At 45.1% G+C, this 72,089-nt stretch overlaps 3 protein-coding genes across 5 annotated transcripts; 2 read left to right on the top strand and 1 right to left on the bottom strand.

Moving 5' to 3' along the window:
- The first annotated feature begins 32,525 nt into the window (after positions 1-32,525).
- Positions 32,526-33,173, top strand: LOC147958884 (uncharacterized). The gene has a single exon (XM_087536417.1). The coding sequence runs from the start codon at positions 32,526-32,528 to the stop codon at positions 33,171-33,173; it is 648 nt and encodes a 215-aa protein (XP_087392543.1).
- A 2,318-nt stretch (positions 33,174-35,491) lies between these two features.
- On the bottom strand, positions 35,492-42,328 carry LOC125522417 (NAD(P)-binding Rossmann-fold superfamily protein). Of its 2 annotated transcripts, none has more exons than XM_048687481.2 (11): positions 42,141-42,328; positions 41,957-42,027; positions 41,607-41,685; positions 40,922-41,069; positions 40,415-40,627; positions 39,810-39,944; positions 39,556-39,687; positions 39,168-39,383; positions 36,589-36,713; positions 36,047-36,104; positions 35,492-35,930 (listed from the first exon to the last, which is right to left on the bottom strand). In XM_048687481.2, the coding sequence occupies exons 1-11, from the start codon at positions 42,242-42,244 to the stop codon at positions 35,820-35,822; spliced, it is 1,392 nt and encodes a 463-aa protein (XP_048543438.2). In that variant the 5' UTR covers positions 42,245-42,328; the 3' UTR covers positions 35,492-35,819. The 2 variants fall into 2 exon arrangements, with proteins under 2 accessions (XP_048543438.2, XP_048543439.2); XM_048687482.2 differs by having other exon boundaries at positions 40,922-41,010; positions 42,141-42,312.
- Positions 42,329-43,205: 877 nt separating this feature from the next.
- On the top strand, positions 43,206-45,717 carry LOC125522424 (SOUL heme-binding family protein). 2 transcript variants are annotated; one of them, XM_048687488.2, is made up of 7 exons: positions 43,206-43,564; positions 43,669-43,739; positions 43,868-43,969; positions 44,075-44,179; positions 44,355-44,490; positions 45,274-45,383; positions 45,503-45,717. In XM_048687488.2, exons 1-7 carry the CDS (start codon positions 43,285-43,287, stop codon positions 45,506-45,508), a joined length of 810 nt encoding a protein of 269 aa, XP_048543445.2. In that variant the 5' UTR covers positions 43,206-43,284; the 3' UTR covers positions 45,509-45,717. The 2 variants fall into 2 exon arrangements, with proteins under 2 accessions (XP_048543445.2, XP_048543444.2); XM_048687487.2 differs by having other exon boundaries at positions 43,208-43,564; positions 45,471-45,717.
- Positions 45,718-72,089: the final 26,372 nt, after the last annotated feature.

Here is a 72,089-nt window from a genome sequence, read left to right as displayed (position 1 = left end):
ATGATATGGCCAATATCATTTGCTCCTTTTGATCTCCATCTTCGGGGCTCCATGATCATCGTTGTCACCAGCATGACACCATGATCTCCATCATCATGATCTCCATCATCGTGTCTTCTTGAAGTTGTCTCGTCATCTATTACTTCTACTACTATGGCTAATGCTTTAGCAATAAAGTAAAGTAATTACATGACGTTTATGTTGACACGCAGGTCATAAATAAATTAAGACAACTCCTATGGCTCCTGCCGGTTGTCAAACTCATCGACATGCAAGTCGTGATTCCTATTACAAGAACATGATCAATCTCATACATCACATATATCATTCATCACATCCTTTTGGCCATATCACATCACACGGCACATGCTGCAAAAACAAGTTAGACGTCCTCTAATTGTTGTTGCAAGTTTTTACATGGCTGCTATAGGTTTCTAGCAAGAATGTTTCTTACCTACGCCAAAACCACAACGTGATATGCCAATTTCTATTTACCCTTCATAAGGACCCTTTTCATCGAATCCGATCCGACTAAAGTGGGAGAGACAGACACCTGCTAGCCACCTTATGCAACTAGTGCATGTCAGTCGGTGGAACCAGTCTCACGTAAGCGTACGTGTAAGGTCGGTCCGGGCCGCTTCATCCCACGATGCCGCCGAATCAAGATAAGACTAGTAACGACAAGTAAATTGACAATATCGACGCCCACAACTGCTTTGTGTTCTACTCATGCATAGAAACTACACATAGACCTGGCTCATGATGCCACTGTTGGGGAACGTAGCAGAATTTTAAAATTTTCTACGCATCACCAAGATCAATCTATGGAGTCATCTAGCAACGAGGGAGAGGGGAGTGCATCTACATACCCTTGTAGGTCGCGAGCAGAAGCGTTCAAGAGAACGGGGTTGATGGAGTCGTACTCGTCGTGATCCAAATCACCGATGACCTAGCGCCGAACAGACGGCACCTCCGCGTTCAACACACGTATGGTTGGGAAGACGTCTCCTCCAACTTCATCTAGCAAGGGGGAAGGAGAGGTTGATGGAGATCCAGCAGCACGACGGCGTGGTGGTGGAAGCAACGGTGATCTCGGCAGGGCTTCGCCAAGCTTAGCGAGAAGGAGAGGTGTCACGGGAGGGAGAGGGAGGCGCCAAGGGCTAGGGTGCGGCTGCCCTCCCTCCCCCCACTATATATAGGACCCCTAGGGGGGCGGCCCTAGGAGATCCAATCTCTAAGGGGGGCGGCGGCCAAGGGGGGTGGCTTGCCCCCCAAGCCAAGTGGGGCGCCCCCACCCCTAGGGTTTCCAACCCTAGGCGCAGGGGAAGGCCCAAGGGGGGCGCACCAGCCCACCAGGGGATGGTTCCCTTCCCCACTTCAGCCCATGGGGCCCTCCGGGATAGGTGGCCCCACCCGGTGGACCCCCGGGACCCTTCTGGTGGTCCCGGTACAATACCGGTGACCCCCGAAACTTTCCCGATGGCCGAAACTGGACTTCCTATATATAATTCTTCACCTCCGAACCATTCCGGAACTCCTGGTGACGTCCGGGATCTCATCCGGGACCCCGAACAACTTTCGTGTTACCGCATACTAATATCTCAACAACCCTAGCGTCACCGAACCTTAAGTGTGTAGACCCTACGGGTTCGGGAGACACGCAAACATGACCGAGACGAATCTCCGGTCAATAACCAACAATGGGATCTGGATACCCATGTTGGCTCCCACATGCTCCTCGATGATCTCATCAGATGAACCGCGATGTCGAGGATTCAATCAATCCCGTATACAATTCCCTTTGTCAATCGGTACGTTACTTGCCCGAGACTCGATCGTCGGTATCCCAATACTGTTGGAAATATGCCCTAGAGGCAATAATAAATTAGTTATTATTATATATTTCATTATTCATGATAATCGTTTATTATCCATGCTAGAATTGTATCGATAGCAAACTCAGATACATGTGTGGATACATAGACAACACCATGTCCCTAGTAAGCCTCTAGTTGACTAGCTCGTTGATCAATAGATGGTTACGGTTTCCTAACCATGGACATTGGATGTCGTTGATAACGGGATCACATCATTAGGAGAATGATGTGATGGACAAGACCCAATCCTAAGCCTAGCACAAAGATCGTGTAGTTCGTTTGCTAAAACTTTTCTAATATCAAGTATCGTTTCCTTAGACCATGAGATTGTGCAACTCCCGGATACCGTAGGAGTGCTTTGGGTGTGCCAAACGTCACAACGTAACTGGGTGGCTATAAAGGTTCACTACATGTATCTCCGAAAGTGTCTGTTGGGTTGGCACGAATCGAGACTGGGATTTGTCACTCCGTGTAACGGAGAGGTATCTCTGGGCCCACTCGGTAGGACATCATCATAATGTGCACAATGTGACCAAGGAGTTGATCACAGGATGATGTGTTACGGAACGAGTAAAGAGACTTGCCGGTAACGAGATTGAACAAGGTATCGGGATACCGACGATCGAATCTCGGGCAAGTATAATACCGCTAGACAAAGGGAATTGAATACGGGATTGATTAAGTCCTTGACATCGTGGTTCATCCGATGAGATCATCGTGGAACATGTGGGAGCCAACATGGGTATCCAGATCCCGTTGTTGGTTATTGACCGGAGAGTTGTCTCGGCCATGTCTGCATGACTCCCGAACCCGTAGGGTCTACACACTTAAGGTTCGATGACGCTAGGGTTATAGGGAAAGTATGTACGCGGTTACCGAATGTTGATCGGAGTCCCGGATGAGATCCCGGACGTCACGAGGAGTTCCGGAATGGTCCGGAGGTAAAGATTAATATATAGGAAGTATGGTTTTGGCCACCGGAAGTGTTCCGGGCATCACCGGTAGTGTACCGGGACCACCGGAGGGGTCCGGGGGTCCACCAGGTGGGGCCACCAGCCCCAGAGGCTTACATGGGCCAATAGTGGGAAGGGACCAGCCCCTAGGTGGGCTGGGGCGCCTCCCACCAAGGCCCAAGGCGTCCTCAAGGGGAGAGGGGGCAAACCCTAGGCGCAGATGGGCCCTAAGGCCCACCCTAGGTGCGCCCCCCTCTCTCTCCCCCTTGGCCGCCTCCCAGATGGGATCTGGGGGCTGCCGCCACCCCTAGGGAGGGAACCCTAGGTGGGGGCGCAGCCCCTCCCCTCCCCCTATATATACTTGAGCAAAGGGGCAGCCCAACACACGATTCAATCTCCCTGTTGGCGCAGCCCTACCCCTCTTCCTCCTCGTCTCTCGTAGTGCTTGGCGAAGCCTTGCTGGAGTCCCGCGCTCCTCCACCACCACCACGCCATCGTGCTGCTGCTGGATGGAGTCTTCCCCAACCTCTCCTTCTCCCCTTGCTGGATCAAGGCATAGGAGACGTCACCGGGCTGTACGTGTGTTGAACGCGGAGGTGCCGGCCGTTCGGCACTAGGATCATCGGTGATTTGGATCACGACGAGTACGACTCCATCAACCCCGTTCACTTGAACGCTTCCGCTTAGCGATCTACAAGGGTATGTAGATGCACTCTCCTTCCCTCGTTGCTAGATGACTCCATAGATTGATCTTGGTGATGCGTAGAAAATTTTAAAATTCTGCTACGTTCCCCAACAGTGGCATCATGAGCCAGGTCTATGTGTAGTTTCTATGCATGAGTAGAACACAAAGCAGTTGTGGGCGTCGATATTGTCAATTTACTTGCCGTTACTAGTCTTATCTTGATTCAGCGGCATCGTGGGATGAAGCGTCCCGGACCGACCTTACACGTTCTCTTACGTGAGACTGGTTCCACCGACTGACATGCACTAGTTGCATAAGGTGGCTAGCGGGTGTCTGTCTCTCCCACTTTAGTCGGATCGGATTCGATGAAAAGGGTTCTTATGAAGGGTAAATAGAAATTGGCATATCACGTTGTGGTTTTCGCGTAGGTAAGAAACGTTCTTGCTAGAAACCTATAGCAGCCACGTAAAAACTTGCAACAACAATTAGAGGACGTCTAACTTGTTTTTGCAGCATATGCCTTGTAATGTGATATGGCCAAAAGGATGTGATGAATGATATATGTGATGTATGAGATTGATCATGTTCTTGTAATAGGAATCACGACTTGCATGTCGATGAGTATGACAACCGGCAGGAGCCATAGGAGTTGTCTTAATTTATTTATGACCTGCGTGTCAACTTAAATGTCATGTAATTACTTTACTTTATTGTTAAAGCGTTAGCCATAGTAGTAGAAGTAATAGATGACGAGACAACTTCAAGAAGACATGATGATGGAGATCATGATGATGGAGATCATGGTGTCATGCCGGTGACAACGATGATCATGGAGCCCCGAAGATGGAGATCGAGAGGAGCAAAATGATATTGGCCATATCATGTCACTATTTGATTGCATGTGATGTTTATCATGTTTTACATCTTATTTTCTTAGAACGATGGTAGCTTAAATAAGATGATCCCTCACTAAAATTTCAAGAAAAGTGTTCCCCCTAACTGTGCACCGTTGCGAAGGTTTGTCATTTCGAAGCACCACGTGATGATCGGGTGTGATAGATTCTAACGTTCGAATACAACGGGTGTAAGCCAGATTTACACAGCAAAAACACTTAGGTTGACTTGATGAGCCTAGCATGTACAGACATGGCCTCGGAACACAGAAGACCGAAAGGTCGAGCATGAGTCGTATAGAAGATACGATCAACATGAAGATGTTCACCGATGTTGACTAGTCCGTCTCACGTGATGATCGGACACGGCCTAGTTGACTCGGATCATGTTTCACTTAGATGACTAGAGGGATGTCTATCTGAGTGGGAGTTCATTAGATGAACTCAATTATCATGAACATAGTCTAAATTGTCTTTGCAAATATGTTGTAGATAAATAGCTCACGTTGTAGCTCCCTGTTTCAATACGTTCCTAGAGAAATACCATGTTGTAAGCACTGATGCGGACTAGGTCCGTAGTCCGAGGAGTGTCCTCACTGCTACACAGAAGGCTTACATCTTTGATGCACCGCTCGATGTGCAAACCCCTACAACGTCGTCTGTGGATGTTGTGAACACCTGAAAGACACATCCTGATGACTACTTGATAGTTTAGTGCACCATACTTTACGGCTTAGAATCGGGATTCCAATGACGTTTTGAACACCATAGAACATATGAGATGTTCCAAGAGATGAAATTGGGATTTCAGGCTCATGCCCGTGTTGAGAGTTGTGAGACCTCTAGCAAGTTCTTTTGCCAACAAGATGGAGGAGAATAGCTCAGCTAGTGAACATGTGCTCAGATTGTCTGGGTGCTACAATCACTTAAATTAAGTGGGAGTTAAACTTCCAGATAAGATAGTGATTGATAGAGTTCTCTAGCCACTATCACTAAGCTACTAGATCTTCGTGATGAACTATGACATGCAAGGGATGGAGTTGATCCCGGAGCTGTTCGCGGTGCTTAAGACCGCAATAGGTAGAAATCAAGAAGGAGCATCAAGTGTTGATGGTTTAACAAGACCACTGGTTTCAAGAAGGGCAAGGGCTAGAAGGGAAACTTCATCGATGGCAAACCAGTTGCCGCTCCAGTGAAGGAACCCAAGGTTGAACCCAAACCCGAGACTAAATGCTTCTATTGTAAGGGGAACGGTCACTGGTAGCGGAATTACCCCAAATGCATGGTAGATAATAAGGCTGGCAACTTCAAAGTTTATACATGTCATTAATGTGTACCTCATTAGTACTCCTGGTAGCACTTGGGTATTGGATACCGGTTCAGTTACTATTATTGGTGACTTGAAGCAAAAGCTACGGACTAAACGGAGACTGGCTAAGGGCGAGGTGACGATGTGTGTTGGAAGTGTTTCCAAAGTTGATGAGATCACCATCGCACGCTCCATCTGCCTTCGGGATTAGTATTGAACCTAGATAAATGTTATCAGGTGTCTACGTTGAGCATTAATATGATTAGATCATGTTCATTGCAATACGGTCATTCATTTAAGTTAGAGAATAATGGTTATTCTGTTTACATGAATGATACCTTTCATGGTCATGCACCCTATGTGAATGGTTCATTGAATCTCGGTCGTGGTAATACACATGTTCACGCCAAAAGATGTAGAGTTAATAATGATAGTACCACTTTCTTGTGGCACTGCCGCTTAGGTCATATTGGCGTAAGATGCATGAAGAAACTCCATGTCGATGGATGTTTGGAGTCACTTGATTTTGGATCACTTGACACATGCGAGCCATGCCTCATGGGCAGGATGACTAAGACTCCGTTTTCAGGTACAATGAAATGGACAAGTGACTTGTTGGAAATCATGCATGTTGATGCGTGTGATCCAATGAGAATTGAAGCGTGCGGTGGATATCGCTATTTTCTCATCTTCACTGACGATTTGGGTAGATATAGGTATATCTACTTAATGAAGCACAAGTCTGAAACGTTTGAAAAGTTCAAGCGATTTCAGAGTGAAGTTAAGAATCATCATAACAATATGATCATGTTCCTACGATCTGATCAAAAGGGGATTTTCTGAGTTATGAGTTTGGCAAATCACTTAAGACATTGTGGAATTGTTTCACAGTTGAAGCCACCTGGAACACCACAGTTGTAATGGTGTGTCCGGACGTCGTAATCGAACCCTATGAGATATGGTGCGATCTATGATGTCTCTTACCAATCTACCGTTTTCATTTTGAGGTTATGCGTTAGAGACAGCTGCATTCACTTTAGATAGGACACCATCTAAGTCTGTTGAGACGATGTCGTATGAACATTGGTTTGGCAAGAAACCAAAGTTGTCGTTTCTTAATGTTTGGGGCTGCGATGCTTAAGGCTTCAACCAGAGAAGCCCAAACCCAAAGCGGACAAACACATCTTCATAGGATACCCAAAGGTGACAGTAGGGTATACCTTCTATCTCAGATCCGAGGGCAAATTGTTTGTCGCTAAGAACGGGTCCTTTCTCAAGAAGGAGTTTCTCTCAAAAGAATTGAGTGGGAGGAAGATAGAACTTGATGAGGTTGTCGAACCTTTACTTCAACCAGAGAGTGATGCAACACAGAAAGATGTTTTCTGTGGCGCCTACGTCTGTTGAATAGGAAGTTAATGATAGTGATCATGAAGCTTCGGATCAAGTTGCTATCGAACCTCGTAGGTCGACAAGGATATGTACTACTCCTGAGTGGTACGGTAATCCTGTCTTAGATATCATGTTGTTAGACAACAATGAACCTCCGATCTATGGAGAAGCGATGGTGGGCCCGTATTCCGACAAATGGTTAGCAGCCATGAAATCCGAGATAGTATCCATATATCAGAACAAAGTATGGACTTTGGTGGACTTGCCCGATGATCGGCAAGCCATAGAGATAAATGGATCTTTAAGAAGAAGACGGATGTGGGCGGTAATGTTACCGTCTATGAAGCTCGACTTGTGGGAAAGAATCTTTTCACAAGTTCAAGGAGTTGACTACGATGAGAATTTCTCACCCGTAGCGATGCTTAAGTCCGTCGGAATCATGATAGCATTAGCTGTATTTTTCGATTATGAAATCTTACAGATGGATGTCAAAACAAGTTTTCTTACCAGTTTCCGTAAGAAAAGTTGTATGTGATACAATAAAAGGTTTTGTCGATCCTAAGGATGCTAAAAGGTATGCTGGCTCCAGCAATCCTTCTATGGACTAGAGCAAGCATCTCGGAATCGGAATATATGTTTTGATGGAGTGATCAAAGCTTTTAGGTTTATACAATGTTTGCTAGAAACTTGTATTTACAAGAAAGTGAGTGGGAGCACTACAACATTTCTGATAAGTATATGTGCATGACATATTGTTGATCCGAAATAATGTAGAATTTCTGGAAAGCATAAACGGTTGTTTGAAGAGTGTTTTTCAAAGGAAGACCTGGATAAAACTGCTTACATATTGGGCATCAAGATCTATAGAGATAGATCAAGACGCCTGATGATACTTTCAAAGAACGCACACCTTCACATGTTTTTGAAGGAGTTCAAAATAGATCAGTCAAAGAAGGGGTTCTTACCTGAGTTGTAAGGTGTGAAGTTGAGTAAGACTCAAAGCTTGACCACGACAGAAGAAAGAGGAAGGGCGAAGGTCGTCCCCTATGCTTTTGTCATAGGCTCTATACGGTATGCCATGCTGAAGTACCGCACCTGATGTGTGCCTTGCCACATGTCTGGCAAGAGGGTACAAAGGTGATCTAGGAGTAGATCACCAGATAGCGGTCAAAATTATCCTTAGAGGAATAAGGAAATGTTTCTCGGTTATGGAGGTGATAAAGAGTTCGACGTAAAGAGTTACGTCGATGCAAGCTTAACACCTATCTGGATAGCTCTGAGTAGAGATACCGGATACGTATAATGTAGCAACAATTTGGAATAGCTCCAAGTGGAACGTGGTAGCAGCATCTACGATATAAAGTTTTGCGAAATACATAGGGATCTGAATATGGCAAGACCCGTTGACTACAACCTCTCTCACAAGCATAACATAATCAAACTCAGAACTCATTGAGTGTTAATCACATAGTGATGTGAACTAGATTATTGAGTCTAGTAAACTCTTTGGATGTTGGTCACATGGCGATGTGACCTGTGAGTGTTAATCACATGGCGATGTGAACTAGATTATTGACTCTAGTGCAAGTGGGAGACTGTTGGAAATATGACCTAGAGGCAATAATAAATTAGTTATTATTATATATTTCATTGTTCATGATAATCGTTTATTATCCATGCTAGAATTGTATCGATAGGAAACTAAGATACATGTGTGGATACATAGACAACACCATGTCCCTAGTAAGCCTCTAGTTGAATAGCTCGTTGATCAATAGATGGTTACGGTTTCCTAACCATGGACATTGGATGTCGTTGATAACGGGATCACATCATTAGGAGAATGATGTGATGGACAAGACCCAATCCTAAGCCTAGCACAAAGATCGTGTAGTTCGTTTGCTAAAGCTTTTCTAATATCAAGTATCATTTCCTTAGACCATGAGATTGTGCAACTCCCGGATACCGTAGGAGTGCTTTGGGTGTGCCAAACGTCACAACGTAACTGGGTGGCTATAAAGGTTCACTACAGGTATCTCCGAAAGTGTCTGTTGGGTTGGCACGAATCGAGACTGGGATTTGTCACTCCGTGTAACGGAGAGGTATCTCTGGGCCCACTCGGTAGGACATCATCATAATGTGCACAATGTGACCAAGGAGTTGATCACGGGATGATGTGTTACGGAACGAGTAAAGAGACTTGCCGGTAACAAGATTGAACAAGGTATCGGGATACCGACGATCGAATCTCGGGCAAGTATAATACCGCTAGACAAAGGGAATTGAATACGGGATTGATTAAGTCCTTGACATCGTGGTTCATCCGATGAGATCATCGTGGAACATTTGGGAGGCAACATGGGTATCCAGATCCCGCTGTTGGTTATTGACCGTAGAGTTGTCTCGGCCATGTCTGCATGACTCCCGAACCCGTAGGGTCTACACACTTAAGGTTCGATGACGCTAGGGTTATAGGGAAAGTATGTACGCGGTTACCGAATGTTGTTCGGAGTCCCGGATGAGATCCCGGACGTCACGAGGAGTTCCGGAATGGTCCGGAGGTAAAGATTAATATATAGGAAGTATGGTTTTGGCCACCGGAAGTGTTCCGGGCATCACCGGTAGTGTACCGGGACCACCGGAGGGGTCCGGGGGTCCACCAGGTGGGGCCACCAGCCCCGGAGGCTTACATGGGCCAATAGTGGGAAGGGACCAGCCCCTAGGTGGGCTGGGGCGCCTCCCACCAAGGCCCAAGGCGTCCTCAAGGGGAGAGGGGGCAAACCCTAGGCGCAGATGGGCCCTAAGGCCCACCCTAGGTGCGCCCCCCTCTCTCTCCCCCTTGGCCGCCTCCCAGATGGGATCTGGGGGCTGCCGCCACCCCTAGGGAGGGAACCCTAGGTGGGGGCGCAGCCCCTCCCCTCCCCCTATATATACTTGAGCAAAGGGGCAGCCCAACACACGATTCAATCTCCCTGTTGGCGCAGCCCTACCCCTCTTCCTCCTCGTCTCTCGTAGTGCTTGGCGAAGCCTTGCTGGAGTCCCGCGCTCCTCCACCACCACCACGCCGTCGTGCTGCTGCTGGATGGAGTCTTCCCCAACCTCTCCTTCTCCCCTTGCTGGATCAAGGCATAGGAGACGTCACCGGGCTGTACGTGTGTTGAACGCGGAGGTGTCGTCCGTTCTGAAGGAAATATGCCCTAGAGGCAATAATAAAGTTATTATTTATTTCCTTATAATCATGATAAATGTTTATTATTCATGCTAGAATTGTATTAACCGGAAACATAATACATGTGTGAATACATAGACAAACAAAGTCACTAGTATGCCTCTACTTGACTAGCTCGTTAATCAAAGATGGTTATGTTTCCTAACCATGAACAATGAGTTGTTATTTGATTAACGGGATCACATCATTAAGAGAATGATCTGATTGACATGACCCATTCCATTAGCTTAGCACCCGATCGTTTAGTATGTTGCTATTGCTTTCTTCATGACTTATACATGTTCCTATAACTATGAGATTATGCAACTCCCGTTTACCGGAGGAACACTTTGGGTACTACCAAACGTCACAATGTAACTGGGTGATTATAAAGGAGTACTACAGGTGTCTCCAAAGGTACATGTTGGGTTGGCGTATTTCGAGATTAGGTTTTGTCACTCCAATTGTCGGAGAGGTATCTCTGGGCCCTCTCGGTAATGCACATCACTTAAGCCTTGCAAGCATTGCAACTAAATGAGTTAGTTGCAGGATGATGTATTACAGAACGAGTAAAGAGACTTGCCGGTAACGAGATTGAACTAGGTACTGGAATACTGACGATCGAATCTCGGGCAAGTAACATACCGATGACAAAGGGAACAACGTATGTTGTTATGCGGTCTGACCGATAAAGATCTTCGTAGAATATGTAGGAGCCAATATGGGCATCCAGGTCCCGCTATTGGTTATTGACCGGAGACATGTCTCGGTCATGTCTACATTGTTCTCGAACCCGTAGGGTCCGCACGCTTAAGGTTACGATGACAGTTATATTATGAGTTTATGCATTTTGATGTACCGAAGGTTGTTTGGAGTCCCGGATGTGATCACGGACATGACGAGGAGTCTCGAAATGGTCGAGACGTAAAGATTGATATATTGGAAGCCTATGTTTGGATATCGGAAGTGTTCCGGGTGAAATCGGGATTTTACCGGAGTACCGGGAAGGTTACCGGAACCCCCCGGGAGCTAAATGGGCCATGATGGGCCTTAGGGGAAAAGAGAAGAGGCATCCCTACATGGGCTGCGCGCCTCCCCCTTCCCCTAGTCCTATTAGGACTAGGAGAGGTGGCCAGCCCCCTCTCTCTCTTTTCCCCCTCCGCGAATCCTATTCCAACTAGGATTGGGGGGGGGGAATCCTACTCCCAGAGGGAGTAGGACTCTCCTGGCGCACCCCTTGTGGCCGGCCAGCCTCCCCCCCTTTTGGTCCTTTATATACTGAGGTAGAGGCACCCTAGAACACACAAGTTGATCCACGTGAATACCTTAGCCGTGTGCGGTGCCCCCAGCCACCATAGTCCTTGATAATACTGTAGCGGAGTTTAGGCGAAGCCCTGCTGCTGTAGTGCATCAAGATCGTCACCACGCCGTCGTGCTGACGGAACTCTTCCCCGACACTTTGCTGGATCGGAGTCCGGGGATCGTCATCGAGCTGAACGTGTGCTCGAACTCGGAGGTCCCGTAGTTTCGGTACTTGATCGGTTGGATCGTGAAGACGTACGACTACTTCCTCTACGTTGCGTCAACGCTTCCGCAGTCGGTCTACGTGGGTACGTAGACAACACTCTCCCATCTCGTTGCTATGCATCACATGATCTTGCGTGAGCGTAGGAAATTTTTTGAAATTACTACGAAACCCAACAGTGGCATTCGAGCCTAGGTTATTTATGTTGATGTTTTATGCACGAGTAGAACACAAGTGAGTTGTGGGCGATATTAGTCATACTGCCTACCAGCATGTCATACTTTGGTTTGGTGGCATTGTTGGACGAGACGACCCGGACCAACATTACGCGTACGCTTACGCGAGACCGGTTCCCCCGACGTGCTTTGCACATAGGTGGCTTGCGGGCGACTGTCTCTCCAACTTTAGTTGAACCAAGTATGGCTACGCCCGGTCCTTGCGAAGGTTAAAACGGAGTCTATTTGACAAACTATCATTGTGGTTTTGATGCGTAGGTGAGATTGGTTCTTGCTTAAGCCCGTAGCAGCCACGTAAAACTTGCAACAACAAAGTAGAGGACGTCTAACTTGTTTTTGCAGGGCATGTTGTGATGTGATATGGTCAAGACATGATGCTGAATTTTATTGTATGAGATGATCATGTTTTGTAACCGAGTTATCAGCAACTGGCAGGAGCCATATGGTTGTCGCTTTATTGTATGCAATGAAATCGTGATGTAATGCTTTACTTTATTACTAAGCGGTAGTGATAGTCGTGGAAGCATAAGCTTGGCGAGACGACAATGATGCTACAATGGAGATCAAGGTGGCATGCCGGTGACGATGGTGATCACGACGGTGCTTCGGAGATGGAGATCACAAGCACAAGATAATGATGGCCATATCATATCACTTATATTGATTGCATGTGATGTTTATCCCTTTATGCATCTTATCTTGCTTTGATTGACGGTAGCATTATAAGATGATCTCTCACTAAATTATCAAGAAGTGTTCTCCCTGAGTATGCACCGTTGCGAAAGTTCTTCATGCTGAGACACCACGTGATGATCAGGTGTGATAGGTTCTACGTTCAAATACAACGGGTGCAAAACAGTTGCACACGCGGAATACTCAGGTTATACTTGACGAGCCAAGCATATACAGATATGGCCTCGGAACACGGAGACTGAAAGGTCGAGCGTGAATCATATAGTAGATATGATCAACATAGTGATGTTCACCAATGAAACTACTCCATCTCACGTGATGATCGGTTATGGTTTAGTTGATTTGGATCACGTGATCACTTAGAAGATTAGAGGGATGTCTATCTAAGTGGGAGTTCTTAAGTAATATGATTAATTGAACTTTAATTTATCATGAACTTAGTCTTGGTAGTATTAGCATATCTATGTTGTGGATCAATAGCTCGCATTGTTGCTTTCATATGTTTATTTTGATATGTTCCTAGAGAAAATTGTGTTGAAAGATGTTAGTAGCAATGATGCGGATTGGATCCGTGATCTGAGGTTTATCCTCATTGCTGCACAGAAGAATTATGTCCTTGATGCACCGTTAGGTGACGGGCCTATTGCAGGAGCAGATGCAGACGTTATAAACGTTTGACTAGCTCAATATGATGACTACTTGATAGTTTAGTGCACCATGCTTAACAGCTTAGAATCGGGACTTCAAAGACGTTTTGAACATCATGGACCATATGAGATGTTCCAGGAGTTGAAGTTAATATTTCAAGCAAATACCCGAGTTGAGAGATATGAAGTCTCCAACAAGTTCTATAGCTAAAAGATGGAGGAGAATCGCTCAACTAGTGAGCATGTGCTCAGATTGTCTGAGTAATACAATCGCTTGAATCAAGTGGGAGTTAATCTTCCAGATAAGATAGTGATTGATAGAATTCTCTAGTCACCATCACCAAGTTAGTAGAACTTCGTGATGAACTATGATATGCAAGGGATAACGGAAACGATTCCCAAGCTCTTCGTAATGCGGAAATTGATGAAGGTAGAAATCGAGAAAAACATCAAGTGTTGATGGTAGACAAGACCACTAGTTTCAAGAAAAGGGCAGAAGGAAGAAGGGGAACTTCAAGAAGAACAGCAAGCAAGTTGCTGCTCAAGTGAAGAAGCCCAAGTCTGGTCCTAAGCCTGAGACTAAGTGTTTCTACTGCAAAGGGACTGGTCACTGGAAGCGGAACTACCCCAAGTGATTGGCAGATAAGAAGGATGGCAAAAGTGAACATAAGTATATTTGATATACATGTTATTGATGTGTACTTTACTAGTGTTTATAGCAACCCCTCAGTATTTGATACTAGTTCAGTTGCTAAGATTAGTAACTCGAAACGGGAGTTGCAGAATAAACAGAGACTAGTTAAGGGTGAAGTGACGATGTGTGTTGGAAGTGGTTCCAAGATTGATATGATCATCATCGCACACTCCCTATACTTTCGGGATTAGTGTCAAACCTGAATAAGTGTTATTATGGTGTTTGCGTTGAGCATGAATATGATTTGATCATGTTTATTGTAATACGGTTATTCATTTAAGTAAGAGAATAAATTGTTGTTCTGTTTACATGAATAAAACCTTATACGGTTACACACCCAATGAAAATAGTTCGTTGGATCTCGATCGTAGTGATACACATAATCATAATATTGAAACCAAAAGATGCAAAGTTAATAATGATAGTGCAACTTATTTGTGGCACTGCCGTTTAGGCCATATTGGTGTAAAGCGCATGAAGAAAATCCATGTTGATGGGCTTTTGAAATCACTTGATTATGAATCAGTTGATGCTTGCGAACCATGCCTCATGGGCAAGATGACTAAGACTCTGTTCTTCGGAACAATGGAGCGAGCAACAGATTTGTTGGAAATCATACATACAGATGTATGTGGTCCGATAAATATTGAGGCTTGCGACAAGTATCATTATTTTCTGAACTTCACAGATGATTTGAGCAGATATGGGTATATCTACTTGATGAAACATAAGTCTGAAACATTTGAAAAGTTCAAAGAATTTCAGAGTGAAGTGGAAAATCATCGTGAGAAGAAAATAAAGTTTCTACGATCTGATCGTGGAGACAAATATTTGAGTTACGAGTTTGGTCTTCAATTAAAACAATGTGGAATAGTTTCACAAACTCATGCCACATGGAACACCACAGCATAACGGTGTGTCCGAACGTCATAACCGTACTTTATTGGATATAGTGCAATCTATAATGTCTCTTACCGATCTACCACTATCGTTTTGGGGTTATGCATTAGAGACAGCTGCATTCACGTTAAATAGGGCACCATCTAAGTCCGTTGAGACGACACAATCTGAACTATGGTTTGGCAAGAAACCAAAGTTGTCGCTTCTTAAAGTTTGGGGTTGTGATGCTTATATGAAAAAGTTTCATCCTAATAAGCTCAAACCCAAATCGGAGAAATATGTCTTCATAGGATACCCAAAGGAGACTGTTGGGTACACCTTCTATCACAAATCCGAAGGCAAGACTTTTGTTGCTAAATTCGGAGTTTTTCTAGAGAAGGAGTTTCTCTCGAAAGAAGTGAGTGGGAGGAAAGTAGAACTTGACAAGGTAACTGTACCTGCTCCCTTATTGGAAAGTAGTTCATCACAGAAATCTGTTCCTGTGACTACTACACCAATTAGTGAGGAAGCTAATGATGATGATCATGTAACTTCAGATCAAATTACTACCAAATCTCGTAGGTAAACCAGAGTGAGATCCGCACCAGAGTGGTACGGTAATCCTGTTCTGGAAGTCATGTTACTAGACCATGACGAACTTGCGAACTATGAGGAAGCGATGATGAGCCCAGATTCCACGAAATGGTTTGAGGCCATAAAATCTGAGATATGATCCATGTATGAGAACAAAGTATGGACTTTGGTTGACTTGCCCGATGATCGGCAAGCCATAGAAAATAAATGGATCTTCAAGAGGAAGACGGACGCTGATAGTAGTGTTACTATCTACAAAGCTAGAATTGTCGCAAAAGGTTTTCGACAAGTTCAAGGTGTTGAATACGATGAGATTTTCTCACTCGTATCTATGCTTAAGTCTGTCCGAATCATGTTAGCAATTGCCGCATTTTATGAAATCTGGCAAATGGATAAACAAAACTGCATTCCTTAATGGATTTACTAAAGAAGAGTTGTATACGATGCAACTAGAAGGTTTTGTCGATCCTAAAGGTGTTAACTAAATATGCAAGCTCCAGCGATCCATCTATGGACTGGTGCAAGAATCTCGGAGTTGGAATATACGCTTTGATAAGTTGATCAAAGCATATAGTTTTATACAGACTTGCGGTGAAGCCTGTATTTACAAGAAAGTGAGTGGGAGCACTACAACATTTCTGATAAGTATATGTAAATGACATATTGTTGATCGGAAATAATGTAGAATTATTCTGCAAAGCATAAAGAAGTGTTTGAAAGGAGTTTTTCAAAGAAAGACCTCGGTAAAGCTACTTACATATTGAGCATCAAGATCTATAGAGATAGATCAAGACGCTTGATAAGTTTTTTCAATAAGTACATACCTTGACAAGATTTTGAAGTAGTTCAAAATGGAGCAGTCCAAGAAAGAGTTCTTGCCTGTATTACAAGGTGTGAAGTTGAGTAAGACTCAAAGCCCGACCACGGCAGAAGATAGAAAGAGAATGAAAGTCATTCCCTATGCCTCAGCCATAGGTTCTATAAAGTATGCCATGTTGTGTACCAGATCTTTTGTATACCCTACACTGTGTTAAGCAAGGAAGTACAATAGTGATCTAAGAGTAGATCACTGGACAGTGGTCAAAATTATCCTTAGTGGAATAAGGAAATATTTCTCAATTATGCAGGTGAACAAAAAGGTTCGTCGTAAAAGGTTACATCGATGCAAGTTTTGACACAGATCTGGATGACTCTAAGTCTTGATCTAGATACATATTGAAAGTGGGAGCAATAAGCTAGAGTAGCTCCGTGCAGAGCATTGTTGACATAGAAATTCGCAAAATACTTACGGATCTGAATGTGACAGACCCGTTGACTAAAATTATCTCACAAGCAAAACATGATCACACCTTAGTACTCTTTGGGTGTTAATCACATAGCGATGTGAACTAGATTACTGACTCTAGTAAAACCCTTTGGGTGTTGATCACATATCGATGTGAACTATGGGTGTTAATCACATGGTGATGTGAACTATTGCTGTTAAATCACATGGTGATGTGAACTAGATTATTGACTCTAGTGCAAGTGGGAGACTGAAGGAAATATGCCCTAGAGGCAATAATAAAGTTATTATTTATTTCCTTATAATCATGATAAATGTTTATTATTCATGCTAGAATTGTATTAACCGGAAACATAATACATGTGTGAATACATAGACAAACAAAGTGTCACTAGTATGCCTCTACTTGACTAGCTCTTTAATCAAAGATGGTTATGTTTCCTAACCATGAACAATGAGTTGTTATTTGATTAACGAGATCACATCATTAAGAGAATGATCTGATTGACATGACCCATTCCATTAGCTTAGCACCCGATCGTTTAGTATGTTGCTATTGCTTTCTTCATGACTTATACATGTTCCTATAACTATGAGATTATGCAACTCCCGTTTACCGGAGGAACACTTTGGGTACTACCAAACGTCACAACGTAACTGGGTGATTATAAAGGAGTACTACAGGTGTCTCCAAAGGTACATGTTGGGTTGGCGTATTTCGAGATTAGGTTTTGTCACTCCGATTGTCGGAGAGGTATCTCTGGGCCCTCTCGGTAATGCACATCACTTAAGCCTTGCAAGCATTGCAACTAAATGAGTTAGTTGCGGGATGATGTATTACAGAACGAGTAAAGAGACTTGCCGGTAACGAGATTGAACTAGGTACTGGAATACTGACGATCGAATCTCGGGCAAGTAACATACCGATGACAAAGGGAACAACGTATGTTGTTATGCGGTCTGACCGATAAAGATCTTCGTAGAATATGTAGGAGCCAATATGGGCATCCAGGTCCCGCTATTGGTTATTGACCGGAGACATGTCTCGGTCATGTCTACATTGTTCTTGAACCCGTAGGGTCCGCACGCTTAAGGTTACGATGACAGATATATTATGAGTTTATGCATTTTGATGTACCGAAGGTTGTTCGGAGTCCCGGATGTGATCACGGACATGACGAGGAGTCTCAAAATGGTCGAGATGTAAAGATTGATATATTGGAAGCCTATGTTTGGATATCGGAAGTGTTCCGGGTGAAATCGGGATTTTACCGGAGTACCGGGAAGGTTACCGGAACCCCCCGGGAGCTAAATGGGCCATGATGGGCCTTAGTGGAAAAGAGAAGAGGCAGCCCTACTTGGGCTGCGCGCCTCCCCCTTCCCCTAGTCCTATTAGGACTAGGAGAGGTGGCCGGCCCCCTCTCTCTCTTTTCCCCCTCCGCGAATCCTATTCCAACTAGGATTGGGGGGGGGGGAATCCTACTCCCAGAGGGAGTAGGACTCTCCTGGCGCACCCCTTGTGGCCGGCCAGCCTCCCCCCCTTTTGGTCCTTTATATACTGAGGTAGAGGCACCCTAGAACACACAAGTTGATCCACGTGATCTATTCCTTAGCCGTGTGCGGTGCCCCCAGCCACCATAGTCCTCGATAATACTGTAGCGGAGTTTAGGCGAAGCCCTGCTGCTGTAGTGCATCAAGATCGTCACCACGCCGTCGTGCTGACGGAACTCTTCCCCGACACTTTGCTGGATCGGAGTCCGGGGATCGTCATCGAGCTGAACGTGTGCTCGAACTCGGAGGTGTCGTAGTTTCGGTACTTGATCGGTTGGATCGTGAAGACGTACGACTACTTCCTCTATGTTGCGTCAACGCTTCCGCAGTCGGTCTGCGTGGGTACGTAGACAACACTCTCCCATCTCGTTGCTATGCATCACATGATCTTGCGTGAGCGTAGGAAATTTTTTGAAATTACTACGAAACCCAACACGTTCGGCACTAGGATCATCGGTGATTTGGATCACGACGAGTACGACTCCATCAACCCCGTTCACTTGAACGCTTCCGCTTAGCGATCTACAAGGGTATGTAGATGCACTCTCCTTCCCTCGTTGCTAGATTACTCCATAGATTGATCTTGGTGATGCGTAGAAAATTTTGAATTTCTGCTACGTTCCCCAACAAATACCTCGTTCAATCTCGTTACCGGCAAGTCACTTTACTTGTACCGTAATGCATGATCCCATGACCAACCACTTGGTCACATTGAGCTCATTATGATGATGCATTGCCGAGTGGGCCTAGAGATACCTCTCCGTCATACAGAGTGACAAATCCCAGCCTCGATTCGTGCCAACCCAACAGACACTTTCGGAGATACCCGTACTGCACCTTTATAGTCACCCAGTTATGTTGTGACGTTTGGCACACCCAAAGCACTCCTACGGTATCCGGGAGTTGCACAATCTCATGGTCTAAGGAAATGATACTTGACATTCGGAAAAGCTCTAGCAAACGAACTACACGATCTTTGAGCTATGCTTAGGATTGGGTCTTGTCCATCACATCATTCTCCTAATGATGTGATCCCGTTATCAATGGCATCTAATGTCCATAGTCAGAAAACCATGACTATCTTTTGATCAACGAGCAAGTCAACTAGAGGCTCACTAGGGACGTGTTGTGGTCTATGTATTCACACATGTATTACGATTTCCGGATAACACAATTATAGCATGAACAATAGACAATTATCATGAACAAGGAAATATAATAATAACCATTTTATTATTGCCTCTAGGGCATATTTCCAACAATCACTAGTTTAGTTTATAAAAGAAAACTATAAAAAAATGGAATTGAGTTTATCTCATACGCTTCATCTTTTTAATATCTTTCGTGAGTATGATGGAAAGGAAAATTGTGCTCAAGTGCTAGAAGAAGAAATCTATAAAATGTTTGGCACTAAATATTTAAATGATGAGCATGATTGCAATGTTGTTAGTATGAATTCCTTGAATATCCATGATGCTAATGATATGCAAAGCCACAAGCTTGGGGAAGCTATGCTTGATGAAGATGATATTTTTTGTCCCCCAAGTTTTGATGAGCAAATTTATTATGATGAAAGCATGCCTCCTATTTATGATGATTATATTGATGAAAGTAGATTTGGAGAGGTCATGACTTTATTTTGTGATAAATCCACTATTTTGGAAGAGGTTCCAATTGATTATGAGAACAAAGTTGCTATCTATGATGATTATTGTGATGACTTGTATGCCATAAAGAATAATGATATCCATGAAACTTGTCATCATGATTTTAGTTTTCAATTGGATTATGCCTCACATGATAATTATTTTGTTGAGCTTGCTCCCACTACTATTCATGAGAAGAAATTTGCTTGTGTGGAGAGTAATAAAATTTCTATGCTTGTAGATCATGAAAAGAATGCTTTAGGTGCTGGTTATATTGTTGAATTCATTCATGATGCTACTGAAAATTATTATGATGGAGGAACATATGCTTGTAGGAATTGCAATAATATCAAGTTTCCTCTCTATGTGCTTAAAATTTTGAAGTTTTGCTTGCTTTACCTTCCTATGCTAGTTGATTATTGCTCCCATAAGTTGTTTGCTCACAAAATCCCTATGCATAGGAAGTGGGTTAGACTTAAATGTGCTAGTCATATTCTTCATGATGCTCTCTTTATGTTTCAATTCTTATCCTTTATGTGAGCATCATTGAAATCATCATGCCTAGCTAGGGGCATTAAACGATAGCGCTTGTTGGGAGGCAACCCAATTTTATTTTAGTTCCTTGATTTTTGTTCCTGTTTAGTAATAAATAATCCATCTAGCCTCTGTTTAGATGCGGTTTTATGCTTTTAATTAGTGTTTGTGCCAAGTAGAATCTTTGGGAAGACTTGGGGAAAGTCTTGTTGATCTAGCTGTAAAAAACAGAAACTTTAGCGCTCACGAGAATTGCTGCCATTTTTATTTGGAGAGTTCTATTTAGTTAATTCTTTTTGAAGATGATTAATAGATAAATTAATCAGGTCCAGAAATTTAATTTAGAATTTTATGAGTTCCAGAAGTATACGTTTGATTCAGATTACTACAGACTGTTCTGTCTTTGACAGATTCTGTTTTTCATGTGTTGTTTACTTTTTTTGATGAATCTATGGCTAGTAAAATAGTTTATAAACCATAGAGAAGTTGGAATAAAGTAGGTTTAACACCAACATAAATAAATAATGAGTTCATTACAGTACCTCGAAGTGGTGATTTATTTTCTTATACTAACGGAGCTTACGAGTTTTCTGTTAAGTTTTGTGTTGTGAAATTTTCAAGTTTTGGGTAAGGATTCGATGGACTATGGAATAAGGAGTGGCAAGAGCCTAAGCTTGGGGATGCCCGAGGCACTCCAAGGTAATATTCAAGGATAACCAAGAGCCTAAGCTTGGGGATGCCCCGGAAGGCATCCCCTCTTTCGTCTTCGTTCATCGGTAACTTTACTTGGAGCTATATTTTTATTCGCCACATGATATGTGTTTTTCTTGAAGCGTCAATTTATTTTGTTAGGATTTGCTTGATGTTATTTAGAACAATGTTTTGCATCTTTTATTTCAATAAAAGTGGCACTAATAGCCTTTACTATGCCTATGTTACAAGTATACATGTTGCTGTTTGAAAACAGAAAGTTTACCGCTGTTGCAATAATTCTCTAGAAAATTCAGAATGTGATAAAATGTTGAAACCTTTTGAATATTAATGTCTGATAAATTTACTACAGTGGGAATTTTATTTCATAATTTTTGGAGCTAGGGAAGTATGGATGTTGCAGCATTCTTTACAGACTATCCTGTTTAGGCAGATTGCTGTTATGTTTGCATTGTTTGCATATGTTTACTTATTTAATGATTCTATTTGAGGATAGGACTATTAAATATGCAGAGGCATTTAGTATGCAATGTTGAATAATAATTTAAGGGATTTGCTACAGTAGAGTATGATAAGGTTTTTGCAATGGTTTATACTAACTTATCTCACGAGTTCTTGTTGAGTTTTGTATGGATGAAGCTTTTGAGATTTAGGGAGACCGTGATATGAGAGGAATTAAGGAGACACAAAAGCACAAGCTTGGGGATGCCCAAGGCATCCCAATATAATATTTCAAGAAGTCTCAAGCATCTAAGCTTGGGGATGCCCCGATTGGCATCCCACCTTTCTTCTTCAACAATTATCGGTTAGTATCGGTTGATCCTAAGTTTTTGCTTCTTCACATGATGTTTGCTATTCTTAGATGTTATTTTATTTTGCTTTGCTTGCTGTTTGAATAGAATACCAATATCTGAAATTATTAAATGTTAGATAGTCTTCACATAGTTGCATAATTATTCGACTACTCATTGATCTTCACTTATATCTTTCGGAGTAGTTTGTCATTTGCTCTAGTGCTTCACTTATATCTTTTAGAGCATGGTGGTAGTTTTATTTTGAAGAAATAGATGAACTCTCATGCTTCACTTATATTATTTTGAGAGTCTTAAATAACATGGTAATTTTCTTAAAATCCTAATATGCTAGGTATTCAAGAATAATAAAAATTCTCTTATGAGTGTGTTGAATACTAAGAGAAGTTTGATGCTTGATAATTGTTTTGAGATATGGAGATGGTGATATTACAGTCATGCTAGTTTAGTAGTTGTGAATTTAAAGAATACTTGTGTTAAAGTTTGTGATTCCCGTAGCATGCACGTATGGTGAACCGTTATGTGACGAAGTCGGAGCATGATTTATTTATTGATTGTCTTCCTTATGAGTGGCGATCGGGGACGAGCGATGGTCTTTTCCTACCAATCTATCCCCCTAGGAGCATGCGCGTAGTACTTTGTTTCGATAACTAATAGATTTTTGCAATAAGTATGTGAGTTCTTTATGACTAATGTTGAGTCCATGGATTATACGCACTCCCACCCTTCCACCCTTGCTAGCCTCTCTAATACCGCGCAACTTTCGCCGGTACCATAAACCCACCATATACCTTCCTCAAAACAGCCATCATACCTACCTATTATGGCATTTCCATAGCCATTCCGAGATATATTGCCATGCAATTTTCCACCGTTCCGGTTATTATGACACACTCCATCATTGTCATATTGCTTAGCATGATGATGTAGTTGACATTGTATTTGTGGCAAAGCCACCGTTTATAATTCTTTCATACTTGTCACTCTTGATTCATTGCATATCCCAGTACACCGCCGGAGGCATTCATATAGAGTCATCTTTGTTCTAGTATCGAGTTGTATCATCGAGTTGTAAATAAATAGAAGTGTGATGATCATCATTCAATAGAGCATTGTCCCAAAAAAAGGCCAAATAAAAAAAGAAAGGCCAAATAAAAAAAATAAAAGGGACAATGCTACTATCCTTTTACCACACTTGTGCTTCAAAGTAGCACCATGATCTTCATGATAGAGAGTCTCCTATGTTGTCACTTTCATATACTAGTGGGAATCTTTTATTATAGAACTTGGCTTGTTATTCCAATGATGGGCTTCCTTAAAATGCCCTAGGTCTTTGTGAGCAAGCAAGTTGGATGCACACCCACTAGTTTCTTTTGTTGAGCTTTCATATACTTATAGATCTAGTGCATCCGTTGCATGGCAATCCCTACTCACTCACATTGATATCTATTAATGGGCATCTCCATAGCCCGTTGATACGCCTAGTTGATGTGAGACTATCTTCTCCCTTTTTGTCTTCTCCACAACCACCATTCTATTCCACCTATAGTGCTATATCCATGGCTCACGCTCATATATTGCGTGAAGATTGAAAAAGTTTGAGAACATCAAAAGTATGAAACAATTGCTTGGTTTGTCATCGGGGTTGTGCATGATTTAAATATTTTATGTGGTGAAGATGGAGCATAGCCAGACTATATGATTTTGTAGGGATAGCTTTCTTTGGCCATGTTATTTTGAGAAGACATGATTGCTTAGTTAGTATGCTTGAAGTATTATTATTTTTATGTCAATATTAAACTTTTGTCTTGAATCTTATGGATCTGAATATTCATACCACAATTAAGAAGAATTACATTGAAATTATGCCAACTAGCATTCCACATCAAAAATTATCTTTTTTTATCATTTACCTACTCGAGGACGAGCAGGAATTAAGCTTGGGGATGCTTGATATGTCTCCAACGTATAATTTTTGATTGCTCCATGCTATATTATCTACTGTTTAGGCAATATTGGGCTTTATTATCCACTTTTATATTATTTGTAGGACAAACCTATTAACCGGAGGCCCAGTCCAGATTTGTTGTTTTATGCCTATTTCAGTGTTTTGAAGAAAAGGAATATCAGACGGAGTCGAAACGAACGAAATCAACTAGAGAAGTTATTTTTGGAAGGAAACACACCTGATGGACTTGAACCCCACATCAGAAGATACAGGAGCTGCCCACGAGGGTGGGGGCGCCCCCCTAGGGCGCGCCCCCTGCCTCGTGGGGCCCCCGTGGCTCCCCTGACGTGCTTCTTCTACCTATATAACTCCATATACCCTAAAACTCCTAGAATGCAGAATAGATCGGGAGTTCCGCCGCCAGAAGCCTCCGTATCCACCAAAAGTCAATCGGGACCCTGTTCCGGCACCCTGCCGGAGGGGGGAACCCTCACCGGTGGCCATCTTCATCATCCCGGCGCTCTCCATGACGAGGAGGGAGTAGTTCTCTCTCGGGGCTGAGGGTATGTACCAGTAGCTATGTGTTTGATCTCTCTCTCTTTCGTGTTCTTGAGATGATACGATCTTGATGTATCGCGAGCTTTGCTATTATAGTTGGATCTTATGTTTCTCCTCCCCCTCTTCTCTCTTGTAATGAATTGAGTTTCCCTTTTGAAGTTATCTTATCGGATTGAGTCTTTAAAGATCTGAGAGCACTTGATGTATGTCTTGCCGTGGATATCTATGGTGACAATGGGATACCACGTGCCACTTGATGCATGTTAAGGTGATCAACTTGCGAGTTTCGTGACATTGGGAACTTATGCATAGGGGTTGGCACACGTTTTCGTCGTGATTCTCTGGTAGAAACTTTGGGGCACTCTTTGAGGTCCTTTGTGTTGGTTGAATAGATGAATCTGAGATTGTGTGATGCATATCGTATAATCATACCCATGGATACTTGAGGTGACATTGGAGTATCTAGGTGACATTAGGGTTTTGGTTGCTTTGTGTCTTAAGGTGTTATTCTAGTACGAACTCTAGGGCTATTTGTGACACTTATAGCAATAGCCCAACGGATTGATTGGTAAAAATAACTTTGAGGTGGTTTCGTACCCTACCATAATCTTTTCGTTTGTTCTCCGCTATTAGTGACTTTGGAGTGACTCTTTGTTGCATGTTGAGGGATAGTTATGTGATCTAATTATGTTAGTATTGTTGAGGGAACTTACACTAGCGAAAGTATGAACTCTAGGCCTTGTTTCCACACATTGCAATACCGTTTATGCTCACTTTTATCACTTGCTACCTTGCTGTTTTTATTATTTCAGATTACAAATACCTTTATCTACTATCCATATACCACTTATTTCACTATCTCTTCGCCGAACTAGTGCACCTATACAATTTACCATTGTATTGGGTGTGTTGGGGACACAAGAGACTCTTTGTTATTTGGTTGCAGGGTTGCTTGAGAGGGACCATCTTCATCCTACGCCTCCTACGGATTGATAAACCTTAGGTCATCCACTTGAGGGAAATTTGCTACTGTCCTACAAACCTCTATACTTGGAGGCCCAACAACGTTTATAAGAAGAAGGTTGTGTAGTAGACATCATGAACCCACCCCGCAACCACGCCCAGTACGCGCCCTGGGGCCAGCAAGGCGTTGGTTCTCCGTCGCCGCAGCCATGGGGATGCACACCCTCACCGGGCTACGCCGACGGGGACGCGCACGATTGGTTCAACCCCAACGTCACCTTCCCCCATGGACACCCGGCCCAACGGACGCCCTCGCCCGCCTTCTCCGGCATGCAGTACCCTCCATACAACTACTCACCGCCCGCCTACGCGTCCTCCCCGACGCCCCCTGACGGTGTCCTGAACTAGGGGGTACTCACCACATCATCTCCCGATCTGTTAGATTGGGCCGAGGACCCCATGGCCATATACTCATGGGCCAGTTCGGACAGCTGCCGCATACAAGGAAGATTCCACAAGACTTGGCGATCAAGACAAGGTCTCCTCCCCACCGGCGTATTCGGCTAGGACTCTTATTATCCTAGGCCTCTGGTGCATTATATAAACCGAGGCCAGACTAGTCGATAGATCATATACATACAATCATACCATAGGCTAGCTTTTAGGGTTTAGCCTCTCCGATCTCGTGGTAGATCAACTCTTGTACTACTCATATTATCAAGAATAAATCAAGCAGGACGTAGGGTTTTACCTCCATCAAGAAGGCCCGAACCTGGGTAAAACATCGTGCCTCCTGCCTCCTGTTACCATCCGGTCTAGACACACAGTTAGGGACCCCCTACCCGAGATCCGCCGGTTTTGACACCGACATTGGTGCTTTCATTGAGAGTTTCATTGTGTGTTCGGCAAAAGGTTGATGGCTCGCCTGCAGATCAACTGCGACTTCGGCACCTTCGTCACCAGCTCGACTAGTCACCTTGGTTTAACCAAGGACTGCGCCCTACCTCCGATCGTCATGTTCGGATGAGGGCCTTTATAAACATCAACTCCGATCTCTATCAAGATCATGGAGGAATCATCCTGGGAGCCCGGGGGCTCAAGGTCAACATTGCCCTCGGGCGACCGTGCTGTTTTTCTGAACAGCAAACTTGTGTCCGCCGCCACCGCCTCCTCAAGCGTCTTTTTAATGATCGCTTTGGTGGAATTGTGTGGAATTGAGTCTACAACAACCCTGGAAAATTTCGTCGAGTTCCGATGGAGGAATCTCTGGCAATCCACGATATACCGGAGCCCTGTCAAATCTGGACGGGAATCTGGATGAGTTTAGGGCGTGGTATCCAGCTTCTAGCTCGGACATTCTTTGGAAGATCCAACCGTTGATCGGCTGCGGAATTCCTATATCTACCACCTCTTAAAATTTCAGCTCGATCCGACCGTCCGAACTCCGGGAACCTTCCAATTAGTGCATCACTTTTCGGATCTGTTTTCTGCGCGAAAACGAATGCGACCCGAGTTCATCTTTTTTATGAACAGGATTTCGGATATCCTTTTTAAAGGAAGTTTTGTATGGGGTATTGTGTTTTGTTCCCGAACACATCCCACTAACTTTAAGATCTTTTGAACATGATCTTCAACATCATGTTGGTGTCAAACCAGTCCGGCAATATTGCTCCACGGCTGCCGACCTGCGCTAGACACGTCGTCACTTTGTTGAGCCGAGCTCAACTTCTTCGGATCATCATCTCGGCAAGCCGAACAAGAGTCCGGCATCGCGAAGGATAAATCATCATCAACATCACCGCCCCACGGATTACACGGAGAGGGCATACCGGCATCGCCGCACGGTCGCTTCATCAAGCCGGCATCGACCACGTCACGACCTGCATCGGCAGGGCCGCACTATTGCTTCTTCAAGCTGGTGTCCATCACGCCGACCTACTTCGACTCATCAGCTGATATCGAGGCTTCGACATCTCGGCTGGACCAGGGGCTTCGCCATCTCTTTATCAACCTACTCCGGACACTTCGGCGTCACTAGCCAACCAGCTCCGTCACGTTAGCTGGACCGAGGGCTTTGCCTCGGCGAGCTAACCTTTGCCAGCATTGCCATGCCGTTATTTTATCGCCCATCAGGTAATGGATGTGCGGATCGTGTCCCAATTTTGGGAATCACCTTCCTTCGGATTGCTACAACAAATAAACCAGGTGCTATTAATCCTAATATTTTTTGCTTGTTTGGGTTCATTTTTCCCAAGGAATTATTACTCTGGCTTGTCCATCATATGTACACAGGTCTATCAAATGGTGGCCGCATTAACGACGGTCGCATGGTGGTTCAGTCAATCTCCGTACATAGTCTGGCAAATGCCGCATCCGAAACTCAGACCGACCTGTGAATTCAGGCTTTGCCACGCCTTTACCGCATCACGCCGACGCCCTGCATCGACATTGACTTCAGGGCCAGGCCATATTTCTTTTATTACTCACTTTGCATAAATTATTTATTATGCAACGATTTTTATTTTTTTACTATTATCTCCGGTTTGCATCACTTTTTGTGCACAGGAAAATGATCCGAGTTGGGCAGTATCGTAACTCGGCGTATTGACATACCACGCCACCTGGGCTAGGTGGGGGGCTTCGTCAACACTTCATTACCCCATGCCGGGGACTTCGGCATCACTCTGCCGGCCTGCATTGACCGTGCTATGTCACCACTTTGGCGTGTCGAGCTCTCCGCTCCGCCACCTCAGGACCGGCTTGGGGGATGGAACCTTGTACCGCATCAAGCTCGGACCACGTCGTTAATACCGAACACATTAACCAGCTAAGTTGCCTTCATGCTCCAAGTTTTAAATTTTTAACTTGTGTTCGGTTCGACCAAGCATTATACTTTTTTGGAAAAAAGTTGCTTGTAAAAAATTTCCTTGTCCAAACTTTGTTTGTGACGCATAAATTCAAATACCCAATTCATTTGGGGGCTTCCTTCATGAAGCTTTTCCTCTTGCATATGATTATACTTGTACGGCTTCGTTCCTTGTTCGTGTATTACGTCACAATATGCACCATATTGACTTAAGCGATTTGCAAGCTGGGTTGCCTCGCTCATGTGTTTACCCCTACGTTCCTGATTATTCGGCTAGGGAGTAAAGGGAGCACCTCTGCGATTGTCACGATCAGGTCATCCGAGCCGGACCTCAGACTGGGTGAAGCCGAAAGCTAGCGCTCTTATAGTTTTTAATGATGGTCGGCACACAACGGAACTCATGAGTACAAAAAATCTATTGCACAAGTCTCATAATAACAATGAGCACCGAAGAAAGGTATCGGTGGGGGTACTATTTTCTTCGAAGATACTTCTTACACTTTGTAGTAATATAGCATAAGTTCCCTGAGCGCGCTTTGTCTGTTACAGCCTTATGGCCTGATTGTCTGGTTATTGGAAACACCGTCGATATTCTCGATAGATGGAGTACATAACACTTTTCGGTCCTTGACCGAAGATGGAGAAGCCGACGGTCGGTTAAGACGCGTTTAAAGTTCGGTTGAATATAGATATGATATAAGTACTTCGGTACATGCAATCATTCTTTTACTCAAGTCACTTGAGGGCTCTTAAGTTTATTTGAGCCGTTTTATAATAAGTGTTCTTCTTCTTAATCGTTGCAAAGTTTTATTATTATTATTTATCACTCCTTTTTTTGACACGAGTGTGTGGTCACTAGCCGGGGAGCCTAATTTCTCTCTCAAAGCCGCTAGAGTTTAGTTTGCTAAGCTGGCCTAACGAGAAGTACTCCGCCTTCGGGATAGGAGGTTGAAGCCGTAGGCTGACCCGCTTGAAGTCTTGAGATAGGATGTGTCATGTTAAAGCACGACAGAAGCGCTTTTTTTTCTAAGGCCAATTTTCGGATTGGCACCGAACACTTGATCTTGTTCGGACGTCAAGTTTTTACTGACGTTTTTTGGTTTTCCAAGCTTGTGGCACTTTTAAACTATTTTTGTGTTTTCAGCACAAGTCTCGCAGTGCAACGCCAGACACCTTTAGAGATTCGGCAAAAACATTCTCGGATATTGCTATATATGCATCGGTTTCGAATTGTGTCTTCGGTCAATAGTTGGTTTGCCCGGCTCCTGCGCTTGCCTCCTACGTTCCGCTTTGTTCGGCTAGGTGTGCAAAGGGAGAACCACTGCGATTGTGCTTCCATCTTACATGATTAAGCACCTCAGTGGAGAAAAGCCGAAAACTGACTGTCACAATAAGCGTAAACTGGTCAGCGATCCGATGACGGTGTTAAATGACGGGCCATTCATAACAATGGCCGAAGTGTTTACGGCTTGACCTCGACTGTCGCCGAACACTACTGAGGGCTATTAACTGGCCTCCCAAACTAAATCCTCGATATTTTGCTCTTACATTCGAGCTGAGGTTTCATGATCATGCTTTGCATGACAACCCAAAGAAAGGAACCCATAGCGGGATTATTTTCTTTGGAAGACATTTCTTCTGTTAAATAGTAATATAACATATCTCTCTGCGTACCTTTGTTTATAAAACCGTATGGCCAGTTTGTCTTGTTTGTTGTAAATCTTTGCCCCCATAAAGGCTTTATAAAGTAGGACAAACACTCCTCGGCTACTGGCTGAGGAGGTGGAAGCCGATGGTCGGTCAACAAAGTTTTGTACAATGCGGATCCGAGCGTTAATGACGTAAAGTACTTGGATACATAGAGTCATTACACATAATTTGTGATTTTACTATGGATATCGATCCTTAATTCGGCCACCCGTGCCCGTATTAAGGCTCGGGGGCTACTGGGCTTCGGGCTTATTATTTACAAATATTAAAGGGGCACATCGATCCCCTTATCTGGTGTTGCCACCCGACCAGTGTCTCGGGGGCTACTGCATTGCCTGTCTAATGCAGAAAATTTTAAGTGTAATACAATTTCCGAGGAGATTTTGATCCTCATGTTGGTCGGCCGCACCTAACCTGAGTCTCGAGGACTGAGCACGCCGCTTTTTGTGTCCCGAAGTATTCAGCCGAGCTAGGACTTGATCCTCAGACCGATTTTGCAAATCAACCTGAGTCTCAGTGGCTACTGGGATCAGCGGTCTTATGTCATCCTTCATGTGCATCTCGGGTTTTAGACCGATACCCACCTTGAGGGCTACTGGCTATATATCTCGGCAGAGAATAAATTGCACCAATCAAAAATATTGACAAAAATCGGCCCACATTCGGGGTGGTGCACCACCTCGGAAGCAGTCCGGCATAAAGCTCGGGCGCTAGTGGCTGGCTCCATAGAAGGCATTTCCGGCATTAAGCTCGGCTAAACTCCTTCAAACTTCTTTGAACCAAGGTGATTTACGACACCTCGGATACAGTCCGGCGTTGGAGCTCGGATACATAGTCCGGCGTTGGAGCTCGGATACATAGTCCGGCGTTGGAGCTGGGAAGCGGTCCGACATTGGTGCTCGGCTGCAAAAGATACCTCGAATGTAGTTCGGCGTTGGAGCTCGGACGCAAGAGGACGCTGCCGCCCGGGAACAACTTCAAACCCGAGGTGTGGCATAAAAATAACAAGGCATTGATAAAGGCCGGAAACTTAAAGGGGCCCTCGGATACCCGACGTGTAAACTCGTCGAATGCATTTCGGCGATCCTCAAGATCGAAGATGAGAAGATTTGTTGAACCAGTTTTCAAGACCGACGACCGAAGATGAAGAACGGTTCGGAAGAATCGAGGAGCGTCCCTAACTTGAAGACCGGTTCAGGGGGCTACTGACGGTGTCCTGGACTAGGGGGTACTCACCACATCATCTCCCGATCTGTTAGATTGGGCCGAGGACCCCCATGGCCATATACTCATGGGCCAGTTCGGATAGCTGCCGCATACAAGGAAGATTCCACAAGACTTGGCGATCAAGACAAGGACTCCTCCCCACCGGCGTATTCGGCTAGGACTCTTGTTATCCTAGGCCTCTGGTGCATTATATAAACTGAGGCCAGGCTAGTCGATAGATCATATACATACAATCATACCATAGGCTAGCTTTTAGGGTGTAGCCTCTCCGATCTCGTGGTAGATCAACTCTTGTACTACTCATATCATCAAGAATAAATCAAGCAGGACGTAGGGTTTTACCTCCATCAAGAGGGCCCGAACCTGGGTAAAACATTGTGCCCCCTGCCTCCTGTTACCATCCGGCCTAGACGCACAGTTAGGGACCCCCTACCCGAGATCCGCCGGTTTTGACACCGACACCCCCTCTTCGTCGTGGTGCGCTACCCTTCTCGCACCTCGGCGACACCGACGAGACCGAGGCCGACATGGATGACATCATCGCGACAGGCTCGGCCACTGCCGCTGCGTCTCCCGGGTTCGCCACCCCGGACGACACCGTGGATCTGAGCAGCGGCATGGAAGGCGAGCTCGGCTACGTCTATGGCGAGGAGGAGCAGGAGGAGCAGGAGGAGGAGGACGAAGAGGAGGAGGAGGAGTCGGCGACTGTTCCGGCGAGGAGGAGCAAGAAGAACAAGCGGGCGGCCAGGTCCGGCGAGCCGCGCATCAAGTGGGCGTCCAAGAAGGAGGAATGCCTCGCCGAAGCATGGAAAGTCGTCTGCCTCGACCCGACCACCGGCACGAACTAGAGCATCGAGACGTACTGGGAGCGCATCAAGGCCGAGTTCAACGAGCGCAAGCTCGTCGACCCCTACTTCAAAGGTGTCTACATGCAGCGCAAGTCGAAGGCGATGGCAAACCATTGGGGGCGTATCCAGGGGGCGTGCAACAAATGGCATGGGATCGTCGAGGAGGTGGCGGCTCGCTTGGAGAGCGGCGCCAGCGTTGAGGATCAGGTATGTCACGCCGGTCTCCCGCCTCTCCTCGCCGTGCGCGCCCGCCAACTATTTGTTCCTCCGCGCAGTTGCTGCGCATGTTCGCCTTGTATCGGCAGGGCAACAACGACGCCGAATTCAAGTACCTCCACGTTTACAAGCGCATAGACATGTGCGAGAAGTGGGCGGAAGTTCGGTGCACCCTCGACAAGGCCAAGGAGACCTACAAGCCGGACACGCCGACTATGGGAGCGTCAAAAGGGCGGCCGGACGGCAACAAAGGTGCCAAGAAGGGGAAACACGTCGACGCGGCCACTGCTCGAGTGCAGGAGTCCATCGAGCACTGCCTCGCCGACGCGCAAGCCCGGGCCGTCCTTCATGAAGAGAAGACTGAGGCGCGGTGGTCGGCATTGATGTCGAGCAGCGCCATCAAGCTCGACCTACTCCGAACCAACGTCGCCGCGAAGAAGAGAAACACCGACCTGGCTTTCCTGCTGGGTGGGGCGGACATGCTGCAGAGCACCGACGAGGCGGTCAAAGCGTGGTACTTGGCGGAGCGGGGCCTCATCCTGAACCAGCTTCCGTCGACGACGACGCCCACGCCGACGCCCACGCCAAGCCCGACTGATGAGGCTGCCGAGAACACCCGCAGCACAGAAGCCACGCCGACGCCGTCCAGCGCAGAGACCCCGCCAAGCCCGCGCATGCCGACTCCGCCGACACCGGAGGCAGCCCTCGCCGTCTGATGCGCACGTGCATCCTTTCTTTTTTTGTACGCCGAACTTGTGGCCGCGTGATCGCCGTATTTGTGGCGTCTATTTTATGAGCAAGAATGATCTATGTTTGAATTTGTCGCGGCTGGGGGCGGTGCCTGGGGGCGTGGCTGGGAGCTAGGTCGCCCCAGGGACCAACCTAGCGCCGGTTCGCCCCAGGCCACTCTTTTTCGGCGCCCTGGGGGGCTGAATGGCTGGAGATGCTCTTAGCCTGACAAACAGTCGGTTCAATCTGATTCAGGCTCCAGTTCAGGTGCCTAATCAAATACGGTGTAGAACCTTATGGATTTGCTAGTTGTAGGTCGGTGCCTTTTTTTTTGGAACACATCTTTTTTTAACTGGTTTTTTCTTTTTCTTTAGCATAGCCTTTTTTAGAAACTTCTTTTCTTTGGCATAGCTAGGTTGGTGTTTGTTCTTTGGGCCAGGCATGCATGTGTTGAGTTTGGATTGGGACTCTGTCGTAGCGCACTATGCATCATGGTCACTGCCATGTGGACTCAATCCACATGTTAGCGGCATTATAGTATCACAATACTGCATAGGATCTCAACCTGTTGGGTTCTCTCTCTTTGAACTCTGCATGTGTGTATTTTTATGATGAACCATACATCCACTAACTATCATTCAAAACATAATATATTGGCCAAATACAAAACAACATATAATGTGCTTAAAAATGTCACGTATCTGATCTATATTTTTCTTGTAGCTTGATTTTCAATTAATAAAGCCCCAAACAATTGTTAACCAATGCGACAAGCAAATGGCAAAACGAGCAAATGAAGAAAAAAAAGTGTAGCTTGAGCCATCAATGTCATTTTCCACCAATGCGCCCATCATGACTCACGAGAACATGGAGGGGTGCATAGCTGAATTACGGTTATGCCCATGTTCGCTCCCGAGCCAACTTTGGACACGGGTGACATCTATATTCGCCGCCGAAAAGGGCCTCTACCCTCATGTCCTGGATTGAAAGGCACCGCACTATTGGCAGTTTGGCATACGAAATGATTAACCCTAGAACTAGAATGAGTACTTGACAATTGACTACTAGGAGAGGACAGCATGAACAGACATCACACAAGGCGAACTCCCTCGTGCAACTCGTTGGTGCCCAGGGCACAAATCACACTCTCTCCAAGATGGGCCACTGAAGGCCTAGTCAGGAACCCTATCCCCTCTAGCACATGCCTGAGGGTAAGGACCGAATGGCTAGCAGGCCACGAGGTGGAGAGGAACGCCAATTTATCCAAATCCCTTGAACATTTACATTGCTGGACACTAATGAATCCAAGGACACTACTTGTTTTTCAACCCGTGATTTTTAGGGAGAGGTGTCATACAGCCATGGCCCAAACAAGACCTAAGCAAGGGTTAATGGAGGAGGGACCTCGACAAAGCCTCCATGGAGGGAGCAGCCACCACTGCCGGCCAATGGTTTCCCTCAATGCTAAGCACATCACTACGTTACCACAGGAACGACGAGGAAGACAAACAAGTCAAGTCCGACTGACAACGTCTATTACGACTATATATTGTGATTTCACAAAAATCAGCATGGCATGATATTTCAAACCTATTTCCTTTCCCAAATAATAAGTGCCACACGTATGGCACGAAGCACTCCGGCCTTAACGCTTTTTACTACTAAACTTGCATTCCAAAGAGAAAAAACAAATCCCCCCAAAAAATTGAAACTTGCCATTCAAAAAGAAGTTGTCATGCTTGGCAACTAAAAGTTGCCATCCTCACATCACTAAACTTGCCATAAAAAAGATTCGGAGTTGCCATATATTCATGCCACACATGTAGCACTTATCAAGGTCCTTTCCTTTTTGTGTTCCTGAATTTTTAGAGTTTACTCTACGTTCTCTTGCTCTGCTTCTGCTCAAAGTTGTGAAAACCCAGTATTCTGCTCTCTCAAGTGCTTTTGTTAGAACCATTTCCTCAAGTATCGTACTGCCAAGGGTAGTTTTGCCACCGGTGACGGGCGATAGTTATATGGTTGTACACGTGATGAAAACTGAAATTAATTTTTTAGCTACAAATCAATGGTACTATACTTGTCAGCACAATTATAATGTTGCATTTTTGGAAAGGAGTGATGGCTCCATATGTCTCAAAGTGAAAAGGACCACATTGACTAGAATTAGACACACCTGACTTGGTCTTGGAAAAGGCTGCAGAGTGAAAGGGACTTTTCTATCGAGAAGAAAGATGGAAAGGAATATGGCCTTGGAAAATGAGTAGCACCGAACAAGACATTGTGTCGCCATGGCGAACCCAGCAGCTTTAGTGTTGATTGCAATCCCCTGTCGGACATCGTATGCTCAATATAATCTCTGTTTTGGTTTACATGAGATGATCTCAAACGCATCAAAAAATAACGGGGAGATGATTACAGGAGGATCCTTCCAGAGAAATCGAAACATAATCAACAAGTCCCATTTCTATGGCCAAAACAGAACTTCAGGAAAGTGTGCATCATCTACTTGCTCCTCGTCACCAGTACACAAAATCAGACCACGCAAAACTGAAACCTACCTGCCTTGTCCATGAGCATTCCACGGTTTATGACGGTATAGCAATCATAGAAATCCAATAACATTGGTGACCAGCTCATAAAGCAAACTCCGTTTCAGCTCGTTTCAGGACACGTGAAACCATGGCGTAGAATTCAGGTTCCTCATCTTTTATCTGATCAAGCGTCGTGGATTCATGTGCATCCGCCTGCAGGGAAAGAAAAGGTGAAGCGTAAGAACATGGTACTCCTTTTCCATCTTTGCCATATGCTTGCGCATTAACATCTGAATTCAAATGTCAGTTATCAAGTACACATGATTTACCTCACTGAACTTGAGAAGTATTAAGTTTGACACACCAGCAGGCTTTGATTTGTCCCACCTATAACAAAATAAAGCACCAAAGCAAAACAAAAAAACATGAATTTGTTTCAAAACGGCAGTTTTATTAACACATTAATAATGGAAAGTTAAGTATATAATAAGTAAATTTCCCATTCAGTAAGATTGCTATTGCACATTGATATCGAAATGATGTTGAAGACCATAAGATGGAAGCTTAACACAGAATGAAGTTGGAATAGCACTAAGTTAATGTTAGAAGTTAGCAGTTACAAGGTCATGAGCACGACTGGGCATAATAGTTCGCGGGATCAGCTTACAGTTCATCTCACTGTTCCACAAAACTACAAAAGTGTGTTTGTCATAGTCCACTTAAGTCATTAGCAAGTGGAATCTGCCTGTTACAGCATACCAAATTGTGTTTTTACTGTACCATGTCACTACATAAATACATAACTACCACGAAAACCATGATAATTGTCATGTAAAAGTAAAACCACACTATCAGTTACAGAGAAGCGTACCGAACAAGCATCAGTTCGTTGACAGATCTCCACATTTTCCGGCCAGTGTCCTTCATGTTTTGGTCTCTAGCACTTCGGCCACGCCACAATTCTTTCACAATGTACATCACCTCTTCAGCATCAACCTTTTAACAGATAAAAATAATTTAAAATTTTTCAATGAGACGTCACAATCACATTTTCACAAGTGACGAGGACATCGCTACCATGGAAACAACCAATCAAGAAATGATTATAAAGCAAAGGCATATGATTAGGTGTTGTACAAGAAGTCCTCCCCCACATCCTGAACTCAGATTCAGACTGCACAGACATACCTGACTTCATACGTCTATAACTTTCACATCCTGACTCTGTATTAGGTAATCTTTTTTTGTTGGAATTACTTACCAACCCAATTGGACTCACATTCAAATTCATTCCAAGCATGACGGTATCGCAGAAACAGTCTGATGCAACAGCAGGATCGGAGTCAAAAGGTGTTGCTTCACCTCCACTTGGGCCCACGGGCCTTGTATGGCCTGGGGTACCCTTTGCCTTTGGCCAGCACCCCTTAGTCCATACAAGTAGATCAACCTCCCTAGTGTTTTGTTTCCTTAAAAGTAGTCATTGTTGCAACTTCTTGTACTTTCTTTGTGTCCAACGAACAGGCCAAGACCGCTATCAGAACCCCAACTTTATCATCTTTTTTAGATAATTGATCTTCATATATACTTAGAATATTTCGATTGCTTTTTATTGTAGTTCTTTCTTGTTCTTTGATTGCTTGCAGGGATTAGACCTTCGTGGTCAGAGCGTCAGGCTAACCTTACTTCCAACATTTTCAGTAACCTCCAGGAGATTGGTTTAGTTATTGCTAACACGCAAAGTCGTCACACGTTTGTAGTCGGAACGTCAATGGCGTTAGGATTCCTTCGATGAAATCACACTATCAATTGGTCAGCCACTGCGTATACTATTTTCCGCCCGGGTATTCGCACAAGGTGTAGATGGATATGCAATGGGATCGATGGACAGTTCATTTTGCTGCGTGGCTGGCTAAAAGAAATTAACTCCAGCACGGTCCTTCACGTTTTCAAAAAGCTACTACTTCAGTTTACAAAGCTTGACGCGTCGTTTCATCGGCCGTGATAATTAACAGCAGTCTGCCATGGTACTCCTACTCAGCGTGATCGACGTCGTCTCACTTTTCTAGTCAGATTGTCAAAGTCGTTCTTCATCCAAATCGACATAGTGTGATTCTCATCAAAAGGTCACGAAAGAATTTGCCAAATAAATATCACGCTGAGTAGGAGTACCATGGCAGACTGTTGTCAATTATCACGGCCGGTGAAACAAAGCATCAAGCTTCATAAACTGAGATAGTAGCTTTTTCGAAACGCGAAGGACCGTGTCAGAGTTAATTTCTTGAGCCAACCACGGGGCGAAACGAAGCATCCTTCGATCCAATTTATATATGCCACGCACGGGCTCTCTCATTGCATATCCATCTACACCTCGTGCGAACACCAGAACGGAGAACAGTATCCGCTGTGGCCGACCAATCGACAGTTTGATTTTCATCGAAAGATCTCGAACGGCATTGACGATCCGATTACAAATATACAACGATGTTGCGCGTTAGCAATCACTAAATCAATCTCCTAGAGGTTACTGAAGATGTTGGAAGTACGGTCAGCCTGACCATGAAGGTCTAAACCCTGCAAGCAATCGAAAAACAAGCAAGAACTATAATAAAAAGCAATTTGAGTATTGCGACTTTGCGAGTATATATGAAGATCAATTATCTCAAAAAGATAACAAAGTTGGGGTTTGATTACGGTCTTGGCCTGGTCGTTGGACACACACAAAGTACACTAAGTTGCAGCGATGATTACTTTTAACAAAACAAAACACTACGAGGTTGATCTATTTATATAGGACTAAGGGGTGGCGGTCAAGGGGGTGGAAGCATGTCCCAAGGCATCAAAAACCCTACCGTAGGTCGTACAAGGCCCATGGGCCCAAGTGGAGTTCATGCAACACCTTTTGACTTAGATTTGACTCGGATTCTACTGCTGCATAGGACTGTTTTTGCAATAGCATCACGCTCAGAACTAATTTGAAGGTGAATCCAATAGGGTTAGTTAGTACACGAGATAGATTTCAAACAAAAAAAGATTCATCCAATTCGGAGTCCGGATGCGAAAGTTATAGACGTCTGCACAGTCCAAATCTAAGTCCAGGACTTGGGGGACTTTGTTCTAACTTTTCTTGGGCCAAAAGTGACGTGAGAGGACTTCAAAGAAATGTACTACCTCCATTGCAAACCATAAGGCGTAGTTTGAGTAAGCACAAGGATTAATAAGCTTATGGAACCAACAGAAAGAGAAGAGAACTGTGCTGCCCCTACTCAAGTACATAGGACATAGAGAAGAGAGATTATACCTAATTATCAGGGTACTACTTATATGCAAAGAAAATGTTGTAAATAAGGGCAAACACGCAAAAAACATCAATAAATGTCAATGCACATCATAATATGAAACTAGATGAAAGAAAATAGACCTCACAAACTGAAAAGGAGGGAGGAGTAATACCAAAACTTGCTCGGCTGACCCATATATCAGCTCCTCATGCTCAAGAAGACGATGGTGAAGAACGCGGTAATGATCCAAATCCAGGTTAACAATTGGTTCAGTTTGAAAATCTAACTGGGCAAGTTGAGTAACCACATAGGAGGCCATAACTTGACCAAATATTGCAGGGATAGTTCCCAGTACTGGGATAATGCGAACCCTGAATCCTGGCACAATCTGCATGAAGATGCATGCCATGTTATCAGTATTATCTGCACTTTTAATATATAGGCGACTAGATGATTTACAGAAATTTAATTAAATCATTGCCATGCATGCTAAGAAAATAAACACTACCGGTCAGTGAGGTAGCATCCTGGTGGCTGGTGCACACATAAAAGGAGCTGACCTGGTAATCTGATGGAGTTTCCTCTTCTTTCGAACCTTGAAAGGGAAGTAGCTTTGCCTTGGGTTTTTCCATTGAAAAAACTACTGGTATTCCCCCTTCAATTCCATGATCCTTCTTCAGCCGATACCGTACCTACAGAAAAGAAAATTGGAGCACCTTATTAACAATTAAAGCACATCCAAAGTGGATAACTTAGCAGCTTCAAAAGGGTCTGAATAGTTATTTTAGTCTTTAGAACTAGTTGTCAATATTACCGCCCGAGAAAGGGGATCATTGCTTGATTCTCTCAAATCCGCAACACGGATTCGGGTCGGGTCTGCTCGAGCTCCAGCTCCCATTGCAGAAAGTACCCTTAACCCTCTGCGTACGCAAGCCGCAAGGAGAGACACCTAAAGATCAATGTATCAACATCTCATGATAATGCACAAAGCATAATATCAAATTAGTTAAGTAGATGAAAACTGAGCCAAGTAACATTTTGCTAAAGAAATTGGGTTTAAAGTACCAAATAGGGCAACTTTGAGTTGATTAATCATTAGAATGCAGCGAGATCAGGAACATCCACCTTTGTGACCAATTTGTTTCCAGAATTAGTTAAGTAATTTGTGATTATCCTACTAGATCATTCCTTCATGAAACTGAAGGCAGTGTTGCGTGGGGGACTCTCAGTTATTTCCTCATGAAACTAAATACAGGAACACACACGCGTAGGATTTAGAGCATAACAACATGAAAAATATAACATACACCTGAATACTGAAGAAAAATGCAAAATGTGTGGAAGGCTAAAGCCAACTATCTAACAAAATAAATCAACATCAGGTTTGGTATCAGAATTATTTAAGTAATATTTGTTTACCTTAGTATCAATGTTATCTATGCAATCAAGAACAAAATCTGGCTGTCCAGAAAGAATTTCGTCCTCAGCTGACGAATCATACAACTGCACTCTTGCTTCTATTTGGCACTCTGGATATATCAATGAGAAATGCTTCTTGAGGCAATATGCTTTTGGGGTCCCCACATCCTCTCTGGTTGCCACAGCATGCCGATTTAGTGATGACAGTGAGACCTTTCAACATATCATAAGTTGCATGTTAATGTCCATCTATTTTGGATGTAGGATATTATTTGCAGAAACATAATGTAAGAATGCCCATTTCATACTACTACAAAAGCCTGATCAGCACTCAGTATGCTTCATAGAAATAAGTTATCACACATGTATCATGATTTTATATGAAACTGATGTGCATCTACTATATGGCATGATGATTCTCTGTGCTTCAAATGGAAATTTTAAAAGCTCTGAATATAAATGTATTAACAAAGAAACGACCCCAGGTTGACATCTGAAAACATATACCTGATCAAAATCTACTAGGAGCAACCTGCCAACTCCAGATCTGAGGAGCATGGAAGCAGCATGACTGCCAACTCCTCCAAGACCAATGACTACAACAAAAGATTCAGTAACTTTCTTCTGAGATTCGACTCCAAAAAATTGTATATTCCTAAAATATAAGAAGTAAACAGGTGTTGGTAACCACAATCAAAACATGAACACAATGAGTGTTTCAAAATGTTTGGGTACTAAAGTAGTCTGAAGATTAGGAAAGGTGGATCACAGATAGAGCATATATCTATAATGTACAAGGAATGGTAAGTTACAGACTATGTGCTGTGAGAATACATATCACTTTCTGCTCTGCTCACATTAATTTAGAAAGGTACAAGGTTGAATATATTGGCAGCAGGAGAAATAGCTCTTTCAGGGTTATATATTCATTCAGTTTTGCTAAAGCACATCTAGATGTGCCATAAGTATTGCACATCTAAGTCATATGTCATTGATCTTACATTAAGATTCGTGTGAATATTTTCTCTCTTTTTTCTTTTTCTCTTTATGCTTGATTCACTCACTTAGATGTGCAATAACAAGAGCACATCTAGATGTGCCCTAGACACACCCTATATTCATTATTAGCTATAACTCTAGCAACAATTGTGAGGAATTCATCAGCTGTGCAATATCAAGTAAGAATCTGAACCTTGTAAGCTGCTCAGCAACAACTTCATCAGAGAGAAGATCCGAGCTATCATGCAGACGTGCTCCCGGTCCAGTACTGCCTGCTCCCAACAAACGCTCTTTAAGACAAAAGTACTCGATAGAACAAGTTCAAAGTGAAATGCCGAAATTTCGGAAACAAGTAACTATTCAGCACCCAATCACCACACAGACACAGCAACATAATTATTAATCTGTTCCTACGAGATACCCTAATAATATACTTGGTGCATCACTGGAGAGCTAAATGGACGCCTTAGATTCTCAGCAGTCTCTACAATTACTAGTTCACTATACATTATTCAACCAGAAAACCATTAACCAGAGGTTTACCAGCGTGCGGACCACCAGCACCGCCATTGGATTCCAGCAGCTTGCGCACGTAGCCCTCTCTCCGCTTCGCCCTGCCACCCAGCAACAGGAACAACAATGAAGCAACTGTTCGGCGGACGCTCCCCCGCAGCTCGCGGGGCCAGTCTGGGGTGGGGGTCGCGAGGAGGAGGGTTCGGTCGGTTACCTGGAGAGGAAGCTGAAGACGGCCGCGGTGGAGAGCGCGCCGAATGCGGCGCCGACGCCCGCGACGGCGGCGAGGAGGAGCAGCTGCCTCGCCCTCTCCTCCATGTCTCCGGCGCAGCCGCCTAGAACCCTAACCCCTGCTCGGACGATCAGAAGGTAGAGGAAAGTCTTGGAGGCGACCGAGCCGGCGCGGCCCGATACTACTGATCCGTCTGCAGTCTGCTTCGCGAGCAAACCTCCTTCCGGCCCGGCCCGGCCCGCTCAGTTCATGGGCTTGTTCCCTGTCTTTTCTTGTTCCCTGTCTAGGTTCTTATGGAGTATTGTGGGGTGCTCCTTGAATAGCTAAAGATCTCCTGTGTCTTTCCTTGATTTATGTCAGAATTGGTTGCCTAACTACATCGGCAAAAATAAAATAGTTGTTATGCTTGGTGTTGCTGCTTTGATATGGTCTATTTGAAAAACAAAAAATAAATCATGCTTTCAAGGTGTAAAGCCCAATGATCCTACCGATATTATTATGTCTGTTTGCTCCCTTCTCTATTCGTGGAAAATTTTACAGAAAAAAAGACTACAAAACACGCTACAGCTAGTCGCTAGAAAGATTGTCCAAGTGACTCGGGATGTCTTCAGGAGAGGATATAGGTGGGCGCCGTATGTAAGGAGAATCTGATGAAATCAGTTGCTGGAGGTGCTGATTTGAAAGGCTTGGATCGCTTCTGGCTATCACCCAAAAGAGTGGAAATTTCTGATGCTTGATGCTGGTTATAGCTAGGTTTTGTTCTATCGTCACCTACCTTTATTTTTGCTGTAGCTTTTGTTCCGCCGATCTGGCTCGATGTTATTTAGACAAGTATGCTAGTGCTGGTTGAGTTACTTGTGTGTCGTAGCATCCTGATGTGGTTTAGTGCTAGGGATGTAAAAAGTGTATTGCACCTTGCTTGTAAAAGACTTCATTTTCTTAATGAAAATGGGGTCATGTGGCCCCTCTCATCGAAAAAAAAGTTCATGGACTTGTTTTAAGAAAACATTTTTATCCCTGGGCTCGCCTCGCCACGTGGCGAGGCGCATGCCACGGCCCCGCGCCCCCCTCCGGCGCCAGAGCTCCGGCTCATTACCACCACGCAGCGCCGCCCGAGACTGATCAAATGGCGTTCCCCTGCTTGCCCGCCGTGCGGCCGCCGCCGCGCGCCGTCCGAGCCCGAGGCGAGCGGCCCCGCGGCCGGCGGCCCGCGCTGACGGTCGTGGCCGCCGGAACCCGCACCAGCAGCGGCGCCGACGCCCGCGGGTCGCTGGTGCTGGCGCTCGTCTCGCAGGCCCTCGCCGCCTCACAGCGCCGCGCCGTCGACCTCGTCACCGAGGCCACCAAATACGCTCTCCCTTCCGGCCGCTTCGAGCCACGGACCCTCGAGGAGGCCCTCATGTCCGGTCAGTGCTCGCCGAAATTCCCTACCCGAGGAAACGCTCCATTTTGCCCAAAAAACTCTAGGGTTCTGGGACTTGCTTACTGAAATTCCCCCGTGCTTTCGCAGTTCCTGACCTCGAGACCGTCCCGTTCCGCGTCCTGAAGCGTGAGGAGGAGTACGAGATCAGACAAGTGGAGGTGATGCTTTGTTGTTATCCACCAAAGTGCTCTTCTATAGTACAGTAGCTAGGAACATGCGTCGAGGAAGCGTGGTCAGTCTTCATACTTAATGAGTGACGCCCTCTTCTGTTGTCAATTCTCGTCAGTCGTACTATGTCGCTGAGACGACGATGCCTGGAAGAACCGGGTTTGATTTCAACGGATCGTCTCAGTCGTTCAACGTGCTGGCGTCTTACTTATTCGGTAAGGTAATTCATATGTTTCCTTCCTTTGCTGTGTTGTGCTGTGAAAGGAATTCATTTGATTAAATGCTTCAACTGAAGGGAAATCTATGATGGTATGCTTCCTTTCAGAACACAAGGTCCGAACAAATGGAAATGACAACCCCTGTTTTTACTCGGAAGGAGGAAGTTCGCGGTGAAACGATGGACATGACCACCCCAGTTATAACAAAGAAGGCATGCTCTATATGACTTTCTCATGAGCCCATTCTTCTGAGTTCTGACTTGTCTCTATTTGCTCGATGAGCATTCGATGTGCTTACGAGTTAGCACGTTATTAAAAACTGATTGTTCAACAAAAATATTATTATAAACTGCCGAATTGAATTTTAACATATGTTGTCACCTGCAGTCAGCTGATGAAAATAAGTGGAAGATGTCTTTTGTGATGCCATCAAAATATGGCCCAGACTTGCCTCAGGCAAAAGACCCATCTGTGACTATCAAGGAGGTGCCCAGCAAAATTGTAGCGGTTGCGGCCTTTCCAGGTCCATCTGTTAACCTCTTTACTTCATTCCAACTTGCATTTTTGTTTCAAATATGAAAAGATGCATTCAATTGCTTTGACTTTGATCGAGCAACTATCTATTTAAATGTTGAAGCAAATTGGTGGTTATTGGCACAACCTTCATGTGTGACGTTAGTCCATTAAAGTTCACGTCCTGTCCTCATTTTCTTTGCTGAAAAAATGAGTAGAAAAAGCAGAGGGGATATTCCCTGAGTGCCTGCATTAGCACTGGCTGTACTATGTAAGCCATCGAAAATAACTAAGAAAGATCTGAATTGTAGCTGCTTCCTGAATCCTGAACTCTGAACATGTACCAAGTACTAGCACCAACATAATACACCTAATTTGGGTCTACTTCCATAATATCACAAATGAAACCTCCAAACCGTGTGAAGTTGTCTGTTCGAAAAGAGGACCACCTACTTTACCCTTCCATCTTAGCAGAGCATTGAATAAAGGTACACACAAATTCTATATCAGTACTCCATCTTTCAACTTATGTTCTTGATAGAGAAATATCAAAAGTTTCCAGCGGTATTATGAACCTAATTTTTTTTATCTCATTCTACTAATTGATGTAAGATATTCAAACTCTCAAATGTTTAGGAAATCATCATGTTTTCAAGGCAAGTTGTAGCAATGACCTATCTTCATTCCTTTTGTATTTTTGTATGTGTATGCCTAGTTATGAGCCCTATCTATATTGCAATCTTTATGCACCACACTAACAGTGATTTTTTAAAAATTCTGTATGTTGAAACAGGTTTGGTTACAGATGATGACATAAGCCAGAGGGAATCCAGGTTGCGGAAATCTCTCCAGAAAGATACCCAGTATCAACTGAAAGAGGATTCAGTGGTGGAAATTGCACAGGTAAAACTTGTTTCAGTGTCCTAGATAACAAGGATTGGTTCGTACTTTGATGTATAGATTAACAAACTGGTTTCGTTGAATTTGCAGTATAATCCCCCTTTCACACTTCCTTTTGCAAGGCGTAATGAAATAGCACTAGAGGTTGAGCGACTGGATAGAGCATCCTGATGTCCAAGATTAACAAATAAGTTGTTAAAATTTCAGGGTGTATGCAAATGTACATTGTCCTTAACATTCTCACTAGTGCAGTATGTATAGTATATGTATATATCTCATTTATATCACCTACATTGGCTAAGGGTAAAATATTATAGGTTAAACTTTGATTTCTTAATTTGTGGAATGAATGTATGATACTCCCTCTGTCCCATAATATAAGACGTTATTACATCCCATATGCGAGTATATTGGATGTAATAATGTCTTATATTATGGGACGGAAGGAGTAGCATTCATGTAGAAGACCGGTTTATGTGTCAAAGCTGAATTTCAGGCATTTTCACAACAATTTTTTTTAACCTGTTCCGAGCCTTTTACAGTTGACTCTGGTCCAGCAAAGTTTTCAGCTCCCCTGTTCCTTATATGGTTTTGTTTTTGACATTGATGAGTCGCTTTTTCCACTCACTGAAACAGTAGTTATTGTGGGCATGTTGACATTATCACTTTGTGACTTACGACCGATGGATCTATTCCAGGTGCATATGTGCTTTCCTTTTTCTGGACATGACAAATGCTATTATTCAGTTAAACTATATGGCTTGTCACTCACAGTACAGATTTATAGGTGACATTCCTCTAGAAGGGTCTTAGTTTTTTTTACCCTGAAGCCGTACAACAATTGTTCTACGGTAATTTTTTATTAATTAAATAAATATGTACAAATTACAAGGGAAGAGCTCCCTGCTAAACTATCCTATTCCAGTTTTCTCCAACATGGGAAAGTAATGAATCACTTAAGCAAGAAAGACTTAGAGGCCTGAATCAATCCATTGCTCAAGAATGGCAATGTTCTTTGTCTTGGTTCTGTGCTTGACCTAAAAGGTCCTGTTTGAACTTGAAATTCCCAGCCTCCTTTGTTGGTGCTTCGTTTTGGAAAATCTTCCCATTTCTTTGCATCCAAATGTTCCAGCAGCTCATAATGACAACATCCATAGCAATTTGCATGGGGAATGCTTGCAGTAACAGAGTTACTTCATTAAAGACTGAGATCCCTCTTGATCTATTTGGAGCAATGAATTCCCAGCAAGATTGCGCAAAAGGACAGTCCCAAAAAAGATGGGAGTATGGTTTCCTCCATCTGCTCATTGCAAATTGCACAGTTGTAAGATTGCAGGAAGAAATTCTTTCTTTTGAGTAAGCTTCTTGTACTGACTCTGTCATAGAGGAGTAACCGAAAGAATATCGTGTGCCTGATTCTGCTAGCAGCTTACCACAATCCTTGAAACAATGCATTTGCTTTCGTTGGCCCCATGAGGTGCGTGTACATCCGTTTAACTGAAAATTGACCGGGCTTCCAAATGTAAGACCATTTGTCTTCAGAGTTATTGGGGGAAAGTTCAGTTTTGGCAGTAGATCATTGAACTGGTGATAAGCTGGGCCAGACAGAGGAGTGTGGAAGTTCTCTAGCAGCTCAGAGGTCTCTCTGAACTTGGCCAAAGAAGAAATTTCAGTTTTTGCAAATGAATGAAGTTCAGGGTATTGCTGAATCAGTGGAGTATCTTTGCCATTTATCTGTCCAGAAGTGAATAGTGTCTCCAGCTCCAGCACTGCATGTTGCAGCAGATTTTGTACAAGGGGATGAGCTTTCCACCATGATGAGCCTTCCGTTCTGCCTTGAGGAGGAGAGGAGGTGTAATATGTCTCCCAGAGGAGTTTTACCCAAGGCAAGTTATACTTGTTGAAAAATTTGTGGAGGTTTTTAGCAGAAGAGCCTGATTATGCACAAGATATCAGTCACCCCTAATCCTCCATGTGTCTTTTGCTGGCAGACAACATCCCAAGCTATCATAGCAGCACCTTTTTCCTCAGAGCCAAACTTAAACTGCCAAGGATTTGTATTGCGGACAACATTAACACGTTTCGGTTTATGTTGTCTTGGTTTAGGTTTTGCGTCCAGCATTAAGAGGGCTACCGCAATTGCTGTCTTCCAAGAATTCTTTAAACAGGAAAAGAAAAAGGAACATTCAGCTATTACAATTTAAGCTTGAATAAGTCCATCTACTATTTGAGTTCATAGTCGTAACATCACAAGCTAGACTTCAGTGAAAAAGCTGTATGCGAAGTTGGCTCATTTTGGGGGAGCGTGCTACAAAACTACCTTAAGAAATGAAAACCGACGAAAAAAGATGAGTTTACAAGAAATTGGTCACAAGTCTGGCTAAGGAAGTGTAGCAAGTTAGTAAGCCAAATACTTGCTCCGACCCAAAATGCAAGTATGTCTTTTTGATGGTACTTTTGACCGTTAGTTTGTATGCGAAAATGTTGTCTCATATAAGAATTTGTTACACGTTGTAAAAAATATATTTCATAATTTCAGTCAAAAAATCATCATTAACAAAAAAAATATTGATACCCTTATACAAAATCTGCTGCAACATGTATAACTGAATTTTCATATCATGAGTTCTGTTTTCTTTTTGAGAAAAATCGTTAATCTTTATTCAACAATGAGGTTTGTAGGAATTGCTACAGGATGATGCGGTTCAAGCAACCACACATGGCGACCAAAATCTAAAAGTTACGAGTGTCGGCAATTCTTTCTCCAGTGGCTGTCATCGAACCTGACTTCACAATTGGCACTCAAAGTGTCCAAAAAGCAGCAGAGGCTCACCGCACACGCAGCTCTATGCCGTCCGGCCTTCCCGTGACGGGGGCAAAAGCTAGCTCTCGTCCGCGCGCGTAGTCACGCACGTCGGGTCGGTCCATGCCTACCCATGCGTTGTCCGGGCCAGTGGCTACATAGCTCCCGATCGATCGTTCTGCTCACGAGCCCGCTTCCCCGGCTTTCCGCCGCTGGGTTCGTTCGCGCCGGTTGCACCCACCTTTCCCGTGTCCTCCCCGGCCTGCTTCTATCCCACTGTACCAGCCACAGCCAGCCGCATGCAACTTGTGTACGCACGTTGATCGTGATGCACTATTCTGCAATACTCCATCGATCAAGCTTAATAATTATACTAAGATCCATGCTGATTGTTGTCGTGATGGACGTCACGGCAGACTAGTTCCACTTTGGCCAATGTTGAGCCACCACCTCGTGCACGCGCGTACGTAGGTGGAGCTGTTAGGCCAGACTAATTACCTACCGCAAGACACTAATCACTCGTCTTGATGATTAGGTACGTCCCTCTATCGATATATAGTTCGCGGGACGATAAGACAGGAGGGTTGACATATGCATGTGAGCCTGTTAATCTTTTTCTTCCGCGAAAAACCTGTTAATCGATTTAGCACATGCATATGCATTGGCAACATGCCCTGCAACCCCAACGTCGTAACGACATCGCTGCGTGTAGTGCTTACAGTTTTGAATCGCGCCAGAACACAAGGCCCGGCAGGATCACGTACGAACACGTTGTGTGTTCATTATTATGTGGGATATTTGGACGTATGAACGTGGTTTTTAAGCGTCGCCCGGGGTAATAAGGAGATTAGGACAGGACAAAATGAAATGAAAGCATGCTGACGTGCTAGCTCCTTTGGTTTTGTTTAGCACTCTTTTCGCGTGCTTCTTTAGTCTCCTCTTTTCCTTTGAAAGATTCTTTGGTTTGCTTTCAAGGGTTGGGGGTGTTGAGGACGAAATTTTCACGTTAATTAACACATAATTAAAATTGTACTCTCTTCATTCAGAAATACTTATCATCAAAATGAATAAAAAAGAATGTATGTAGATGCATTTTAGTTCTAGATACATTCATTTTTGTTCATTTTGATGGCAAGTATTTTTGGACAAAGGTAGAAAAAGTACATAATTTGTTCTTTGAGTTTTTTGTTCTTTTGGTGGCACAGTATCGTGATGAATATCACACCAGAGTGCCAGACACTCTTTGTGTTTTGTTGTGATATCCAAACATATATTGATCCCCCCCCCCTGTCATTTAGCTTCCTGTATGATCTGAGAGTCGGGTTCGTGGGACCAGTGGACGGATTCTTTGGTGGAGCGATGCATCATCTCACTCATTGATGGCGGTGGATCTCGGCGGCATGGTGCTGTGGTGACTCGGCATCCGATGCGCGGAGATGGACTCGCGCATGAGGGTGTCGTGGTCTGGCGTCGTGGTGGCGTCGATGGCAGCTAGACCGTGCAAAATAGATGCAGCGGTACAACTCTGAAGATGGATTGGTGGCGGGTGGCTGCGGCAGTCTCATACCCGGCAGGCGTCCTGGTTGAGGAATGTGCCGGACCGGTGGGTGCCCCATACCCGGCAGACATCCTGGATGGGATCTCAGGTCTTAGATGTTAGGTTTGGCTGCGAGGTCTGTTTGGTATTAGGCCCAGACTATCAACATCCCTTCATCAATTGGATGGGAATAGCGACAGATGTTGCCTAAACGGTGGCTTTAGTCTTACTGTTGTATTACTTTGTAATGTCTTGTGTGAACAATTAATAAAATGACTGCAAGTATCGTCCAGATGCAGAGGTTATGTTTTATGGAGCTCGCGGGTTCCAAACCAGTCATGAACTGTCTGTCTGCAGATAGTAGCTCTTTTCATTAAATTGCAGAAGATATGATTATAGATCAATCAATTCCTTAAATATTGGTCCTGAAAGGGCGGCCAAGTTTCTGAACCATTGCTGAAAAGATGGAGACATAGTGCCTGTTCGACAACGGACCGCTCCAGCTATTCCGCTCCGCCCAGCGCTGAAATGTGGAGCCACGAAATGGCAGCTCCGTAAAAATGAACTGCACGCCGCTCCGCTGCACCACTTCAGCTCCGTGGAGTCGGAAGCGGGAGTGTTTCCGAACGGGCCCATAGTACGTTACTCTCGTCTTTTAGCAGAGTTGACAGTCACTTGGTTGGCATGCATGGCGGCATGTCTCCGAGGTAAACTGAACCATCACGATAACAGATGGCGTATGACAGTGCATGCTTACAAGTTACAAGCCAATGTCCCTTTTATGTGATTAAACTACGATAGATCTCCTTTTAATAACATTGCCTGACACAGACGCTAACCTGATAGAATTCCTGCAAAAAAGTTGTGGGCACAAATGAAGCAAATAAAGCAGCAGCTATAAAAGGACAGGCCATTTCCATGTCTACTTAGATATAGCTAGTAACATGGAGGCACGGACACCACATAGATTAAAGTGCCATTGCCATGAAGGAGACCTGAATTTATGCCTGATCCATTCATTCTTATAACAAAAAGCAAGCAAGAAAAACAAGATAGCAGGCTGCAGGGTCCAAAGAAATGCATTCCGGTCAGCACCACTATGCCAGCATCGATCGGCCCATCGGCTGCATGCGCTGTACGCCACTTGTGTGTGGCTTCGGCCGGTGGCCACTAACTGAGGCAGGCGAAACCAGCTTCGAAGGGGAACGTAATTTGGCAGCCGGGAAAGAGGTGCTCGGAATCGAAGGTAAATTTCAGAGTAGAGCACGAGGTCCTCCGATTCAGGACGATGTCACCTGCCCCGTTACCGCGCTGGGTCCAGAAAGCCATGATCATAGTACGTGAATCTATGCTGCATGGAAATCGTTTAGCAGACGGATGGATGTCGTCGGCCGCAACGACGAAAACCGCCGGAGGAGCTGCAAGCGGGTAGCCACTGGCGAGGGAAGGTGGCCACTGGCTGGCTAGTGCGGGGCTGCCTTCAGGCCCATCTTCCAGATAGCGCCGTCCCTCGCTTTATCACTCTCCTGCAACGACTCACTGACGACATTTTCAGACCGGCCGTCGTTAAAGGCGCATACCGGCCGGATCGGTTCAGCCTGACAAAGCATCACCCTTTTTTTCAAATATTTTGGCATATATTTAAAAAATTGCATGTTCACGGAACGATCCATCGATCCATTTTTCCTGCCAGCTTGACTTGCACGCATCCATCTGCATGGCTTGATCTGCCAATCGGCTCGTGTTGCATGCGCTGACTCTGGATTCAAATTCTTTGAAACGGTCCACTGTAGTTTCAGAGATAAGCATATGACTCCCCCCGCAAAGGAAATAAAGAGAGAGATAAGCGCATGGTTAAATTAGTTGCGTGGAGAACTGAACTTCATGGGTTCATATGCCTGTGTGCATAAGCAAACTTATGGTTATCAACATTTCAACAACCACATGACACGAGGGTGTACGTGGTCATAGACTCCTCGTGGTTATCCGTAATACGTATAGTGTCTTCCCATCCATTGGCCGGGAACCCAAGTGTTTCGTCAACTTGTTGTAAATATAAAGGGAAATGCATGTGATTTCCGTCCGTAATATAGCGACGCCATGTGTTTGCCCGCACGTAGCTTCGCGGTTGGGTGGTTGGAACTGGAAATTTCCCTCCTCCTACAAATCAGGATTGTGAGGTGGGGTTGAGAGGAATATCTTCAATGTCGGGATGGAGCTAGTGATATTTGGGGGCTCTAAAAATTTAGGAGTTAAAAGGGCTATGGGGACGGGTGAAAGTGTGCTAAGGGTATCTCCAACGCAGCTCTTAAAATGGGCATATTATTTGTCCTGGACTCATCCACAGACACAGATACGAGAGCCGGTCAATATCTCTGTTTTTCTCTAAGAACGCCACACTCAAAATAATAATAGAAAATAGCATAATTCATCTGTAAAATAACATGCAAATATCCATAGTACAACAGCTGTTCAAATGTAAATGTTACGTCTAAGACAAACCCAATGTTTAACAAGTTTTTCGAATTCACCAGTTCCAAATTCAACGATACTCGAGTTAGAATCTACATTTCGTCCCACATAATGTGTCCCTTGAGCTTTATCCAGAAATGTATTCACATAAATAGCCTGCCTTCAGATTTGTGGTACAACACGATATCACGTCCAGGCTATGCAACATGATGATTAGAGCGAATTAATGAATTGACAAACACATGGAGCAACACTACTACAAAAATAGCTATAGCTAATATGGACATTAATGGCGCACCATCTATATGGTGCTCACTGCTATATAGCAATGGCGCACCAGATATGGGTGCGCCATTAGTGACCATATTACTAATGGCTCACCTGGTGTGTGGTGCGCCATTACTAGTTTTGTGTAACACCCCGGATGTAACTTTCCCAATTTGTACTCCAACTCTTGCCGTTTCCGGCGTTAAGTTATTTTATTTTTTTGGGTTCGGGTCTTTGTCTCCGTGTGTTGTTGCCGTTGTCATGCATCTCATATCATGTCATCATGTGCATTTCATTTGCATACGTGTTTGTCTCATGCATTCGAGCTTTTTCCCCGTTGTCCGTTTTGCATTCCGGCGCTTCGTTCTCCTCCGGTGGTCATTTCTACCTTTCTTTCGTGTGTGGGGATTAAACATTTCCGGATTGGACCGAGACTTTCCAAGCGGCCTTGGTTTACTACCGGTAGACCGCCTGTCAAGTTTCGTATCATTTGGACTTCGTTTGATACTCCAACGGTTAACCGAGGGACCGAAAAGGCCTCGTGTGTGTTGCAGCCCAACACCCCTCCAATTTGACCCAAAACCCACCTAAGCCTTCTTCATCATCTAGAGCGTTCGATCACGATCGCGTGGCCGAAAACCGCACCTCATTTGGACTCTCCTAACTCCATCTATGCCTATATATATATCTCCCCCCATTCGAATCACGGACGAAACCCTAGTTCCCCTCCTCCTCCAGCCGCCGGACAAAATCCGAACGGCCGGACGTGTCCGGATCCGCCGCCGCCACGTGTCACGCCTCCATTGGATCCGCGCCGCCGCCCCACTTCGTCGCGCGCCGCCGGCCCGGGAGGCCCAGGTCGGGCCCCCGAGGCCCACGACCATCCGCCGCCACGCAGCCCGCTCGCGCGCCGCCCATCGCGCTGCCGCCCACTCACCGTCCCGGCCGCCTTTTGCCCGCGCCGCCGTTCGCCGCCATCGCCGGCCGCCGCACCGCCACTAGTGCCTCGCCACGCCGCCGCAAGCGCCTCGTCGCACCACCGCCTCCCGCGGGCACCTGCTCCCGCGCATGCTCCGGCCGCCGCCCGGCGCCTCCGTGCCGCCCTCCCCGCCGACGTCGCCGCCGGCCACCGGCGTCGCCTCCCCTCCGGTGAGGTTCGGGCCGAAGCTGGATCAGATCCACCAAGTCGGTGTACCAAACGCCCTTGCCCCGCCCGGATCCCTCCGTCCCGGGTCGAGCCCGTCCCGCGTTGACTTTTCGCGGAGGTTGTTTTTCTTCTAAGTCCTCGAAATTCCAGATCCAAGTGCGCATGTTCATAGCATCGTATCTTTGCATCCGTAGCTCCGATTCATGCATATAGCATATCAAAATGTTCATCTCAGAGAGTACATCATTTCATTCCATTGCATCATTTTCATTTGAGTTCATCTTGATGCCCGAAATGCTGTTAGAAGAGGACTACTTGAGATAATTGTCAGATCTGCTACTCCATTTAGCTTTTTGTCATTTTTGCCATGATTATTGTGTGCATGATATGCCCTGATGTTCTACATATGTTTTGTTAAGGGTTTTGTCATATTTCCAGAGGTGCAACCCATGTATTTTTGTGATGTGTGTGGTGACTAGCACAAACTTGCAAAGTGGTGCACTCGGTAATTCTGTTTTCAGGGACTTAGCAATTCCACTAAGTCCTTAATTTGTTTATCTCATATGGCCATATGTTCATGTTGTTTCCTAGTGATCCGTGCCTCTTTTGAGGATGATCAGTAAGGATGTTTTGTTAATATTGTAGTGCTCTATCCATCCATGTCTTTGTTTGCAATTATGGAGCAACCTAGCTTGAGTCAATCGAGCTCTACTTTTGCTACTTTGTGAATCTGGGCAGATTGTCAACTTGTTTGCAATTTTACCGATAATGTTGTAGTTGACCCGTGTATGCTATGCTATTGTTCTTGCCATGTATAGCTTGCATTTTGTGCCTTCTTGATGGGTGTATGCTTAGCTTATCATGACTTTCTTCGTAGTGAGTGCATCGAGCTCGTAAACATGCCTACTTGATATCTGTTTTCAGCATGCTCCAGTTTTCACTAAGTCTGTGATCTGATTATGTTTTTGCTATGTTCACATGTTTGCAATTGTATTTTCTGGTCTTTTTTGGCTCAAGGTCACTAAGGGACTTTTGTTAAGCTCTTTTAGTAGCTCCATGCCATGCTTTACTTTGCCATATTTAGGTCCTGTAGCATGTAGTTTTGTTGCTCCGAAGAGTGCTACCTGATCTGAAATTCCAGACAAGTGTTAATTTCACCAAGTCTGAGATCTGTTTGCCATATGCATTTTTGCCATACTTGTTTGAACCTGTTAATGGATGAATTGGCCGTAGCTCAGTGCTAGACTTTTGTTAAGCATCTTGAATGCATCCCTGCCATGTATTTTGTTGTCATGTTTGGGTGCCGTAGCATGTTCATTTCATTGCATTTAGATGGCTACTTGCTGTAAATCGCAGACCGGTGTCATATTTGAATCGCTTGCCATTTCCAAACCGTAACTCCGATTTCGGCGTTCTTTATATTGTTTTCAAGCGATTTCATCTCACCTTTACAGTGGCACACTTGGATTTCCAAGTTGAGGCCAGGTTCTTGCATTTCCTGTCATATCTTGCATATGCATCCCGCGTCGCATCCCGCATAGCATATCATCTTTGCATCATATTGTTTGAGTTGCACGTGGTTGATTGTGTCCTTGTTGCTTGTTTGTCTTGTTTGGGTAGAGTCGGGAGACGAGTTCGCTAACGAGGAGCCCGTTGAGTTTGCTTTCGAGGATCCAGTCAACTCTGACAACTATGCAGGCAAGATGATCATACCCTCGAAATCGCTACTATCTTTGCTATGCTAGATTGCTCGCTCTTTTGCTATGCCAATGCTACGATGCCTACCACTTACTTTCAAGCCTCCCAAATTGCCATGTCAACCTCTAACCCACCTTGTCCTAGCAAACCGTTGATTGGCTATGTTACCGCTTTGCTCAGCCCCTCTTATAGCGTTGCTAGTTGCAGGTGAAGATCGAAGGTCGTTCCTTGTTGGAACATTTATTTACTTGTTGGGATATCATTATATTATCTTGTTATCTTAATGCATCTATATACTTGGTAAAGGATGGAAGGCTCGGCCTCTCGCCTAGTGTTTTGTTTCACTCTTGCCGCCCTAGTTTTCGTCATATCGGTGTTATGTTCCCGGATTTTGCGTTCCTTACGCGGTTGGGTTATAATGGGAACCCCTTGATAGTTCGCCTTGATTAAAGCTTTTTTAGCAATGCCCAACCTTGGTTATACCATTTGCCACCTAGCCTCTTTTTCCCTTGGGTTTTCGGAGCCCAAGGGTCATCTTATTTAACCCCCCCCCCCCCGGGCCAGTGCTCCTCTGAGTGTTGGTCCAAACTCTCAGCCGCCGGTGGCTACCAGGGGCAACTCTGGGCTGGCCTACCGGAAGTTTGGACAATCTGAGTGTGCCCTGAGAAAGAGATATGTGCAGCTCCTATCGGGATTTGTCGGCACATTCGGGCGGTGTTGCTGGTCTTGTTTTAACCTGTCGAAGTGTCTTGAAGAACCGAGATACCGAGTCTGATCGGAACGTCTTGGGAGGAGGTCTATTCCTTCGTTGACCATGAGAGCTTGTCATGGGCTAAGTTGGGACTCCCCTGCAGGGATTTGAACTTTCGAAAGCCGTGCCCGCGGTTATGGGCATATGGGAATTTGTTAATGTCCGGTTGTAGATAACTTGAGCCTTAATTAATTAAAATGAATCAACTGAGTGTGTTACCGTGATGGCCTCTTCTCGGCGGAGTCTGGGAAGTGGACACGGTGTTGGAGTAATGTTTGCGCAGGTTGTTCTCTAGTTTCTCGCTCGCGCTTTGCCTCCTCTTCTCGCTCTCTTTTGCGAATAAGTTAGCCACCATATTTTGCTAGTCGCTTGCTGTAGCTCCACTTATATTTACCCTGCCTTACCTATAAGCTTAAATAGTTTTGATCGCAAGGGTGAGAGATTGCTGAGTCCCTGTGGCTCACAGATTACTATTACACCAGATGCAGGGCCTGATGATTCCGCTCCAGGAGACGCATTTGAGCTCAAGTGGGAGTTCGACGAGGACTCTCAACGATACTATGTTTCCTTTCCTGATGATCAGTAGTGGTGCCCTGTTGGGGGTGATCGGGACTGTGTCGCATGTTGGGTTATCTTTTATTTTGGCACCGTAGTCGGGCCATGAGTGTTTGGATGATGTAATGTTATTTATGTACTTGATTGACATGGCGAGTGTAAGCCAACTATGTTATCTCCCCTTTATGAATTATATTGCATGGGATGCTGTGAAGATTGCCTAACTTGTGACATATGCCTTCAATGCGATTATGCCTCTAAGTCGTGCCTCGACACGTGGGAGATATAGTCGCATCGAGGGTGTTACATTTTGTCCTGGCCCCACACCCCTTCCCAGACTTAGCAGTGGCGCACCAGGGGAAAGTGCGCCATTACTAGTTTTAACTAGTAATGCACACTAGTAAGAGATGCGCCATTGCTATCTATACGTATGGCGCACCCCTACCAGTGCGCCATTGCTATCACCCCTTATCCCCTCCCTCTAGTCACGTTCTCTCCCCTCCCCTTCCTCCTGACACACCCACCCACCTCCCTCGACATCGATCTAGATCGGAAAGCCCCGGCCACCTGCCTATTCCTCCCCCTCCCTCACACCAGATCCAGGGCAAAGGCAAAGCGAATAGGGCGGCTCCTTCAGTCGCGGCCTCTCCTTCCTCGAAGCCCACGGCCGAGAGCAGACGGAGGAGAGGAGAGAAAAGAAAGCTATCGTGCTCGCGCGACGATGACGACGACGACCTCCGCCGTGGCGACGATGAGCCCCCTCCGCGCCCTCCTCGTCCTCGCCGCCGTCCTCGCAGCGTGCCTCGGCTCCGCGGCGGCGGACCAGCCCGGGTAAGTGCCCCTTGTCCCCGCTCGTTTTCCCTCCCCCATCCGACCGATCGGGAGGCTGTATCTCGACCCCTCTCTCGCCTCACCTTGTGGGTGCAGATCCGTTGAGGGATACACCATCGCCGGCCGCATTAAGATCGATGGTCAGTGCCCTCTCCCCCGTGGTTCGAACTAGACGCATCTGGTAACTTCTGCGTGCGTGGGTAGGCGGGCGGGATCCAGCTTCGTGCTCTGCTCGAACCTGACCAATTTGGTAGAATTATCTCTGGGGCGCGTGATCCAAGTAGGGCCAAGTGTGTCGATGCTACTGATCTCCCTGCTGTACCACTATGCATCGCCGTTGCTTAGGCAGCATGCTTACAGGCACATCACAGCAACTAATTTTATCCAGCTTCATCTTTGAAATCTGAGCCGCGTTGGAGCTGTGCTATGGCTACTGTTTGTTCATATGCTGCATCCTTTTGTTCTGAGTATCTAAATCAATCAACAGATGTAGGAACATGTTTATTTGTTCATATGCCATGCTTTTGGGTTAATTTGTCTGTCAAATTGATCCATTGGCCCGCTTGGTTCAATTTATCTGATGCCACAAGTGGCGTCATTTTTATTCGGTATGGATTGCCATTATAATGTACGTACTATTGGGGAACGTTGCAGAAAACAAAAAAAATTCCTACATTTTCACCAAGATCCATCTATGAGTTCATCTAGCAATGAGTGATCGGATGCCTCTACATACCTTTGTAGATCGCGAGTGGAAGCGTTCAAAGAACGGGGATGAGGGAGTCGTACTCGTCGTGATCCAAATCACCGGAGATCCTAGCGCCGAATGGACGGCACCTCCGCGTTCAACACACGTACGGTCAGCGTGACGTCTCCTCCTTCTTGATCCAGCAAGGGGGAAGGAGAGGTTGATAAAGATCCAGCAGCACGACGGCGTGGTGGTGGATGCAGCAGTCACCGCAGCAGGGCTTCGCCGAGCTTCTGCGAGAGGGAGAGGTGTAGCAGGGGAGAGGGAGGCGCCAAGACTTCAGGGTGCGGCTGCCCTCCCTCCCCCCTTTATATAGGCCCCCTAGGGGGGTGAGCCGGCCCTAGGAGATGGGATCTCCTAGGGGGGGCGACGGCCAAGGGGGTGGAATGCCCCCAAGGCAAGTGGAGGCGCCCCCTCCCCTAGGGTTCCCAACCCTAGGCGCATGGGGGGCCCAAGGGGGGGCGCACCAGCCCACTATGGGCTGGTTCCCTCCCAAATTCAGCCCATGGGGCCCTCCAGGATGGGTGGCCCCACCCGGTGGACCCACGGGACCCTTCCGGTGGTCCCGGTACAATACCGTTGACCACCGAAACTCTCCCGATGGCCGAAACTGCACTTCCTATATATAATTCTTCACCTTCGGACCATTCCGGAACTCCTCGTGACGTCCGAGATCTCATCCGGGACTCCGAACAACTTTCGGGTTACTACATACTCATATCTCTACAACCCTAGCGTCACCGAACCTTAAGTGTGTAGACCCTACGGGTTCGGGAGACATGTAGACATGACCGAGACGACTCTCCGGTCAATAACCAACAGCGGGATCTGGATACCCATGTTGGCTCCCACATGCTCCTCGATGATCTCATCGGATGAACCACGATGTCGAGGATTCAAGCAATCCCGTATACAATTCCCTTTGTCAATCGGTACGTTACTTGCCCGAGATTCGATCGTCGGTATCCCAATACCTCGTTTAATCTCGTTACCGGCAAGTCACTTTACTCGTACCGTAATTCATGATCCCGTGACCAGACACTTGGTCACTTTGAGCTCATTATGATGATGCATTATCGAGTGGCCCCAGAGATACCTCTCCGTCATATGGAGTGACAAATCCCAGTCTTGATCCGTGTCAACCCAACAGACACTTTCGGAGATACCCGTAGTATACCTTTATAGTCACCCAGTTACGTTGTGACGTTTGGTACACCCAAAGCACTCCTACGGTATCCGGGAGTTACACGATCTCATGGTCTAAGGAAAAGATACTTGACATTGGAAAAACTCTAGCAAATGAACTATACGATCTTGTGCTATGTTTAGGATTGGGTCTTGTCCATCACATCATTCTCCTAATGATGTGATCTCGTTATCAATGACATCCAATGTCCATAGTCAGGAAACCATGACTATCTGTTGATCAACGAGCTAGTCAACTAGAGGCTTACTAGGGACATGTTGGTGTCTATGCATTCACACATGTATTACGATTTCCGGATAACACAATTATAGCATGAATAAAAGAAAATTATCATGAACAAGGAAATATAATAATAATCCTTTTATTATTGCCTCTAGGGCATATTTCCAACAGTCTCCCACTTGCACTAGAGTCAATAATCTAGTTACATTGTGATGAATCGAACACCCATAGAGTTCTGGTGTTGATCATGTTTTTCCCTAGGGAGAGGTTTAGTCAACGGATCTGTGACATTCAGATCCGTATGTACTTTACAAATATCTATGTCTCCATCTTGAACATTTTCACGAATGGAGTTGAAGCGGCGCTTGATGTGCCTGGTCTTCTTGTGAAACCTGGGCTCCTTGGCAAGTGCAATAGCTCCAGTGTTGCCACAGAAGAGTTTGATCGGCCCCGACGCATTGGGTATGACTCCTAGGTCGGTGATGAACTCCTTCACCCAAATTGCTTCATGCGCTGCCTCCGAGGCTGCCATGTACTCCGCTTCACATGTAGATCCCGCCACGACGCTCTGCTTGTAGCTGCACCAGCTTACTGCTCCACCATTCAACATATACACGTATCCGGTTTGTGACTTAGAGTCATCCAGATCTGTGTCGAAGCTAGCGTCGACGTAACCCTTTACGACGAGCTCTTCGTCACCTCCATAAACGAGAAACATGTCCTTAGTCCTTTTCAGGTACTTCAGGATATTCTTGACCGTTGTCCAGTGTTCCTTGCCGGGATTACTTTGGTACCTTCCTACCAAACTTACGGCAAGGTTTACATCAGGCCTGGTACACAGCATGGCATACATAATAGACCCTATGGCTGAGGCATAGGGGATGACACTCATCTCTTCTATATCTTCTGCCGTGGTCGGACATTGAGCTGAGCTCAATTTCACACCTTGCAACACAGGCAAGAACCCCTTCTTAGACTGATCCATATTGAACTTCTTCAATATCTTATCAAGGTATGTGCTTTGTGAAAGACCTATGAGGCGTCTTGATCTATCTCTATAGATCTTGATGCCTAATATATAAGCAGCTTCTCCAAGGTCCTTCATTGAAAAACTTTTATTCAAGTAGGCCTTAATGCTGTCCAAAAGTTCTATATCATTTCCCATCAAAAGTATGTCATCTACATATAATATGAGAAATTCTACAGAGCTCCCACTCACTTTCTTGTAAACGCAGGCTTCTCCATAAGTCTGCATAAACCCAAACTCTTTGATCATCTCATCAAAGCGAATGTTCCAACTCCAAGATGCTTGCACCAGCCCATAAATCGAGCGTTGGAGCTTGCACACCTTGTCAGCATTCTTAGGATCGACAAAACCTTCCGGCTGCATCATATACAATTCTTCCTTAAGGAAACCATTAAGGAATGCCGTTTTGACATCCATTTGCCATATCTCATAATCATAGAATGCGGCAATTGCTAACATGATTCGGACGGACTTCAGCTTCGCTACGGGTGAGAAAGTCTCATCATAGTCAACCCCTTGAACTTGTCGATAACCCTTAGCGATAAGCCGAGCTTTATAGATGGTCACATTACCATCCGCGTTTGTCTTCTTCTTAAATATCCATTTATTTTCTATGGCTCGCCGATCATCGGGCAAGTCAGTCAAAGTCCATACTTCGTTTTCATACATGGATCCTATCTCGGATTTCATGGCTTCCAGCCATTTGTCGGAATCCGGGCCCGCCATCGCTTCTTCATAGTTTGAAGGTTCACCGTTGTCTAACAACATGATTTCCAAGACAGGGTTGCCGTACCACTCTGGTGCGGAACGTGTCCTTGTGGACCTTCGAAGTTCAGTAGGAGCTTGATCAGAAGTATCTTGATCATCATCATTAACTTCCTCTCTAATTGGTGCAGGCACCACAGGAACATTTTCCTGAGCTGTGCTACTCTCTGCTTCAAGAGGCAGTACTTCATCAAGCTCTACTTTCCTCCCACTTACTTCTTTTGAGAGAAACTCCTTCTCTAGAAAGGATCCATTCTTGGCAACAAAGATCTTGCCTTCGGATCTGAGGTAGAAGGTATACCCAATAGTTTCTTTAGGGTATCCTATGAAGACGCATTTTTCTGACTTGGGTTCGAGCTTTTCAGGTTGAAGTTTCTTGACATAAGCATCGCATCCCCAAACTTTTAGAAACGACAGCTTAGGTTTCTTCCCAAACCACAATTCATACGGTGTCGTCTCAACGGATTTCGACGGTGCCCTATTTAAAGTGAATGCGGCAGTCTCTAAAGCATAGCCCCAAAATGATAGCGGTAAATCGGTAAGAGACATCATAGATCGCACCATATCTAATAGAGTGCAATTACGATGTTCGGACATACCATTACGTTGAGGTGTTCCAGGCGGCGTCAGTTGTGAAACTATTCCACATTTTCTTAAGTGTGTGCCAAATTTGTGACTCAAGTATTCTCCCCCACGATCTGATCGCAAGAACTTGATTTTCCTGTCACGTTGATTTTCAACCTCACTCTGAAATTCCTTGAACTTTTCAAAGGTCTTAGACTTATGTTTCATTAAGTAGACATACCCATATCTACTCAAGTCATCAGTGAGGGTGAGAACATAACGATAGCCACCGCGAGCCTCAACGCTCATTGGACCACACACATCAGTATGTATGATTTCCAATAAGTTGGTTGCTCGCTCCATTGTTCCTGAGAACGGAGTCTTGGTCATTTTACCCATGAGGCATGGTTCGCACGTGTCAAATGATTCGTAATCAAGAGACTCTAAAAGTCCATCTGCATGGAGCTTCTTCATGTGTTTGACACCTATGTGACCAAGGCGGCAGTGCCACAAGTATGTGGGACTATCATTATTAACCTTACATCTTTTTGTATTCACACTATGAATATGTGTAGCATTACGCTCGAGATTCATTAAGAATAAACCATTCACCATCGAAGCATGACCATATAACATATCTCTCATATAAATAGAACAACCATTATTCTCGGATTTAAATGAGTAGCCATCTCGAATTAAACGAGATCCTGATACAATGTTCATGCTCAAAGCTGGCACTAAATAACAATTATTGAGGTTTAAAACGAATCCCGTAGGTAAATGTAGAAGTAGCGTGCCGACAGCGATCACATCGACCTTGGAACCATTCCCGACGCGCATCGTCACCTCGTCCTTCGCCAGTCTCCGCTTATTCCGCAGCTCCTGCTTTGAGTTACAAATGTGAGCAACTGCACCGGTATCAAATACCCAGGAGCTACTACGAGTACTAGTAAGGTACACATCAATTACATGTATATCACATATACCTTTCGTGATGCCGGCCTTCTTGTCCGCTAAGTATTTGGGGCAGTTCCGCTTCCAGTGACCACTTCCCTTGCAATAAAAGCACTCAGTCTCGGGCTTGGGTCCATTCTTTGGCTTCTTCCCAGCAGCTTGCTTACCGGGCGCGGCAACTCCCTTGCTGTCCTTCTTGAAGTTCTTCTTACCCTTGCCTTTCTTGAACTTAGTGGTTTTATTCACCATCAACACTTGATGTTCCTTTTTGACTTCTACCTCTGCTGATTTCAGCATTGCAAATACTTCAGGAATGGTCTTTTCCATCCCCTGCATATTGAAGTTCATCACAAAGCTCTTGTAGCTCGGTGGAAGCGACTGAAGGATTCTGTCAATGACCGCGTCATCTGGAAGATTAACTCCCAGCTGAGTCAAGCGGTTATGTAACCCAGACATAGTGAGTATGTGCTCACTGACAGAACTGTTTTCCTCCATCTTACAGCTGAAGAACTTGTCGGAGACTTCATATCTCTCGACCCGGGCATGAGCTTGAAAAACCATTTTCAGCTCTTCGAACATCTCATATGCTCCGTGTCTCTCAAAACGCTTTTGGAGCCCCGGTTCTAAGCTGTAAAGCATGCCGCACTGAACGAGGGAGTAATCATCAGCACGTGTTTGCCAAGCGTTCATAACGTCTTGTTCTGCAGGGAGAGCAGGTGCTTCACCTAGCGGTGCTTGTAGGACATAATCTTTCTTGGCAGCTATGAGGATGATCCTCAGGTTCCGGACCCAGTCCGTATAGTTGCTGCCATCGTCTTTTAGCTTGGTTTTCTCTAGGAACGCGTTGAAGTTGAGGACAACGTTGGCCATTTGATCTACAATACATGTTGTAAAGATTTTAGACTAAGTTCATGATAATTAAGTTCATCTAATCAAATTATTCAATGAACTCCCACTCAGATAGACATCCCTCCTGTCATCTAAGTATAACATGATCCGAGTTAACTAGGCCATGTCCGATCATCACGTGAGACGGACTAGTCAACATCGGTGAACATCTTCATGTTGATCGTATCTTCTATACGACTCATGCGCGACCTTTCGGTCTTCTGTGTTCCGAGGCCATGTCTGTACATGCTAGGCTCGTCAAGTCAACCTAAGTGTTTGCATGTGTAAATCTGTCTTACACCCGTTGTATGTGAACGTTGGAATCTATCACACCCGATCATCACGTGGTGCTTCGAAACAATGAACTGTCGCAACGGTGCACAGTTAGGGGGAACACTTTCTTGAAATTATTATGAGGGATCATCTTATTTACTACCGTCGTTCTAAGTAAACAAGATGCAAAAACATGATAAACATCACATGCAATCAAATAATAGTGACATGATATGGCCAGTATCATATAGCTTCCTTTGATCTCCATTTTGGGGCTTCATGATCATCTTGTCACCGGCATGACACCATGATCTCCATCATCGTGTCTCCATGAAGTTGCTCGCCAACTATTACTTCTACTACTATGGCTAACACGTTTAGCAATAAAGTAAAGTAATTTACATGGCGTTTCTCAATGACACGCAGGTCATACAAAAAATAAAGACAACTCCTATGGCTCCTGCCGGTTGTCATACTCATCGACATGCAAGTCGTGATTCCTATTACAAGAACATGATCTCATACATCACATATATCATTCATCATTCATCACAACTTTGGCCATATCACATCACAAAACACTTGCTGCAAAAACAAGTTAGACGTCCTCTAATTGTTGTTGCATGTTTTACGTGGCTGCAAGAGGGTTCTAGCAAGAACGTTTTCTTACCTACGTTAAAGCCACAACGTGATTTGTCAACTTCTATTTACCCTTCATAAGGACCCTTTTCGTCGAATCCGCTCCAACTAAAGTGGGAGAGACAGACACCCGCCAGCCACCTTATGCAACTAGTGCATGTCAGTCGGTGGAACCGGTCTCACGTAAGCGTACGTGTAAGGTTGGTCCGGGCCGCTTAATCCCACAATACCGCTGAAGCAAAATAAGACTAGTAGCGGCAAGAAAGTTGACAACATCTACGCCCACAACAAATTGTGTTCTACTTGTGCAAAGAGAACTACGCATAGACCTAGCTCATGATGCCACTGTTGGGGAACGTTGCAGAAAACAAAAAAAAATTCCTACGTTTTCACCAACATCCATCTATGAGTTCATCTAGCAATGAGTGATCGGATGCCTCTACATACCTTTGTAGATCGCGAGTGGAAGCGTTCAAAGAACGGGGATGAGGGAGTCGTACTCGTCGTGATCCAAATCACCGGAGATCCTAGCGCCGAATGGACGGCACCTCCGCGTTCAACACACGTACGGTCAGCGTGACGTCTCCTCCTTCTTGATCCAGCAAGGGGGAAGGAGAGGTTGATAAAGATCCAGCAGCACGACGGCGTGGTGGTGGATGCAGCAGTCACCGCAGCAGGGCTTCGCCGAGCTTCTGCGAGAGGGAGAGGTGTAGCAGGGGAGAGGGAGGCGCCAAGACTTCAGGGTGCGGCTGCCCTCCCTCCCCCCTTTATATAGGCCCCCTAGGGGGGTGAGCCGGCCCTAGGAGATGGGATCTCCTAGGGGGGGCGACGGCCAAGGGGGTGGAATGCCCCCAAGGCAAGTGGAGGCGCCCCCTCCCCTAGGGTTCCCAACCCTAGGCGCATGGGGGGCCCAAGGGGGGGCGCACCAGCCCACTATGGGCTGGTTCCCTCCCAAATTCAGCCCATGGGGCCCTCCAGGATGGGTGGCCCCACCCGGTGGACCCACGGGACCCTTCCGGTGGTCCCGGTACAATACCGTTGACCACCGAAACTCTCCCGATGGCCGAAACTGCACTTCCTATATATAATTCTTCACCTTCGGACCATTCCGGAACTCCTCGTGACGTCCGGGATCTCATCCGGGACTCCGAACAACTTTCGGGTTACTGCATACTCATATCTCTACAACCCTAGCGTCACCGAACCTTAAGTGTGTAGACCCTACGGGTTCGGGAGACATGTAGACATGACCGAGACGACTCTCCGGTCAATAACCAACAGCGGGATCTGGATACCCATGTTGGCTCCCACATGCTCCTCGATGATCTCATCGGATGAACCACGATGTCGAGGATTCAAGCAATCCCGTATACAATTCCCTTTGTCAATCGGTACGTTACTTGCCCGAGATTCGATCGTCGGTATCCCAATACCTCGTTTAATCTCGTTACCGGCAAGTCACTTTACTCGTACCGTAATTCATGATCCCGTGACCAGACACTTGGTCACTTTGAGCTCATTATGATGATGCATTATCGAGTGGCCCCAGAGATACCTCTCCGTCATATGGAGTGACAAATCCCAGTCTTGATCCGTGTCAACCCAACAGACACTTTCGGAGATACCCGTAGTATACCTTTATAGTCACCCAGTTACATTGTGACGTTTGGTACACCCAAAGCACTCCTACGGTATCCGGGAGTTACACGATCTCATGGTCTAAGGAAAAGATACTTGACATTGGAAAAACTCTAGCAAATGAACTATACGATCTTGTGCTATGTTTAGGATTGGGTCTTGTCCATCACATCATTCTCCTAATGATGTGATCTCGTTATCAATGACATCCAATGTCCATAGTCAGGAAACCATGACTATCTGTTGATCAACGAGCTAGTCAACTAGAGGCTTACTAGGGACATGTTGGTGTCTATGCATTCACACATGTATTACGATTTCCGGATAACACAATTATAGCATGAATAAAAGACAATTATCATGAACAAGGAAATATAATAATAATCCTTTTATTATGGCCTCTAGGGCATATTTCCAACACGTACATGCCACTGAACATTCAGTCTTTACTTGTGTGTAAGACCGGACTTTCTTCCATTGTCAACGCAACTCGACGCAAGACCAGTGCCTTGGTCGCTTGCTCCGGTGTGGTGCGGCCGAGCTGGGCCAACGACCATGCCGTGTACGAGGGCAAACTCCCCTCCAACAAGACGGCTCCTAGCTCGGGTAAGCAACAACACCCCCATGGTCGTTTTAGTTTTCAGAGAGCCCTTTTTGTGTGTCAGCTGATGATGCCTTCATTCTCTTGTCCATTGAGGATCCTCAACAGGCAAGAACAAGTTCCACCGCTGGTCTGAAACTCGTCCCAACTGGGCAAGGGATTCTCTCACTACCTTATAATTAAGTGAGTAGTCAACATCTTCAGGGCCCTTTACTCTGCTTTCTTTCTCCTTCAAGCAAGGAGATGATTTATATGCATCTGAACAAGTAGTTGTCGCTGCACTGCTATAACAATCAATGTACATGCATAGCTCTAAGCTCTAGCCTAGTGCGCTACATTGCCTCTGTTTGTCAACATGCTGAATATATGAACCCAGAAAATTTTAGAACTTCTCTGTAAAAATTGGTTGCTAGCTCTGTATCTCAGCCCCTTCTCATTTGTTTGTTTGATTTGGATGGAGTAGGAGTCATCCATGGACGACAGCGACGATGAGGTCTTGGTCTTGTATGATGCGTGTGTGGACAGTGTTGGTCTATTCATACGCTAGGGTGTGGCCTGATGAAGTCTTGGTCTTGTATGATGTGTGTGTGGACAGTGTTGGTCACTTACTAGCTATGGTTCTTTTGCTGCTGGACAGTGTTATTTCAATTTGTACCCCATCTAAGCCGCTCACTGTTTTCGTTACCTAATTGCTACTGGATGCAGAAAAATGTGTAAGCTTTATATGCCAAAAGGTTATGCATTTCTTGCAAATGGAAGATTTTGGTGTCCATGATTAGTGACGATCCTCAAGTAGGATGAATCTTTAGTTTTGATGGGTCTCAGATTTACTTTTGTTAAGTTGTGATGATATAGTGCTTAATCTGAGCATGTTCCACGTAATGCAATGGACTGTTCCAAGGGCTGGGCGCTGTTGCAAGGCCCATCTTTATCTTTGCTCTTGCGCATGATGGATGGTCAAGGACTAGTTAAGTAGGTCATTTTGCGACCAAATGAATGGTCTTCCAGTTTGGTATCTCTAAATGATGATTACATATTAGCACGTTCTTTAGTTTGGGATATACATTTATGTGTAATAGTGAATTATGTCTTGGAAGGCATGTTACTTATTTCCTGTTGATTCATTGGACATCGCATGACAATCTCTAAGAAGGTTGTCCATTTACTGATCAATCATTTCTTGCACGATTTTGTTGTCGATGATTAGTGTTGAACCTCATATGTCCTCTGCAATTCATACCCATTATAATCTTACTCATACAATATTCACACCATGTAATTCTGGAAATATATGCTCATATCTAGCTCTGCATAAAAAATGACAGTATTGACATGTTATAAATAGTTTGTTTGTATTTCTGTTTATTTTGTTACATTTTGCAGGGATAAAGTGAAGAAAAAAAAAGAAAAGATTACTAGAAGATTAGTTTTAGGACTTTCTTTTATTTCCTTGCAATTTTTCTTTTATTGGATACTTGTAAAGACATTGTAATATTCTTACTATAATAAAAAATATGATTCTATTTCATTTTTTGTTTTTAAATTATTTTCCTTATAGGTTGTTTTCTGTAAATTTGGAATTTTTTTGTTTTCCAAATACATTACTAGTGACGCATCATCAACTAGTGCGCCATTAGTAAGCCAGAGCACATGGGTAAATATGGCCCCCTGGGAGGCATACTAATGGCGCACCGTGAGATATACTAATGACGCACTGCATGGTGCGCCGCGCACCACAGGTGCGCCATTAGTAAAAAATACTAATGGCGTGATACTAGTGGCGCACCTGTAGTGCGCCATTAGTAGGCAAAACAGGTGTGCCACTAGTAGGCCTTTTTCTAGTAGTGCAACAAGAAGCAAAATTCACGAGTTTCATGGTTGACGAGCCCGGTGGCCATTTTCTCTCTCCACGTATGCAATCGCACCACAAAATTTCATGACAGGGTTGAAGATCGTGTACCATCAATGGGCTAGCGACTTCACCTTGCGTTCATGGATCACGTGCAAGCTGTAGGGCTCGAAGTGCTTTTACTAATGAAACAAAGCATGCACATTTTGCAGAAAGATTGAGCCCCTTTGCCTCATGCATGTAAAGTCTGAATATACAACCTTCCATGTACCACGAACAACTAATCCTCGTCACCAAGTATCTCATGCTTACTCCAAAAAAACAACAAGAAGCTCAACAAAAAAGCTCAATTCATTTGGCCGAACACCTGTGGGGCATGTATCCGCCATGGACGGCGGTAGGGGCGCGGAGGGTACATTGTTGCGGACAGATCCTTGGTGTACGGCAGCATAGTCAAAGGTGGGAGCAGACGTGTGTGTGGGGTCACGGGCGTTCAACAATGACTGGGAGACGATTGGAAAGGTACAAAGCCGATGTCGAACGTGAGGGTGCAGCAGAACAAGGGGGGAGGCATGAGCAGCGGGAAGAAAAGTGGCTAGGAGGAGGATCTGAGTGGGATAGTGGTGTCGGCGTCCTTCGTGGCGGAGGTCTGGACGCCAGCAAACCTTCCTCAATTTGGGTTTGCGTCCGGTTTGCGGGAATTTGAACACATGGACATGTCCACGGACAAATACGGCTCCGCGTTGGATGGTAAACTATGTCCACAAAACTTTATATAAAGTATGTGGGCATTTTGAGAGACGACGTTGGAGATGCCCTAACTCCATGTAATGACAGTTGCGAGTTAAGATTTTTGTGGAGGCAGGTGCCGATGTTGAGGTTATTAGGAGTAAATTGCACAAAACCACCAATTTGAAGGCTAGGTTAGCCAAAAACACTACTCTACATTTATTTTGACAGAAAACACCATGTCTACGGTAATCTTTTTGCAAATAACACTAATCGACGGCTTTGACTTGGTTGAGCATGTTTATGACAGATGGGGCCCGCCAATCAGGCTGACGTGGCGCCAATTTATCACACCGTTACATGAAATCGTTTGCTGGACGTGAGGCCCGCTTGTCAGCCTAACAAGCCTCTCTTTGGCATTCTATCCGTCTGCCCATCGGCTGCACGCGCTGTACGCCACTTGTGGCTTCGGCCGGTGGCCGCTGAGGCCAAGCCTGCTTCGAAGGGGAAACGTAATTTGGCAGCCGGGAAAGAGGTACACCCGACCCGGAAGGTAAAATTCAGAAAAGTGGCTAGGAGTAGAATAGACCACGTCCAGAATGCCATGATCATACTACGTGAATCTATGCTGCATGGAAACCGTTTAGCAGACGGATGGATGTCGTCGGCCGCAACGACGAAAACCGCCAGAGAAGCTGCAGCGGGTAGGCGGTGGCGAGGGAAGGTGGCCACTGGCTGCCTGGTGCGGGGCTGCCTTCACGCCCATCTTCCAGATAGGGCCGGTCCCTCGTTTTATCACTCTCCTGCAACGACTCACTGACGACATTTTCAGACCGGCCGTCGTTAAAGGCACATACCGACCGGATCGGTTCAGTTCAGCCTGACAAAGCATCACCCTTTTTTTCCAAAAAAAATTGACATATTATATATTTACAAAATTGCATGTTCACGGAACGATCGACCCGTTTCCTGCCAGCTTGACTTGCACGCATCCATGTGTGTGGCTTGATCTGCCAATGGGTCGGCTCGTGTTGCATGCGCTGACTTAGCTTCAGAGATAAGCACATGAATGATTCCCCCGTAAAAAAAAAGAAAGAGAGAGAGAGAGAGAGATAAGCGCATGGTTAAATTGGTTGCGTGGAGAACTGAACTTCATGGGTTCGTATGCCTGTGTGCATAAGCAAACTTATGGTTATCAACATTTCAGCAACCACACAAGGGTGTACGTGGTCATAGACTCCCGGTGGTTATCCGCAATATAGTGCCTTCCCATCCTTAGCCGGGAACCCAAGCGTTTCGTCAACTTGTTGTATAAATATCATTCGCAAACGAAAAAACTTGTTGTATAAATACATAAAGGGAAATGCGTGGGTTTTTTTTGCGGAAGAATGGATGTATTTGTTCTCAAGCTTTCCCGGGTGTCACACTCGCTCTATTCCTAAATTATTGCCGCTCGAAACAATGGCAAACCAGGTCTTGAGAGACGACCTTTTTTTTATCTTGAGAGACGCCTTTGACTATTAGTTTTTCTTAAATTTCATTTCATGTTAGTGCGGTTTGCTCGTTCAGGTGCGTTTGGAGTTCAGAGGAGCTGTGAATACAATGTTGAAAAATAGAGGCCTGATTAAATTTAATCTTTGCAAATTTTAAGTTTAACTAGAGGTTGCCTAAGGCACACACAGACACACCGCATTCAAATTCAACGATACTCGAGTTAGAATCCGCACATTTCGTCCCACGCATCGTGTCCCTTGAGCTTCATCCAACAATGTATGCACATAAATGGCCTGCTCTACTTATGTGGTAGAACACGGCAGCGTGTTCAGACTATGCAACGTGATGATTATCAAGTTGCAACATTGAGTGAATTAATGAATTGACAAACACGTAGAACAACAAGAAGCAAAAAATCATGATTTTCATGGTCGACGATCCCGGTGACCATCTTCTCTCCACTCGTGCAATCACGCCGCAAAAGTTCATGACGGGGTTGGAGATCGTGTATCACCAATGGGTTAGCGACTTCACATTGTGTTCATGGAACACGGAGCCGTAGGGCTCTAAGTGCTTTTGCTAATGAAATGAAACATGCACGTTTTACCGAAAGATCGAGCCCCCTTGCCTCATGCTTGTAAAGTATGTATATACAACCTTCCACGTATCACAAACAACTAATCCTCCATCACCAAGTATCTTGCCATCTTGCTTATTCCAAAAAACAACAAGGTCAACAGAAAAGCTCAATTCATTTGACGAAACACCTGCCGGGCATGTGTCCGCCATGGGCAACGTTGGTAGGAATGCGGAGGGTACCTTGCTGCGGACAGATCCTGAGTGCACATCGGCGTAGTCCAAGAGGTGAGCAGGCGCGTGTGTGAGGGTTGCGGACGTCCGGCAATGCCCGAGAGGCAATTGCTAAGGTACAACACCAACATTGAACATGAGGGTACAAATGCAGAACAAGGGGGAGGCATGGGCAGAGAGAAGAAAAGTGGCTTGGGAGGAGGATTTGAGTGGAAACAAGGGTGCCGGCGTTCTATGTGG

This window comes from Triticum urartu, chromosome 7A (assembly GCF_056163025.1).
Source record: "Triticum urartu cultivar PI428250 chromosome 7A, HENAU_Tu73, whole genome shotgun sequence".
Lineage (NCBI taxonomy): Eukaryota > Viridiplantae > Streptophyta > Magnoliopsida > Poales > Poaceae > Triticum > Triticum urartu.
The sequence above is the reverse complement of the archived record's forward strand: the minus strand, read 5'-3'. Positions and strand labels throughout refer to the sequence as shown.

Coding starts and splice junctions, on each gene's coding strand:
- LOC125522424 (XM_048687487.2), top strand. CDS start 43,285: ATGGCGTTCCCCTGCTTGCCCGCCGTGCGGCCGCCGCCGCGCGCCGTC. Junction 43,740..43,867: donor ACGAGATCAGACAAGTGGAG/GTGATGCTTTGT, acceptor AATTCTCGTCAG/TCGTACTATGTCGCTGAGAC. Junction 44,491..45,273: donor AGCGGTTGCGGCCTTTCCAG/GTCCATCTGTTA, acceptor ATGTTGAAACAG/GTTTGGTTACAGATGATGAC.
- LOC147958884 (XM_087536417.1), top strand. CDS start 32,526: ATGTTCGCCTTGTATCGGCAGGGCAACAACGACGCCGAATTCAAGTAC.
- LOC125522417 (XM_048687481.2), bottom strand. CDS start 42,244: ATGGAGGAGAGGGCGAGGCAGCTGCTCCTCCTCGCCGCCGTCGCGGGC. Junction 39,945..40,414: donor TAGATAACATTGATACTAAG/GTAAACAAATAT, acceptor ATTGATCTTTAG/GTGTCTCTCCTTGCGGCTTG. Junction 39,384..39,555: donor AAACTCCATCAGATTACCAG/GTCAGCTCCTTT, acceptor ATCTTCATGCAG/ATTGTGCCAGGATTCAGGGT.